We start from the raw sequence: 72,089 nt of genomic DNA, 5'->3' as shown, positions 1-72,089 counted from the left end.
AGAGTTTCCTCGCCGATAACCAGATACCATCCTGGATTAATCCCGAGCTTTTTCCTCTCCCGAGACGTTCCTGTCGCCAGCCGCCTGCACTCCGCATCGGCCAGACTGATTTCAGGTGAGCACTCCCCGGGGAACTTTTCGCACTGGGCAGCCCCAGTGGAATGTTCTCCCCGTCTGCGTGGGTCTGTGCATTTTCACGTCCTTAGGACCGCCCAGGGCAGGGTTCTTTCTGGGCAAACCTGCGCCCACAAAATCTCTCACATTCTTTGGGTTCGGATAGCCCAAAGCAGAGATTTTTGGGACCGCCCACACTGAAAGAATGCCTCACTTCCCTTAAAGCCTTGCGCTTTCACGGGCAAAACTGTTACTGACCCCACGTAGACTCCATTCGTAAATCTCTCAGTGACGACTGGAGTTTATGGTTTGGAACCGTAGCCGCCGCGTGGTACCACAAATAAGTGACGACTTTTTTCTGGACCTCCGGTTTTTTTCTTGCCTGAATCAGTCATGGGGAACGTATTTTCTAACACCCAAAAGACACCTTTAAAATGCCTAATTTCCAATTTACGTACTCTAAAAATTAAAGGTACCATAAAAACTAAACAACTAACTTTTTACTGCCAGGAGGTCTGGCCAACCTACCCGCTTATCGGCAAGCCTTGGCCTCAGCAAGGAACATTTGACCCCTGCATTCTCAGGAACTTGTACGATTTTTGTCAAGCTGGCAACAAGTTATTAGAACTCCCTTATGTCCAAGCCTTTCTTATTCTGAGAACACGCCCATCTCTCATTAAGTCTTGTGCTCCCGCTGAGATACTTTTAGCTAAGTCTACTGTGCCGCAAACTTTTCCTTCCTGCCATCCGTTTTCCCGGCCACCGCCTGCCTACCACCAAACTCGTTCCCTGCCGTTACCTCCCGCCGGGCCACTCTCTCCTCCCCCTATGCCTGATTCTCCCAGCAGCTCTAATCCCTCTCTGTCGCAGATACCTCCCACTGTGCGATCGGCTCCCTCTCTGCCTTCCGGGACCCATAACTCTCCCAGCAGCTCTAATCCCTCTGTTAGCGCTTCCTCGCAGTCTCCGACTTCCTCTCCTGAGAATTCTGTATCCCCTACAGCATTCTCACCCTCTGCCCACCATACTAGGTCTCGGTCGCTATATCCTTCCAGCAGGTCGCGTGATTGTTCCAGCTTGCGCAGGGAACAGTCGCCATGTTGCAACCCTCTGCCACGTGGCATGGCGCCGCCATGTTCCGGAGGGCCACATGGCGACAGGGCGCCGCCATGTTTCGGGTCACATGATAGGGCGCCGCCATGTTCCCAGGCACCGCCATGTTTCGGGCCACGTGACAGGGCGCCGCCATATTCCCAGGCGCCGCCATGTTTTGGGTCACGTGACAGGGCGCCGCCATGTTTCCAGGGCCCTCACTGTCAACAGGCGTCTCCTTGTGGCTCCTCTTGTGAACTACAACAGCCGCCCTGTTGCAGTGCACATGATGCTTCATTGTGCTGCCGACAGCAGTCCTCTAGCTGCAAGGCACACAGTGAGACGCCATCTGCTCATGTTTCCCAGGGTGACCGGCAGCAGCTCTGTAGCCGCTCTACAGATGATTGCTCACATGCGCCTACCGGAAGGATGGCTGCTCAGTGGCCCTCTGCTCCGGAATCTCCTCAGGCTCTGCTACCGCTTCGGGAACAAGCTGGCCCCGAGGGACTTGTTAACATCCATGTGCCTTTTTCCCTTTCTGATCTATCCCAGACTGTCCATAAATTAGGTAGCTTTTCTGTTGACCCACAGAATTATATCAGGCAATTTGAATTCATTACTAATTGTTATGATTTACATTTTAAGGACGTTTATAATGACTCTGGGCCTATATCTGTGCCAGAGCAGGACAAGCATACTAACTATAACAAACTTTTAAAACAGGTCCAGGAGGCTAATCAAAACCCAGCTGTGTTCCTAAATTGGCTTTCTAATCCTCACGCCCTGCAAGCAGTTCCAGCTTCGCGCGCTGTGTCGGGCCGCCTCCCAGCCCCTCCCCCATGCGCCGTCCCAGCCCCTCCTTCCCCTGTGCGCCGTCCTCGTCACCGCCGCCATCTTACACGTTTCCGGGGGCAGTCTGAGCCCGCCCCTGCGCGCTACATCCCAGCGCTTGCCCCACCCACTGGGCGTGCTCTGCCGGAGCGCCGCGAAACAGCAGCTCAGCGGCTCTGCACAGGAATGCTTTTTTTACAATTTGGCTCCACTCAAAAGATGCTTTTTTATTACAATTCTCAAACCATTTAATCAAGGTTATTGGCCACCTGATAATTTTACCAGCCTTGCTTATCAATCAAAGCCTTCACCAATCTCCTGTTTAACAACTAAGGTAATAAATTCCTTTTTGCTGGGAACCACTAGCTGTCTTTCAAGACAAGGGTTTTCTTTAAAGTTTTATTTTATTTGTCTTGGTTCATACTACTGCAAATAACAACTTTAAAAATAAATGTGTTCAAAATTTGACAGTATTAGATCAGTTTTGATTTATTCATAAGATTGCTAAACCTTTACTGCAAAATGTTTCCATTAAAGCCTTGTTTGGCAGACTAAAGCTTTGTTAATTCTACATGTCACCCTATAAAAAAAAGCGATATGCCATCCAGATAAAGCCTGCTCTCTAATCCAAAATGCCAATATTAAATTCCTGCATGCTTACTTAATTCTACTATAGTCCAAATCCCAAACAAAAAGGCAAAACTTGACCTTCAAACCTTAGAGAGATCTTAATATGGTTTTTTATATTTTTAACACTTGTGACACTTGGAGTTCTGAGACAGGTAAACCTACACAAGGTGGAGCTGCCTGCCCCCTCCATGGACCACGCTCAAATGCAGCAGAAGATACTGGGCAAGAAAATGCCCCACCCTGGCATTCTTTGAGACCTTACTCCAGGGCTACTGGACTGTCCTAGCCACCAGAGAGTGGGTAAGCCATCCTAAGTTCTAGCCCTCATAGGAAATGTCGACACTGCCAGATTCATCACCGACAGAAAATCGCTGCTGAAGACTGAGGAAGTTCAGGGCAACAACAGCCCCCTTTAAGGTGTCCGTCTCAGATTCCAAGTCGCACAAAACTCTCAGGTAAGACATTCTCTATATTTGTGGACATAGAGGCCATATATACAGAGTTCTTCCTGAGTTTTCAGGCTGCTATATTAAGTCCTCAGTCTCTATGATGGGGTATTGATGGTCAACCTATGTCATTTACAAACAGGGCCTATTTTGTGCAGGTCCCAGTCTTCTCACTTGGTTTATACTTTTTCAGGATACATAAAAGCCTTTCTCATACTTGCTAAAGTTCTGTTACAGCAAATCATTCCAAGGACTACAACCAGGTTACAGTGACCCATGCCTAAATCAAAGTTGCTAGACTGCCATCCTGGTTTCACATCACTCAGGCTAAGAGGTGCCCTCCCAGCCCTAAATCTGATCATTCTGAGTGGTCATCTCATCTTCTGTCTCCTACCTGTCTCCGTCTCACAAAGGCCTCGCAGCCACAGTTAACAGGCTAAGTCATGTTTTGTTATCCACTTTGGTTCCTAATTTCTTACATTCTATTAATGATCATTTTTACAGCAGGACTCTTTAGCAGTATTGCCTACAGACTCCAACATCATGCATACCAGAGACAAGCCTTACCAACCTACCGTCTTAACTTTTATGCTTTCAGATGGGGGAGTAATCACCTCTCATAACTCCACTCCTCCTAACCCCACGTTTAATTTTCAGAATTCTGCCTCACCGTGGAAATGTTTCTACCTCAACATGGTCCTGATAGAATGATATGTCTAAATCAAAGGCACCTTTCCCTTTACCTCACCTGGGTCCTTAAATATGACAGTGCCATGTCTCCTCATAACATCTTGTCTCTTTGTTTTTCCAGTCTGACATACGTGCATTCACCAGTGAAGCTGTCCTGGCCAAAACACCTGGTACCAGCGTCTACCTGGGCATCAACCTTCATCCCGTCAACTCCCCTAGGCTCCAGTACAGCGCCCTTTGCCAGCAGGAAGTAGTTAAAGAGAGAAAGCTTTGCCCCTTTTCATAATAACCATAAGACGGGATATGAAAGGTTTGGCCCAGACAGGACACTGTAGCCAGGAAAGCCACAACCGGAAGCAGGAAGCCCCATCTTGCCCTGCCCCTAGGAAGTTACCTGTGACGCCATCTTCCCGCCCCTGGGAATTTACATATGGCGCCAAACCTAGGACCAATGGGCTACCTGTGTATCCCTAATGCCCGCCTTAGGTTCCACCCCAAACCGAGGTTATTTACAGGCCCCCACGCCGCGTGTCTGCCGGAGAGATCGCCGGACGCCAGCGGTGGGGGTTGCCAGTCATCTCTCTCCGTGTTCTCAGAATAAAGGCCGCTTTTTATTTTATATTTCTCATCTTTTGTTAATATTTTTCATCTTTTGGAAGTAACTCTATCAGTTTTCACCTACAATTCTGATTTTTTCATATCAAGTGGCCTTTGGATGCATTAAAGTTTATCATACAAGTGACAGAGATGTGGGCACTTTCTTCAGTTTTGCAACCAAAGCAAATGCCTCACTGGCTTCATCCTAGGCTGTCCCAAATACCAGGGCCTCAAAGGACATGGAGGATTTTATGAAAGTGAGAGGCAGTTTCACTGTGAATTGCAGATCATCCCTGAGAACAATGTGATCCATGTGGAAAAACTCAGGGCTTCTAGTCACCACCAGTGATGAAAGACTCTCATGGTTAAAGTCCTCAACATTCAGGTCCAGCTCTCAAAAGAGAAAAAGCTACACCAGACTCTCACCTGGGTCGTAGTCAAAATGGGGAACGAACTGAAGCCTGATTACCAAGGGAAATAGCAACTGTGCAATGAAATAATGAGTCATGAGGCCATGAGCAGGAGAAGAATTCAGCAATCTCAGGGTCATAAACCAGACCCAGAGAAGAGGCATTTGTGAGAAAAGGACACCCAATAGGACACAAGGTTAGACAGCAGAGAGCAGGCAGGGCTGATCACATTGTATCGCCTTGCAGAAATGAGAAAAATCTCAAATCTGGGACTGCAGGTACAGCTCAGTTGCATAGTGCTTCACTAGAATTTGGAGGTGCTGGGTCAGTCTTAAACATCCACAAGAAAACAGACAGAAGAAAACTTCCATCCTCATCCATCATGAGACCATACTCATCTCAATCTGTGGACATCAATGGGACATGAGGAGTGTTCAGACTTCACCAAATTTCAATCACAGCAGCCAAGGATGTGCCTAACCAGGGGGCCTAGGAGCTATGACAGTAAGTCAGGACAAAAAAGAGAAACTAATGAATACTTTAAGGACAGACTGGACTTGATGTGCATTTCTCTTTGTTTTGGAATAAAGAATTTTTATTATTATTTCACGTTTAACGTGAGAGATGGATCATTCCTACATTCAAATGAAAAATCATAGCATGGGGAAAATTCCCTGACTTACACAGAATGGCTAAGATGAAGAACTGAGGGTCTCATTCTGGATCTGAAGTGATGGCCGTGCCTCCTCCACAGGGAAGAAAACCTCTGAGCAGAGAAGCACACAGTCCAGCCTTAACAGGATAGTGAAAATTTTTGGTTGAAAATGAAGACCTCAGCACCGTATTGCTCTACTTTGCTCTCAGACAGCAGCAGGATCTGCAGAGCCCCACAACAAAGGTGAGTCAGCAAGAGGGTGACATCCTCAAGGCCAGCTGCTAGGAAGCCAACTGCTGGGTCCACTGGGTAGATTGCATACCAGAGCCTGAGGCCAGACTCAAGCATCTCCATTTAACACTGTGTATGCAGAATTACCATCTGTACAAGAAAGGATCATACAATCCTCATTTTTGAATTTTAATGAAACTTTAAATGAAAATATTACCCAACTCAGTACTTAACAGCTCCCATGAAAGTCCCCAAAACAAAAGATCTTCAACATTTGTACAAGAAAAAAAGTTAGCCATAGAGAATAACAGTTCCCTTAGATAATAATTGCACAAATCAATACATTATTTTCCTCGTATGGGCTTCCATAATGCTCAGTGCTACAGCAGAGCCACAGTCACAGAACTTTTTCCTTTTTAAGACAGGATGATATGGATAAATTTTACATTTATAAAAAGCCACATTTCTAGTATACAATACTATTGATTTTGACACATGTGTAACTGTGTGTCGAAAAACATATTCTGGCTCTAAGTTAGGACCAGTAAGTACCCATTGGCTTTCCAGGGTGCACTCTGTTCACCCACAACAAACTCACCTGAGACTCACTGCTGCCTGCACCCTGCATAAATGCTCTAGATGTCTCAGATACTCATAGAGAACTTTCCTTCAATGTGAACACCACAAACTATTTAAATTGCTGTGTTTTCTAGGGAACACATTTGTTTTTAATTTTGGATAAAGTATATCAGTCATTCCTGCTGTCATAATTCCATAGATAGCTCCTTTGGAGGTGAGGATCTCACCTTGGTGCATCCCATTGTATCTTTACACCACACTGAAAACATCATCATGGGCTCTCCATGGTGCCACTCAATATGTCTGTTCTCCTGGTACACACTAAGCAAGCAAACAATGGCCACTTTATAGAAAAAACAACTTTAAAACCCACTGTCTTCGCTGTCTTAGAACAGACAATGCTGATTTGCAATTGAAAATGGATGCATAAATGGAACCAGCTAGCTCATTATTCCCACAGGGGAACAAAGTTTTCCTCCTTAACAATGGAATATTTTTAATTAACTGATGTTGAAAAAATGCAAAGCAGAATCTCTGTAACACAAAATCTTACCCTTCTTTCCTGTGGACTGAAGTTTCTCAGTACTGACATCTGGACAGCACACAGGGAGGCCACACACAGAGGTATGACCTGGAGAGGGGCCAGGAGGAAATGTTGGGAGTAAGAATATGAGGGACACAGGCTCTGGGACACCTCTAGGACTTTAAAAGGACAGATTCCCTCCTGGATCCTCCAGAGTGAATGCATCCTGACAGCATCCTGGCTCTATCACACTGAACACTGAGTTGGACTTCTGACCTGCAGAAGTGTAACATGATGACTTTTGCATGTTCAAGAAGTGAATTCATGTGAAATCTTTCTGTAGAAATGGAAAAGTAATGTGGATGTCTTTACTTAGTTTTTCTGTAAGAATCTTTCATAATAAAGTATGTAAGGCACACCAGTCCATTTAATTTTCTGCTAAACCTTGTCACCATTCTTATCAGAAGGAATGGGATACAGTTTTTAGGTAGATGGAGAGAGTGCACCTCCCATGTCACATGGCCAGCAAACAGCAGGATAGACACTAAAATGAGTTCAAGATGCTCCAGGATGAATCAAACGGGGAGAATGACTACAACACTGGTTGCAGACATTATGTTATGTCTTCAGCTTATAAGCTGCTGTTAGTAGCAGTGAAATGTCTTCCAAACCCATGGTGACTGAACTGGTGAGTTAACCACAGACCCTTGGGTGTCTGTACAGTGAGTGAGCAGTTTCTGATGGAATGAGGATATGTAGCTGACCTGTTTGAACCTAGCCTGGGCTGCACAGTGAACTCAAGGCCAGGACGAACTACAAAGTGTGATTGTGTCTCAAAATTCCCCAAATTAAGAAAGATTTCAAAGGAATTACCCCCCTAAGAACAATTTTAATTAATCTAGTACATTGGAATGTACATATATGCATTTATATATAGCCATATATATATATATATATATATATATATATATATATATATACATTTATAGATACATATTCCTTCATGTCTGTGTACAAAGATACGGATTAACATGTAAAAACATATAGAGAGATGTATTTCTATACAAACATATGTTTATAGTATACCCATTTACATGTTAATATCTGTTCGTATTCATATTAACATCTCTCTGTGGAGATAAGTAAGACAGGATATTCATCAATTAAACTACTGCCTGGGAATTATGTATTGATTACCTAATGCACAATCATTGTCTCTTTCTCCACTTGCCTTCAACAGGACACCTAATTCTCTATCTGAAACAGAAATTTTTTTTTATATTCCTGGAAAATTCTGTTGACAGCAGTGCCCCATGGTGTGTAACCCTTGTGCCCATGAAGACTAACATCTCAATAGTTCACCTCTAAACCACATTTGCCAGAAGCCCTCTCCAGGCTCCATGTTGTCACTAGCACAAAGCTGCTGTGCTGAGCAGTAACTGGAGGAGGCAGTGGTTTCCTTACTGGGGAAGAGCACTGAGGCACCATGCTGCAGTATGGACAGGGCCTTTAGAAATGGGATCCTTCCTCCTAGTGCTGGACAGCACATGGACTTTGCTCTTCTGATTTTCCCCAAATATAGAGATTTGAAGCAACTTTGCTCATGGGAGAGGCTTCCCATCCTGCCCTTTACTATGCCCACCAGGAGGCTTCCCTTCAAGTTCCAGATAAAAACTCAACCTGTCTTGATTCATCTGGACCCTCATTTCAGCATTTCAAAATGAGGCTCCCTGCTCATTTCCTGGAGCTGGTAATGCTCTGCATCCCTGGTAAGGATGGAGGGAGATGAGGATGGAGAATGAGTGAGTGGGATGGGGTCCCACTGTTACCTGTGTTGTTCTCTCCATGTGAGAGACTGCATCCTTCAGGAACAGGGTGAGAACAAGAGCTTGAGGTCTGTGTGAGTGAGGAAAATTCCACTGGAGTTGGAGCTATGGTGAGGTGATGATGTCACAATGAAAGAGAAGGATGATCCACATTAATTCTCAAGTGGGTGCAAATGTTGGATACTTTATTATAAGTGAACACTTTTTCCTATATATGAAAATCGCAAAAATAATTTAGCTTCAAATATGAAATAATGGAGACAATATGAAAATGAATCATCATGCCTGTACATGACCTTGTCTTTCTATCCAATGATTAAGGGTCCACAGGAGATATTCAGATGCCAAGACCCCACTCTCTCTCACTCTCTTTGGCACCCGGAGAACCAGGCTCCTTCTCCTCTAGTTCCAAACAGAGTCTTGAGCATAGTGATGGAATCATCTATTTGAGATAATGGTACATAAGCCATACCAGGCTCCACAAGGCATGATTTTTCAGGTTTTCAAAAAGCACTCTTCGGTCCTAGAAAGGTGCATTAGCAGCTTATCAAGAAACGATTTCACACTCAAAATCTGCAGAGGTCAGGGTGAGGAGGCTGGAGTTTATTACTGTTATCAAGGAATAGGATGTCCTCCCCCAGTGATGCAACCCTGAGAAAAATCCTCCCGGCCTGGAAGGTCCAGCTGGTCACCTGCAATGTTGGGCACACCAGAAGAGTTTATTAGTACAGCAGAGTGCAGAAAAGGCCTCTGTGCATGACTAAGTAGAAAATCAAAAGAGCATGGGGACCTATGTTCTGTGCAGACTCTGCCACATAAAGAGGATGTGGCTGACTTCCACAGGTTCCTTGAGCTTTGCAAATTCTATTCTTTTTTTTTTTTCAATTTGGATGTAAACCTGAGATGGTTAATAAGATGCAATTGGTGTATAACATTTGTACTCTATCTACCTTTTTTTGCTTATTGTGTAAGGTTCACTAGGGGATGAGGTGGTGTCAGTCTGGTTTACAGGTTGGGAGACCCAGCCTACTACTCAGGAAGGATCAGAGTTAAAGAGGTACCTTTTTCACTTTCAAGTATGGATCAGACCCAATTGCAATATGGAGGAAGGGTGCATCATGGAAGGCTAACACCAAGATTAGTAATGATCCTGGCCATGTATGCACTAGGCTGTATCACATGTTCCCCACCAATCCAGTGGGCACAACTGAACACCCAATTCATTTACGAATCTGACCTCATCAGAATGCAGGAGTGACTTGAAAACAGGAAATGACCCCTCATTTGTCACAGGAATGCCACAGAACCCACTAACATAACAAGATCCAAAGGGGCAAGAGAATTCTCAAGGAATATCTAACATGGATCAACAGTAGTTAGGGAATTTATGGTTATGTAAAGCTCTGTCTTTCCATCAGTACCCATCAAGATATGGAAATACAGTAAAAAATCAATTTAATTTAACAAATGTATCAACTGTAGAAATAAAAAAGGGTCAAAATAGTGCAGAGTGAACTAGAAACACATAAATTAATAAAGATGAATTTGATAATATAATAAGCTTAAAAGGGGACTGAAAAAATGATAAAATAAACAGCATAATACAACAATAAGAAAATGAGTCATAGAAATAAAAAAAGGACGAGAGATCAAAATACTGGACCACATTAAATATAAATAAATAAAGTTGGTAAAGGAAAACACAAAACAAAGCAGAGCAAGTGAAGCAAACTCTAGAATTCTCTTGCTGAGAAAGTTATATGACAGAAGTATTTTTCTAGGTTTTCTAAAAATGAATTAGTACTTATGTGAGGAGAGTGGTAGATCCCAGCCCAGGACAGGTGTGCTTCCCTCTCCAACAGCAGATTCTGCTGACAGGTGAGCTCTGCTATATCTTAGCCCCTAGGCATGACCAGGAAAGTGTGTGTGTGTGTGTGTGTATGTGTGTGCATGTGTATTTGTGTGTGTCCATTTCTGTTTGTCTGTGGGGGATGAGGTGTCACTTTGTAGGCCCAACCCCCTCTAACCTGCAATTTACAATAGCCGCCCTGGTATGCGAGAAGGAGGTAGAATAGGAATGCCTGTTCTCAGTGAGACCCCTCGCCCTCTGGAATCCATACTGTGAGCTGGCTTTGTTTTGCAGAAGTCTTGAGGAAGTGGCTGGCCACCCTTTGTGACACTAACAGCAGACAAATTAACAACATTCTTGAGCTAATGAATTTCTTCCTGGGCTAGAGAAGTTATGAGAACTGGTTGTGATTATTTACTTCACTTAGATAGTTTTAGAATAAACATTGTAGTCTGTCACGTTGTAGCTTGCCACAAAGAATGCCTTTTCACCACTTAATTATCTGGGCTCTGTGAACTGATCGGGTTTACTATATATGAATCCTAAAATAAAGATTGTGCGTGCAGTGCAGTGTAACGCGGTGCAGACAGTAAAGGTGTCTCTCCTGTCTTTCTTTTCCGAGCACTGTACCCCCCGTGTCCTGATCAGGCGTGTGTGCATGTTTACCTTGCCCGGAGTTCAGAGTGCTCTAAGACACTCACGACAAGTGGCGCCCGAATTCAGGGACTCCGAAGGTCGCTTAGGAAGGTAAGTATAATTTTATTACGGGGAAATGGGACAATCTGCTTCCTCTCCTTTCTTAAAAATTCTTAAACATTTATTATCTATATATGGCATATCGCTCAGGTCAGCTGACTTGGATATGTGTATTGATACAATTAAAGAATATAATCCTTGGTTTCCAGATGAAGGAACTTTGGATGTAGAAGTATGGAGGAAGGCAAGGGTTAGTATAGAAAGGGCTATGCAACAGGAGGAAAAGATTCCTTTACGTTTTTGGGCTATTTGGTCGGTTGTGTACTCTTTATTAAAAGCTATGGAAGATGAACATATTGTAGAAAATCTTCAACTAGAAATTAAGCCAGTTATTCAGGAATTGCCCCTCACAGAGGAGGAGCAAAATGTAGTTCAAAATGACGCTATCGCTTTAAGTAGTGAAAAGGCGTCCAAACTAAAAGTAAAATCCACTACAGCCGACTCAGCTTTAGCTGCCGCAGCAATATCAAATTATGACAATCGCCCAATTTTACAGGCTATACAGCATTTAACACAAGAGGTGAAACAACTCTCCATTAAGCAGAACCCGCCTGTAGTTCCCTCTGCACCTCCTCCATCTAACCCTAATTGGAGTAAAGCCAAGCTAGCTTTGGCTGATCTACCAAAATTAGGGGATTCTGATGAGGAAAAGCCTGCCTTTGCTTTCCCTGTAATCAGGCCGCAGCCAATAGATGGAGCGGCAGTTCCCCCTAGATGGGAAGCATTTAATATAGATGATTTAGCAAAATTAAAAAAGGCTGTAACCCTTTATGGCCCTCAGGCTCATTACACTAAAGAATTAATAACGTCGGTAGCAGATCAGTATGGTAATCTTGCTCCTTATGATTGGAAGGCCTTGGCCAAAATTCTTTTAAAGGAGCCAGAATATTTACAGTGGCACATGTGGTTTATGGAAGGTTGTGCGGAAAAGGCAAGACAAAATGCTGACGATCGAGATCCTAATATTAGACTCATTTCTTATCCCATGCTCTCTGGTACAGGTTTCTTTGATACTGTTGAGCATCAGGCAGGAGCTCCAAGAGAGATTCATGCTCAATTAAAAGATATTGCTTTAAAAGCTTGGGATAAAATACGGTCTAAAGGATCAGAATATGGATCTTGGGCTAAAGTTCTGCAAGGAGCCAATGAACCGTATGTTGAGTTCGTTGCAAGACTTCAAAATGTTATAGAAAAAACAGTAGTGGGACAAGACTTACAAGAGCATCTCTTAAAAATGTTAGCTTTTGAAAATGCTAATGATGAATGCAAAAGGGCTTTAATTCCAATAAAAGATACTGGAACGATTGACAATTTTATAAAACAATGTAAAGATTTAAATTCAGAATCTAGGAAAATGCAACTGTTTGCTGAAACCATGGCAACCACGTGGACTAATTGGCAATCTAAAAAGGAACAGTCTTTAAAATGCTTTAATTGTGGTCAGACAGGACATGTAAAGAGGGCCTGTCCAAAACTTGTAGGCAATGATCAAAAAAAGAGATCTAGAGCTCCTGGCTTATGTCCAAAATGCAAGAAGGGAAATCATTGGGCTCGTGAATGCAGGAGTAAACAAGTTAATTCAGCTGAACAGAAGGGAAACGGGAGAGCGGGCCCTACCCCGGGCCCCGGACAAATCAATGGGGTAAATCTACCGTATTCTCCCTACAGCCAGCCACCCAACACAGCGCCGCAGTGGACATACCAGCCTTAAAAGATGTAGAATTAAGAGGAGGACAATCTCCCGTGAGAATTCCTACAGGAATTTTTGGTCCCCTGCCTGCGGGAACTTTTGGCTTGCTCACGGGTAGATCTAGTTTAAATCAAAAAGGCATTACGGTTCACTTAAGAATTATAGATGCAGATTATACTGGAGAAATTCAAATTCTGATGTCCTCACTTACAGATTATAAATTATTAAAGGGAGAACGTATAGCTCAACTCATTTCAACCCTCGAGGAACTCAACCTAATGAGTTATGGCAAATGGATATTACACATGTACCTTCTTTTGGTCGGCTTTCTTATGTACATGTAGTTATTGATACCTATTCTTCATTTCTATGGGCTACTGCTCAACAGGGAGAATCCACTAAAAATGTTATTGTACATTTATTGGAGACTTTTGCAGTTATGGGAATTCCTTCTAAAATCAAAACAGATAATGGACCTGCTTATACTAGCAGAACATTTAAACAATTTTGTGATCTCCATAATATTATTCATATTACAGAGATTAAATATAACCCCCAGGGTCAAGCTATTGTTAAAAGAGCACATGGCACTCTTAAGTTGCAAATTAAAAAATTAAAAAGGAGGAGTCAGGAGGATATTCAGATACCAATACTGTTTAAATTGCAAAACAGTCCAAAAACATTACTGCATCAAGCATTGTTTATTTTAAATTTTCTCAATTTACCACAAGGTGAAATATTAACAAGAGCTGAAAGACATTTCGAACAGCAACAACAGCCCTTTGTGATTAATGAACCTATTTGGACTAAAACAGCTCCAGAGGCTGAATGGGAGAAGGGCACACTGCTCTATAAGGGGAAAGGTTTTGGTTATATCTCCACAGAAAATGGAATTCAGCAGTGGGTCCCTGGACGATGGATCAGGATCCGCGCCTCCAGACCCTGTTCGCCAGCCCCGGAGACAACTCCCCAAGGAACCGGAACCGTGCCTTCAGAAGCGAGCGCGAAACCAGCTAGAGGCTAAAGATGCTGAGCTTGTTCCTATCGCAGCCATGGCCAGATTACAGCTAAGAAAATCCCGCCGCTCACAGCGACCAAATTTAAATCCCCTCCCTACATGGGGACAATTAAAGAAATTGACCATAGAAGGGCAACGGCTTGTCCTTCAAGCAGGAAAGCCTTTAAACCCTGAAAACTTGTTTTTAGCTTTATGTGCCTTGCTCACCGTTGCATCGGGGACTGAGGTACCTCCACATTCGTACTGGGCATATATTCCAAATCCCCCTTTATTAGAACCTGTAAAATGGGGAACTAGTGATATTTTACTTTATACCACACCTAGAGAAATTTTGTCAGCACCGTGGGCTGATTTAACCCCCCACAATCAAGATGATGGGACATTATTCAATTTTACTTATTATGGTAATCAAAGGCCTATTTGCATTGGGGAACCGCCTTGCATCCCTCTGGGATGGCAGTATTGGATTCAACATGGAATAAAAGCAGGCAACAAAAGGACAAGGCTTCAAGCCTTGGCTGCTCAAACCTTTAATGTTACCTGGAGAAATTTAACAGCACCTGACATAAATACATTTCCTGTATGCCCTGAATTCACTTATAAAAATATTTCTTATAATCCCATAATTTGGCAACTATGTATGGGAAAATTTGCTAAAAATATTGATGGGTATATTATTTGGGGACCATTTGGAAAATTCGTTAATGGATGTGCTGAATGGAATGAGACAAGATGTAATCTCTCTGTTGTGTATAGTCTTCCAGATCCAAAGAAAATAACTGACGGAGCTCCTATATTTCCTCAGAAGACGTCTCTTTTGTGGTGGGGAGATGGTGGAATCGCAACCCTGCTGTTGCAGCCGAAGAATACCCTCATCACCTTCAAAATCATATTTGGAAGATTCCAGCCGCTATGCAACCTGTAACCTTGTACAATGTTTCCTATTCAGGGACTAGTCGATCTGTATCTACTACTTATAATTTTACTAGGTTTAAAATGTATAATATTACTGTTTGTGCACCTCTGCCTTATGTCTTTTTAGTGGGAACTTTTAATTTTACACATTTTTCTTGTACTTGTTTAAATTGTCAATTGTTTACATGCTTAAATAGCACACTAAATTTCACTAAGCCTTATACAGTTATGCTGTTACAACAAAAAACTCATATTTGGTTGCCTGTAAATTTAACTCGACCATGGTCTCAAGACCCAGTAATTTCTGTTACTACTGAATTTTTTAAACATCTGTTAAAACGTACAAAAAGATTTATTGGAATAGTGGTTGCTGTACTGTTAAGTCTGATAACTGTAGCCTCCCTAGCAGCAGTCTCAGGAATAGCTTTACAAACCTCTTTGCAAGAAAAACATGTTGTAGAATTATGGCATGAGAATTCTCATGAACTTTGGTTAACTCAGTGGCAAATAAACGCCAAACTACAACAACAAATAGACCTCCTTAAACAAACAGTTGAATGGATGGGTAGAAAAATATTGGCTCTTCAGCATCAAGTGTTTTTAAAATGTGATTGGAATTCAACTACTTTCTGTATAACCCAACGACCTTATAATCAAACAGAACATGAATGGGAAGTGATTAGAATGTATCTAAATGGAAACACCTCTGCCCAGGAGGAAATAGAATCTTTGCATAATCAAATTGACAAGGATTTTGCAAAGCAAAATGATGATGAATCCCTGGCACAATTCGCGCAATTGCTTGCTCAATCTTTGAAAGGATTAGATTCCAAAGGAATCTGGCAGAGCATAACCCACACTTTAAGTGGCATGGGACTTAGTTTAATTATAGTTCTCATTGCCATAGTTCTTGTGTATTTTTACTGCATAAGACGAAATACTATTAATAACCTGATCTTATGGAAATTATTGTTAAAAAATAAAAAGGAAGGAAGTGTGGGGGATGAGGTCACTTTGTAGGCCCAACCCCCTCTAACCTGCAATTTACAATAGCCGCCCTGGTATGCGAGAAGGAGGTAGAATAGGAATGCCTGTTCTCAGTGAGACCCCTCGCCCTCTGGAATCCATACTGTGAGCTGGCTTTGTTTTGCAGAAGTCTTGAGGAAGTGGCTGGCCACCCTTTGTGACACTAACAGCAGACAAATTAACAACATTCTTGAGCTAATGAATTTCTTCCTGGGCTAGAGAAGTTATGAGAACTGGTTGTGATTATTTACTTCACTTAGATAGTTTTAGAATAAACATTGTAGTCTGTCACGTTGTAGCTTGCCACAAAGAATGCCTTTTCACCACTTAATTATCTGGGCTCTGTGAACTGATCGGGTTTACTATATATGAATCCTAAAATAAAGATTGTGCGTGCAGTGCAGTGTAACGCGGTGCAGACAGTAAAGGTGTCTCTCCTGTCTTTCTTTTCCGAGCACTGTACCCCCCGTGTCCCGATCAGGCGTGTGTGCGTGTTTACCTTGCCCGGAGTTCAGAGTGCTCTAAGACACTCACGACATTTGTCTATGTGCATGTGCTTATGTGCATGGAGCTGCTACCCCTGCACCTAGCCTTGGAGCCTGCTGGCCAGATAGGCACATGTGGGGCACATGTATTCACTCTGCACTTTCAGAGATGGAGCTGAGGTCCATCTGAGGTCACATCTGTAAATGTGTTACAAACTAGAGGAAAAGAATTGACCACTGACTCCTACACTACAAGAGGCAGCAGATGAAAGGAACCATCTGCCACATGGTCTTACTCTCACTGTATTCAAAACCACACCCCTCAGCCAGCCAAATGCGATGGGTCTACTGATCTCCATACAAGGCAGGGTCCTCCACAAGAGGAGTGACAACCACTTCAACTCTGAGCAAGCATGAGGGTGATCTTTCCCCTCTCCACAAGTGTCTCATGAGGCCACCTCCAAACAGGTACTGCAGGATGGGGCGCTTTGGGTCCACTCTGTTTTCTGAAGTCCACAATAGTTCACTGTCAAGTATTGGGACTTTCCTAAGATACCCCAGGTTACATCATCACTCCTGGATATTACAAGAGTTACAATGAATTTCTACTAAAAAATTCACAATTCTGCAGAAGCTCTCACTTGCAGAATAAATTCCTTACCTGAGATTCAAATTTAGAAGAGTAACTGGTTTCTCCTTAGACATGTGCAATGCATTGGGAATGTGGCTGATACAGAATCAAAATATCACAGAAAATGTATTTGTGTGACAAAAACAGATACAAAGGACAAACTAGAAGCTCTAAAGCCAACTGGGGAACTCGCCAGTTACAGCTACTAGGCGTGATGCAGAGAGCTTTAGTTGCAAGTAAAACATCCATCTAAAGAGGCTGAGGCTACACAGCGACACCCCGGCTACCTCAGATCCACAATCCTCGTGAAATAATAAAACAGGGCACAGAAAGCACACAAAAGAGAGAACTGAAAAAAGGGAGTGGGAGGACAAGTGAAGAAAGAAAGCAGGAGGAAGAGGCAGGAGAGGGGAGAGAAGAGGAAAGACAAAAGGGAAAAATTTGGACTCATTTTTAAATTTTGTCACCAAACCTGCCTGAGCACCTGTCACATTCATCTGGAAAGTATTGAAGAGAACAGCAAACAGGAGCTCTGGTCTCCCCCTGGGCATGAGCCACACAGCAGAAGCCTGAGCCAGAACTCGCTTTGTGCAGACTCCTAGGGGCCTAAACTAAACTGGCTCACAAGTGCTCTCTGTGGGTGAAGTGTACAGCAGAGGGGGAATAGAAATTACCATTCCCACAGGAATGAACTGATGAACTGAAAAGAGGGCTCAAAGTACCCTAGGAAATGAGATTTAAAAAAACAAGATTTCCTTGAAAGTAATGAGTACAGACCAATATGAGCTAATATCTGTATTTCAAAAATGTCTGCTTCAGAAAGATTGGGAATTTTAACCTTGAGTGTGGTATATGAAGTGCAAAATGAAACCCTGTTTGGAGGAGGATACAGCAATACAAAATCCTCAAGAATGCTCACAGCTGCTATGTAAAGAGCCATAGATTACAAAGTCAGCTATGCTAGGTACTAAAACTCATATAGATAGGTAACTATCACTGGAAATATCAGACAGCAAAGGGCTCTTCCAATTCTTCTGATCTGGTTCCTAGGATAAGATATTTAGGAAATAAATTTTAAACTTCATATTATTTAAGAAGTAAAGGAAACCAAGGAAAAATAAACCACTAATCAGCTGTAGAAAATTGACATCCCAATACATTTTATACACACTATAAAAGCACTGACATCATCCTCATAATTAAGCCACAAATATTCACAACTCAATTTGTGGTTTATTAATCGATTTAATCAGTGTAATATCACCATTAATTTTGCTTTCAGAAGATTATTGCTATAATTCTATTCTTAGCAATGAAATATTAAAACAAATTATTATACCCTGATATGAGTCTCACCCAAGATGCTCATTCACTTCAATACAACACAGCCAAACAGCATGTGGTTTTTAAAGCCTCCTTTATTTACAAGGACAAGAATATGAAACCTGGCCCAATGTGTCTGAGTCGGACGCTAACAATTCCTGGTCTCCTCCCACTGTGTGTTAAGCTTTAGAACTTTGTCATGTGTCTGATCCAATGAGCTGAAATTTTTTTTCATTTCATTCCTACTGATCCTGGTGAGACAGATGAGGAACAGGGCCTAAGGAGTCCAGATAGGACCAAAAAATGAATGTTTCAACTTCTCAGACTTTTTGGTAGGCACCCACATATTCAGAAGACAGTCACCCAATACAGATAGTGAGCAACAGTCAGCCCAGAACAGTGAGGCTGAGTCAGAAGGATGGACAGGTGGGGCAGAAACTGGGCAGGTGAACAATGCTGAGACACAGTCTCAAAATCAGAGAAATACAAAGGACTGGCGATACACCTCAGTGTGAATGTCATAGGTTTAAGCCCCAACACACACGCACACCCGATAAGTACAAACAGTGTCCCTTATTTACAATAAAAGCACACATGATAGCATCCTTATTTACTAATTTTGCCACAAATATTCCTTCCCAAATCTGTGAGAGGCACACGGCAGCTTTGGGCTGCAATAAAAAATCACACGAATTTACAGACCAATGATAGCTTGGCTTAACTCTCTCCCATCTCAGATAAACTCCAGGACCATAGCAGCCTTTGGTTCAAACTACACTGAGGCTTTAAACCCTGGATTCAGTGGGGACATCTGACATTGAGAATGTCTCTTTAAACTGTGGAGCATGACTACACAGTATTTATTAAAACAAAAATTAGCTATGAAAAGCTTGCTTTATGATAGTTCAGAAAAAACTAGCATCAATCATTTCTCCTTTAGTATAAAACCAAGAGAAATCTTTGCCTAAAAAATAAAACTGCTGTGTGTGTCTGTCTGTGTGTGTGTGTGTGTGTGTGTGTCTGCAAGACAAGCTTGAACAGATATTGACCAATTTGAAAATCTAGTCACAAGGAATTTCATATCCGCCTATATAAGTCGTATTGTATAAGATAGAGCATATTATATAAGACAGAGTTACTGGTTTCCAATTTGAATACAGATGTTTTTCTCTGTATCATATACTTTTGATTTTAGTGCTACTATGTCATTTAATTCCTGTTTCAAGGAAAAGATTATTTCTAATACTTGTTTCTAAGATGATGAATGTTGCCTGGTTATAAAAAAAGGTCTTCTCATCACTACTAAATGGTGTTAATGCTAGAAAATGCTAAAAAAATGAATTCTGATAAACTTACAATTGCTGCTTCCTTTTCCATAAGGCTAAGAAACATGAGCACTCCCCTCCCAGAGACTGATCTACACAAACCCCTGTATCATGGGAACTGAAGTCCTCTCTGGGATGGGCAGAGTCATGAGCACTGTGTCTATGCTGCAGAATCAGATTTTCCCAGAGATCTTTGTACCCATTGCTGCATACAGAATGGATTGTAGCTCTATTGCTTTCCCCCAAATGCAGCAGACATTTTATACCACTGGGCTCCCATGAGAAGCCTCCCACCATGCTCTTCACTCTCTGCACCACTGCACCCACCTGGGAATTTGCATTTTGTTCCCAAGGGAGGACCTTCCCAATTGAGTCTCAAATAAAAGCTAGATTTATGGTGGCCCTGCCTGATCAGGAATCTTCAGTTCAATTTCTCGAAATAAGGCTCCCTCTTCAGGTCCTAGGGCTGCTATTACTCTGGATCAATGGTAAGAACACTGGGAGATGAGGCGGACTCAGTCTGAGAGGGTGACTTTCAGGGTCCCACTCCACCTGATCAGTCCTGTCCATACATGAGATGTGCAGTCCTGAGTTGAAGCGTGGGTGTGGGAGGTTATATCAATGGGTGAAGAAAATTCCTGAGGCACTCAATAACTGCCCTTTGATGAAGATTGCCGCAAAAAGAAAGAGAGAGGTGCTGAGATGAATTCTAGAGGGGTTCTTGTAATTAGAAACCTTGAACACAATCTCAAATTTGAAAATCTTTCATTGTACATTACATTAAAGATACTAATTTCACTTGATAGTGACAAAATACAGAAATCTATCAAAATGGCTTATGATGTTGGCTCCTGACACTGCACTTCTCCTTCATCATTTTAGGATCCACAGGAGATGTAGTGATGACCCAGACTCCGCTCTCCCTATCTGTCTCCCCTAGAGAGCCAGCCTCCATCTCCTGCAGGTCCAGTCAGAGCCTCCTGTATAGTGATGGAGACACTTATTTGCACTGGTTGGTGCACAAGCCTGGCCAGGCTCCAAGGGCTATGATTTATGAGGTTTCTGAAAAGTACTCTTGGACCCCAGAGAGGTTCACTGGCAGTGGGTCAGGAACAGATTTCACACTCAAAATCAGCAGGATGGAGGCTGAGGATGCTGGAGTTTATTATTGTGTGCAAAATACACATGACCCTCCCACAGTGCTATAGCCCTGAACACAAACCTCTCTGCCTGCGGAGGCCCAGCTGTCCTCCTGCACTGCTGTCTGGGGAGCAGCACATCACAGCCTGCTCTGTGTGAGAGGAAGAGGTTGATGAATCAGAAAAACAAGTTGCAGCTGAGGACTCTGCCTGGGAGAGAGATTGAGGAAGGAGCAGAGCAGCAAGGCCCTGTGTCATGGAAGAGAGAGAGAAGAAAATCTCCACTGCGAGGTCTTCCTTGTGCACACCCTTGACCCAACAAAGGCTGTAATGAAAAGTAGGGAGATAGTTGACTGTATTTTAAAGGCAAAACAAAAGAACTTCATTGTCTTTGTGGATGTGTTGTGTAATAAAAAGGTAAAAAGTCATGATAAGTGTTCCACAGGTTTGAATCTCTGCAATTGGAGAATTTGAAACCATATGTTGTGAGACCAGGGAGTTGAAGGGAAGCAGCAAGGAGAGCAGGGGAACTGAAGACATGGAAGGGAACAGGTTAGAATTTTGAGATGTCCCATGATTCTAGCTGGTGATGTCATAACCCAGAGACACAGGATGGATTCTGGTGATCAGGGATCTGCACTAAGCTATGAGGCACAATTCTGAAGGACAAAGCGAGCAGTAACAGATGAAAACAGACTGGGACCCCAAAGGTAACACAGTGTGCAAAGCAAAGAGATGAAGAGAAAGGCACAGAAGGATTGGCTACTATGATAAAAATAAAAAGGAAGAATGAAAGAAAGAATGAATGAATGAATGAAACTGAAAAAGATTTGTGCCAAAGAGTCAAAATAAATTTAATAGAATGGTATTTTGGTTTTCAAATGTAAACTTAACCTATACTACATTCCAGGGCAATTTCCCCTTGGGGATCCTTTCATTTGTGGGATCACAGCCCTTTGAGCAGGAAGATACTGAAGATTTCACCTACAGAAGTCTGCATGTGCTGCCCTCTTGAGGTCAGCTTCATGCACTGCAATTGAGCAGCAACATTGTTTAGCGTCTTTCGAACTATTTATTGCAATATTTTGCTTAAAACACTGTGACCTAGTGGGAAGGGTCATCTAGCCAGCACCCTTCAGAAGAATTGTCACCAACAAAGAAAGAAACTGGGGCCTCCTGGAAGAAGCAAAAAAAAAAATGAGAAGAGGAGGCAACAATAAAAAGTCCCCAGGTCCCAACCCTGAGAACATTGACCCAGGACAGGTCAATAGAAAGGAGAATGAGAACAGCAAACATGCAATATCAGACACATGCCAGTGGACATAAAGAGATATATTCAGAACCTCATAGACGAGTTCAAAAGTGAAATATTTAGCCAAATAAAGTAAGATATAAGAAGAATAATTAAAGAGATACTAAGCACCCCTCAGGCAGACACAGACGGAAGAAGGGAGGAACTCAAACAAAGGAGAGAACAATTTGATGAAGAATATAAAAAAATATAAATACATGAAGCAGATTCAAAGAGATCATCAGGAAATTAAAAACTCTATGGAAAGATGGCAAATCAGCTTGAAAGAAACTAAGCCAAACTGGAGGACAATTTTGCAATGTGGGAGTATGAAAGGGAAAAACTCTTTAAAAATAACAAGGAAATAAGCAGTAACAATGCAAAAGCTAGAAGATGACAAAAAGGATCTATAACTGGACAATAAAGAATGAGAGTGAAGAAGCTAGGGTACAAACAGGAACCACAAAGGTTATTCACAGAAATAATTCAGGAAAACTTCCCAAACATAGGAAAAGTAAATGATACTCTAATATATGAGGCATACAGAACTCCAGCCACCTACAACCAAAACAGAGTTACACACAGGCATATAATAATCAAGATCCCGGAAATTCAATATATGAACAGAATATTAAAAGCCGTTAGAGACAAGGAACAGATCACGTATAAAGGAAGGCCCATCAGAATAACACACTTCTTGACATAAACCATCAGGTCAAGAAGAGCCTGAAGTGAAATATTCCAAGCCCTGAAAGAAAATAACCTCCATCCCAGATTGATATACCCTCATAAATTGTCTCTAGAAATTAATGGAGAAACAAGATGCTTCCAAGACAAGGAAGAACTTGATAAATTCACAACCACCAATCCAACTCTACAAAAAATACTGTAGGGTGTTCCAGAAAAAGAGAGAGAGAGAGAGAGAAAACTATAAGGATTCGAGGAACAGTGACAGAGAGGCCTCAATGAATGGAGTAGAAAACGGAATGAAGAAGATAAGCAGACAACTGATGGCTAAAAAAAAAGCATAACAGAAATGAGGCAGAGAAGATTGTATTGAAAACTGATGTGATCGATAGTATCAAGCCTTGAGAGTATAGGCAACTACACTGAAGATGACAAGACTCTACAATACACATTCTGGTTTGGTAACTGCTGTTTTTTGAAGTTCTATACAATATACAAAGTTGTTTTTATTAATACTGTTATGTACTGATATATTCAATTATATTATGCCTAATAATATAGCCAGTTCTCCTGGAGATAATAAGAGACAACACAGGAACCATGGTAGAACTCTTTGTACAATGATCTTAATATGTTTATTTCATTTCATGTGTTTATAGGAATATGTTTTGTTTTGCCTTGCTTTGTTTTCTTTCTCACTCTAATATAGAAAGGATAGAAATACATGTTAAGACTCATGCATGGGTAGAATCTATAAACAGTTTATGAGAACTGATCTTATGACTCATGATGAAATTAACAGATACTTTGAAGAAAAAGAGGCACTAAAATACCCAGTGCTGAACCTGGAGTATCACAATGGGAAACCCAGAGATAGTACTATTCTTTGTTCAGAGTGCTATTAACTTGCTTGAGTTTATTCAATCTCAATATAATTGAAGATATGGATAACTGCATGTATGTTTAAGTGTATAGGATTAATAACCATATTTCTATGTTTTTGTTGGATAGTTGAACAGAACTGCTTGCAATCTCAGTGTTTGAATTCCCACTTTATATGCTCCACTTTAGTATCTTGAATAACTTTTTGTAAGAAGACAATCTGTAATCATCTATTACTGATTTCTTACTGTTTATTTTTGGTTTGAAATTATGTGTAATTTCTACCTGTTTTCTGTTTTGTTTAGTCTTTCTTTAAATATTTAAAAAAGACATTTCAATACCTGGTGCTGATCAAGGAGTGTCATGATGTGAAATCCAGCAATGCTATTATTCTTTGTTCAGAAAGATTTTAATCTGCTTTAATTTGTTTAATCTAAACATAAATGAAGATATGGATAACTGCATGTATGTTTAAGTGTATACGATTGGCAACCATGTTGCTAAGTTTTTGTTGGACTCTTGAACAGGAATGTTTGCAGTCTCGCTCTTTGAATTCCCACTTTACATGCTTCATTTTTGTATCTTGAACCACTATTTGTAAAACGATAATATGTGAACATCAAAAAAAAAAAAAACTGTGACCTAATTCAACATCAGCAGAACTGCCACAGGTATCTTAGGAGCCTCTAGGCATTTAATGTGTCTGATATTTACATTTTATTCATTGAAGACTGGCTCATACAGAACACTGGGGAAACATAATTCCCATCATCCTCCTAACAAGATACAGAGATCTTGAAGTCATTGGAATTAATCCTCACACATATTCCTGACCCAGCCAAGCACAGCACCAGCCATTCTCCACTTACAGATATCAAGTGTCTTTAGCTCTAATGATCTTGCAGTATACACTTGTAATGCTACTTTAACCCAGCCACTGCTCGAAACACAACCAAAATCATCAACCAAATAACATTAACAATATCATATTGCCATAATCCCTATTGCCATTTATATGTTCACAAGGAGGATCTTGTTTTCATCTGCAATTCTTATTTTTTACTATGAAGTGGCCTTTGCACAACATTGGATTGCATTAAAGTTTATCATACAAGTGACAGAGATGAGGGCACTTTCTTCAGTTTTGCACCCAAGGCAAATGCCTCAGTGGTGTCATTCTAGTCTGTCCCAGGTACCAGGAGCTCCAAGGACATGGAGCATTTTTTTCACATGAGACTGGCATCTTCCATGTGAAGAATATCCGTCTAACCCTGTGCAGTTACAGCACACACTTGAAAGGGATAAACAGAGACAGAAAGGCACATGAGGGAAGGATGGGCTGGGGAGAGCACACGTGAAAGAAGCACTAAGTGAGGGAGAAAGGGGTGGGGAGGAAAGGGTTAGGGGAAGAAGAAGGAGAAGAAACAAAAGATTAAAAATACTGAGAAACAACGTTCAATCTAAGAGTCTGCTTAGAAAAATGAGACGTGAGAAGGAAATGTCAGGAGTGTGTATGACATAAAGGAGGCCCAGTGGTGCTTCAACATTACAGAAAATGATGATGCACGTTCCCCAGGCACAGGAAAAACGAGGGCAAAACTTTTAAGTCACAATAACCACGGTAGCTGCAAGGATAACTGTATTAAAAATTACTTGGTTTTCAGTCTCTTTAATTGTTCATTGACTATCTGCTCAAAAAACAGCATTGTATGTCATGGGGTTCATAACAAATAAAATTAAAACAGGTGACAACAGAATAATGGAAACTATCCATCACCTGCAGTCTCTCTAAGGGGAATGTTAAAGGGAACAACTAGGTAAGGGGCCTCCAGTCACAGCCATCCACCAAGAAGTGCACACATGGGGACCATAGATGGTGGCTTAAAGTCCAACTATGATGCCTTTCCAAAGAAACAGCAAACTTGCAGCAGCGCCAGCAGAAAACTGGTTTTACTTGCCTTCCCTGTGGTGTTCTCTTTCACAGTGACTGTGGTTGCTGCTGCTGTTGCTGCTGCTCCTCATCAGCCACCTCTCTGGTTCCTGTTAAACTGAATCTGAACAAGAAGAATAAGAATTCACTAAGAACATGACACATTCCTAGATTCTGTGCTCAGCAACTCTCATGCGCTATTTTATTTCCTTCTCACAGCAAATTTGCAGACATGCTGGGATTTCCAGTTGAGAAATCTTTGGCACAGAAAAATTAACTTATGTAACATCACATATAATTTACCAAATGCAGATTCAAGGTTCTATTCTACTCTCTGAGCTGATCTCCCACCAACAGTAACACACTCCAACACTGGGGAAAAAATGTGCAGGCCAGAGGTCACCACCATGCAACTGACAGGCCAGGTAAGTTTCCAGCTGCAGATGCAGCAGGAGCATGTGGGATGCAGTACCGCCATCCCAGCCTGCTCTGAAACAGCATCAGGGTGTGCGTGAGTAGTGAGCTCGAGCCCAGCCTGTGACAGTGTGAAGTCATCAAGGTCACCTCTGAGTCCACTAAATCAGTCATCCAACTGACACTGAATCTGTGTGTGAACTTTGCACTCTGGTGGTGCCCTTAAACAGCCACCATTTTTACTAGAAAATAGCATGTTTTTCTGTATTTTCCATAACAATTGTTTAATAAATTTTCACAGAGTTTTTTAAACATGGTTCCTGTTTAACATGCTGAGGTAGAAATTAGCTTTAATGTCTGTGTTAGGAAAGCCTTGAGCCATGGTGAGAGCTGCAATTTTCCCCTACATGAGAATTGTTCTCTAATGTATGATTTTGGTTTCATTAGTTCCAGGAAGGTCAGAGTTATCACAAAAGTACCTATGTCAAGTGCAAATTTACTTTCTTTTTAGGAGAGGTTAGCTGGGGCAAATTTTGCCTGGAATAAATGTAGATTTTCCTTTATCATGTCTTTCTTTGACAAATGCACACCTATGTCTCCACAGCCATGCTCAAGTGATGGCCTTGAAATTTCCCAGGTTCCACACTGAAGGAAACCTTCCCTCACCAGGAACAGACCTAAAACACACTGCTGCCTGCACCATGAATACCTGCAGTATTCACATTTCCTTTTGTCAGAATCTACATTGGCAAATGCTTTTGATCAAGTTCTAGAGTTACTGGAATTACAAAGATCTTTATGTATCACCTCAAAAAACTTGCAGTGCATGGTAAAACTCACATCACCCTGTGTTCTTGTGGGCAACATCAAAGCCATCTCTGTGTTTCTAGTATACACTGGCAGAACAAACAAGTTAGGAAGAGCTGACTCCTACTCAGAGCCTTAAGAAGCTTCCATGTTTTTAAACGATGATGTGGGGCACGGGGAACTCTTCTCTACTGTTGTATATTTATGCCCCAAAGTAGGCAATGAATTCCAATTTAAAATGAATATATGAATAGGATTAGGTAGAAAATTCTTCCCATAGATGCACAAAGTTTCCCCTTGCCATATGGCTTTCTATTCATCAATGGATACTGGGAGAGGGGAAGGAAGATGTGGGGTACAGAGTCACATCCATCAGCAGTGCAGACTGAGGTTACACAGTGCTGACATCAGGAGATCAGAGAAGGAGGCTGCACAGAGGATCACAACTCTGAAGAAAGTGCAGAGAGGTGAAATATAGCCTTCAGTGTAGATGGAAGAAAGAGGGGCACAGAGGAGGAATGTCAGGGTCCTCATTGATTTTTAAACCACAGGTGAGGGGTTTCTTACAGGAGTCACAAGATGGGGATGCAGCCTGAAGGTCAACTTAGAAACTCCAGTTACAGCTACTATATGTGATGCAGAGAGCTTTAGCTTTAAATAAAACCTATACTTAAAGGTGTTGGGTCTTACAGAGTGACACCCTGGCTTCCTCAGATCAACAATATCCCTGAGGTAATAAAAGGAGGTAGAGAAACCACACAAAAGAGAGAACATACTAAAGGGAATGAGAGGACTAGAAAAGAAAGAAAGCAGAGAGGAAGAGGCAGGAAAGGGTACAGAAAAGAAGAGGAAAGACAAAAGAAAGGGACAAATTTTGGACCCATTTTTTATTCTTTGGCATCAATCCTGCCTGAGCTCCTAGATCATATTCAATTATACCAAAAATTTATCGTCCTTAAATATCTGCTTCAGAGAGACTGGGACCTTCCAACCCTGAATTTGGTTGCAGATAACCTTATGGAGGAGGTGCCCAAATGAAGAACTTTCTGCAGGAGTATAGGTCCATAGAAAGAGAGCAAATAGATATTCAGATATTTATCACATCACTGAGCAGCAATAGGACGAGGATTTGATGGACAGTTATGACCTCTGTTCTCCAGTGTCAGAAACAAATAGGAGGTTTTAGTCTCCACAAGCATTTTCTTTCCAAACTTTTTACAGTCAAACAGAGCATTTAGACCTACTACTTTCTGAATTAAGGTGCACACCTCCACCAATACTTGTAATCGTTGGTAAATCTCGATAGGGTCAATTTCTTTCTGCTTGGGAAAATCCTCCAAGACCTCTACTATTCTCAAAGAGAGACACAGAGAAAGGGACAGAAAAGGAGATCCTAGTATCAAGACAATGTTTTAAGAATCTCTTTTCCTTTCAGGAAAATAAGATCAAAATTCTGAATCAACACCAAGTTAAGGCAGGCAAACATTATGTTTCTTACAAGACCACAGCTCAACCTGGCCAGAGGCAAGAGTTCTAGGATCACTTTTCTAAAGAGATGGCCACTTGATACCCTTGTTGGTCACTCCTATGCAAGGCACCTTCAAAGGAAAATTGCTCTTAACCTTCCACTTTCAACTGCCTTGAAATATTTTTTTCTGTCATGCTGTGGTCTGGTTTACAAGTGCAGATTCCTTTGCCGTATTTCACAGTGCAACAGCTGTGAAGAGCCTGGTGCCTTTGTGTACCATTATTTTTTGAGAACAAGTTGTACAAGGTCATTTTCTGAGTTCACCAAGCTTGGGTCCCAGTGTTGGTCCTGTAATCTGAAATCAACCAATCACCTTCCCCCATCCTCAAGCAATTACAGCACACAGGGGAATTTGTACCTCTCCTGTCTTGTACTCTGATATAACAAGCTTAGTATTCTGTTCTCAACCTTCCCACTGACCACAACCAGCAAAAATAAATAGAAGAATTGACAGGAGAGAATGGACAAGGGCTGGGTATAATGTTCAGAGGCTCTGAACCTACCTGGCATGCACGAGGCCATGAGTTCAGTTCCCAAAACCATTCAGCCCCCTCCAAATGCACAAAATCCAACAGTTATTCAACCACCATAGAGCACCAATGCAAAATACTATGGAACTCCCACTGTCACTGTTTCATCCTCATGATCCAAAGTTTCCCTCTGGTAGGTGGGAGATTTTTAAGTGAACTTTCACAAAGAAGTGGACAGGTGCTTCTCCTAGTGGTCATTCTCATGTACTGCAAGTACCTAGGAAGAGTATCTGAGATTTCTTCTATCAAACACACTGAAATATTTTATCTACCATCCTATTATATAGTTTAACTACTGTGGAAGTATCAGTACCTCGTAATGTTGAATGTCTGACAACTTTATTCCTCGCGTGTATCGTTATTCCTTTTTCCCTGCTGGAAACTGGCTCATAAGGAAGACAGTGGTGTAAGACCATTTGATTTCTTCATCAAGCTCGATCCCCATTGCTCTTCCCATCATTTGAATGGCATCTCTGATACACCTCATCCTGAGACAGTTATAGCAACCATCCTGTCCATTACAGCAGCTCTGCTTTCTGTCTGTACTCCACATCACAGGCTGGGTTTCTGCTCTCAACCTGACTCTCAATGCAACTGCTGACTAAACAACACACACACCCACACAGGCACATGCACACACATGCACAAATATCTAAAATCAAATCATTGTTCAAATATTACATCCTACAATGTAAAATAGGTACACATCAATGTTTTGTTAGTATCCAGAGTTACAACCTAAAATTATGTTTTTAACTAAAAGAAAATGAACATTTTGCTTTACACAAAACAATGAATTTCTTTTACTTATAATATAGTTTTTTTCCTATTGATGATTTTTCTGCAATAATTTTTGTATTTTTCTATTATTCTATCAAGATACTAGGCAGCTGTTCTAAGGGATACAAAAAGCACTTATTAAATTTTGCATTAATACAAATTCAGCATGGCCCTTGCACTACTCTGATGCCTGGACCAGAGGATCAAAGGGTAGGGCTGTTTGTACAAAGCTTATTAAGAAGAGACTGGAAGGTAATGGATGGTGCCTTCTCTCAGTGTCAGGACTCACTGCATGGAAGGAGTATTTCAAAGCTTGGACACATGGCAAATGCTGGCAACCCCTGAGGGATTTATGGAGAGACTCAGGGGCTACATTAGATGCTGTGGATTGCAATAGATAGGAGTATGTGGATTTAGCAATCTGCAGAACAGCATGATTGGCCAGTAGCATGACTGGCCAGTAGCTGATTTGGAGCTACCAAGTTCTTAACTCAGAATAACCACTGGATCCACCTAGTGGCTCACACATGACTTCAAGCCTGCGGAAGGTGTGATGACTGCTGGAAGCTGACCAGCTCAAGTTCCAACCTTATGGCCAGGAATCAGCCTGGCCTTCTTGGGAAATAAAGCTGAGGCTCCCCTAGACTAATCACAACCCTACTGTAAAGATATTGCTGGCTTTCTAGCATAAGTCAGCATGGATCTGGATTCTATCTGCACATTTTGTGTACCAGTGATAACAGAGACACATCTTGAAGTGGACAGTTGTCTTTTATTCTCTTCTTGACTTGTTCTTTTTTCTTTATTGTTTGACATTGTCCTTATATGAATGTAAACATGGTTTCTAGCTCTCCTGGGTTAGTGGTTCCATTCTGGTTTTTTTTTTTCTTTTCTTTCTGCCTTCTCTTTCTCTCCTATAGTTTGCACCACTTTCATAAACATTGGATGATCCTCCTTTGTCCTGCAGTTTTGCATCTAATCTCTTTCTTTTGTTCTGTTTATCTATTCTCCCTAGCCCATCACAGCTAAATTTTCTCACCTGGGGGTAAAATTGGTATATTGAAGACTTTCACTTCATATAAATAATCTAGTTCATTTTAGATTTTGTTATATAACCAAAAATCTAGTTCAGACAATTAAAGGTAGCAAATTACTGCATACCACAGTTTGTCATTTTCTAGGCTTTTTTGATCTTATTGTTATTGTTATTGACAAATATAGCACCTTAGCCAAGGTGACATAGTTTGGCTAACCAGCTGTTCTCCCTGTTATACCAAGACTGCGATTGCCTAAAGGTCATGTAATACACTGGGTCACTTTGGAAGAACCAGGTCCTGGATCAAGTAGGCAGCAACTTCTCATCCTCAATAAACTGAAGAGGTATAATTTTGCAATGCACACAAAATCCAAAATCTAGCTAAATATGGAAGACACTTCTCAGAAGTAGCCATTTCCTACCAGTTTTAAATAATAGCAGTCATGATACCCACCACAAGCAATTTGCAAGCATCATTCCCATAATTAAACTAAAAAAACCATAAAAAAAGAAAAGGTAGTTCATCAGGATGCAACCCCACACGCCCGGTTCACCAACAGGGGTAATGAGGTTGGGCAAACAAACAGCCACCTATGTAGAATCTCTGAAGTGCAAACAATAAAACAAATCAACAAAGATTTAGACAAAAATCAATTCATATATAATTTCTTAAATAACTAAGTCATGGTGACCATAGTATAAAGACATCCTTAGTATTCTAGAGCAGATATACATGAAAAAAGAGAAGAGCATAGGAAATTGATGGGCGCCATGAATGGCCAATATTGGAAAGAACAGGAATACAAAAACAGATTCAATGAGATAGCCAGGACATTAAAGATTCCACTGAAAATATTATCAGCAGAATAAAACAATGTGAGGACAGAATCTCACATATAGAAAACAGGAGAGTGGTTAGTGAAGATGAAAAAAAATATTTCTTAAAAATATCTAGGGAGCACAAGAAGTACATTTAGCAGCTGCTACATGAAGCAGGGAAGGATAACATAAGAATGATTGGAGTCAGTTTAAAAAAAAAAGGAGCCAGCATACATATGTAAAAACTGCTCTTAGACATCATGCCAAAACAATTCCCTGCCAAGGAGAAGGAATTTGATATTCCTGTAAGTGATCCACATAGAGTTTCAACTACAATGAATAAAAAATAATAAAACTATACCCAGACATAGAAGCATCAAGATTCCAGAAATTCCACTCAAGAACAGAAAATTGTAAGCTGATAGACAAAAGAATCAAATAACCTATGAATGAAAGCCTATCACAATCATAGCTGACTTCTCAACACAAACCCTCAAGTCAAGGACAGTTTGGAGTGATGTATTTCAAACTCCCTCAAAAAACTTAAAAAAAATTAAAAATAAGCCTTCAGCCTACATTGATATCCCCTAGAAAACTATCTTTCAATATTGATGGAGAAATAAGATACTTCCTTGAAAAAGAACCCCTGACGAAATTCATGAGCACCTAACTAGCACTCCAAAATGTTCCGAAAGACATTCTAGAAAACAGATAACTGGAACTACAATTCCATGATCAACAACAGAATGAATCTACTGAGCAGGGCATGTAATAAAACAAAGTGGAGAAAAAGAGAGCCAACATCTGGAAAATAACATCACCAGGATGAATTTATATATACCACTTATAATCCTCAATGGTAATAATCTCAATTCACCAATGATACCTAACACTGGCAAAATGGATCAAGAAGCAAAATCCATCAATATGTTGCATACATGAAACACATTTAATTCTAAAAGAAATTCATGAACTGAGAGACAAAAGACAGAAAGCAATACTCCATACAGCATGAACCTTGGGGCCAGGGGAAGCAGGGGTAGCTATTCTATTTATAAAGTGAATTTCAAGCCAGACCTATCAACAATTAAGAGACACAAAAAATCATTACATACTTCTAATGGAATAATCCAAGAGGGAAAAATAACAATCATAAATATGGATTCAATAAACATTAGTGCCTCTAACTATATAAAACAAATATTAGTAGACAGGAAAAATCTAAAAGCATTATCACCGTCTCTTAGGGAATCAACACTCCATTGTTACAAAACAACAGCAACAACAACAACAACAACAACAAAAAAAAACAGAACAACTAGACAATCAACGGTGAAATATTAGACCAGAAACAATCTTCTGAAGACATACTAGATGTCTACAGAAAGTTCCAACCCACAACATCAGAACGCATATTCTTCTCAGGTGCATACAGGTTGTTCCCTGAAATAGAAAACACATTCATTCAAAACAGGTGCTTAAGTAAATAAAAAGCATCTGAAATTATTCCTTGTATATTGTCAGCACATAGCCCAATGAAATTGAAAATCAATGGCCACCGAAACCAAAGAATTCATACACATCTGAAAATTAAATAATACCTTCCTGAACAACAATGGGTAACTGATAAGATTAAAGAAAAATCGTATGTTTGTACAACACAGTAATAATGTCAATAAAACATACTGAAACTTGTGAGACACTTTGAAAACAGTTCTATGAGAGAAATTTGTAATACCAAATGCATTTGTCAAGAAAACATAGCAAGGTCAAATAAATAACTTAATGTCAAAACTCAAGGTTCTGGAAAAAGCAGAGTGGGTCTACACCCAAGCTAACATGAAGCAGTAAATTATACCACAGAGCAGAAGCTAATGCAACAGAGACTAACAAAGCAATGCAAAGAACCAATGAATGGAAGAGTTGGTTCACTGAAAGATTAAATAAGATGGACAAATACCCAGCCAAATTTACCACAAAATTAAAGAAAGTTTCAAATCAAGACAATTAGAAATGAAAGGGTGGAATCACAACCGACCCCACAGAAACCTAGATTATGTTTATCAATTTCAAGAAATTATATACCAGTAAAATAGAAACTTCAGAAAAATGGACATATTCCTTGACATATATGAATTTTCAAAGCTGAAAGAAGATTTAAAAATTATAAATAAGCCAATAGCAACCAATTAAATTGAAGACATTAGAGACCTACCAACAAAGAAAAGCCCAGGCCCTAATGGTCTGCTGCAGAATTCTATAAGAAATTTAGAGAAGGCCTAATACCACTACTTCTTAAAACCTTTAATGAAATTGAAAGGGAAACAAAAATCCCAAATTCATTCCTGGAAGCAATTGCCCTGATACCAAAATGCAAGAAGGTCCTCCAAGAAAATGAGCTACATAAAGGCCAATCTCCCTAATGCACATAGATGCAAACATCTTCAGTAAGATACTAGTGAACAGAATGCAGTAAGTTATCAAGACTATGCAACATGATTAAGTAGGATTCATGCCAGGGAAGCAGGGGTGCTTCAACATATACAGCTCCAAAAATGTGATATATCATATTAACAGAACCAAGGACCAAAACCATACATTCATCTCAATAGATGCTACAAAAGCATTTGGAAAGGTCTAATAACCATTCATGATAAAAACACTACAGAAAATTGGGATAAACTTTATCTCAATCTAATAAAAAATTCTGTGACAAACCAATAGCCAACATCACACTGAATCAATGAAACTTGAAGGCTTTTTCTCTAAAATCAATAACAAGTCACAGATGTCCACTATCACCACTCCTATTCTATATAGTTCTGGAAACTTTAGGCAGAACAATTAAACAGGAGAAATAAGGAATAACAATAGGAAAGAAAGAAGTTAAATTGTCATTACTCAAACATGACATGATACTCTACCTGGAAGAACACTAAAGCGCCACCCAAAGACTTCTAGGCTTAATAACCAACTACAGTAGCCTACCTGAATGCAAAGTCAACACTCAAAAATCAATAGCCTTCCTATACAAGAATAACACACTCACCCAGAAAGAAATTAGAGAAACAACACCTTTCACAAGAGCATCCATAAAAAGGAAATACATAGGGACCCTTCTAAAGAAGGGAGTAAAAGACATTAACATTCAAAATCAGAATACTTTGGAAAAGGAAATTGAAGTAGATACCGAAAAATGGAGAAACATTGTCTTAGGTAGGAAAAACCAGTATAGTGAAAAAACGATATTCTCAAATTTAATACGTAGATAGGTGAAATGCCAATCAAATTTCCAACAACATGTCTCACAAGATTAGAGAAAACTACTAAAATTCATCTGGAGTCATAAGAGACCTAAAACAGCAAAATTAAAAAAAAAATGAGCAAGAAAGGCATCCAGGAGTCATCACAATCCCTGATTGAAATTATGCTACAAAGCTACTTGATGAAAACAGCATGGTGATAGAAAAAAAGGAGCTAAGGATCAATGAAACAGAACAGAAGATGCAGAAACAACTCCGAACACTGTCAGCCACATTATCTTTGAAAATGCCACCAAAGTGGTTCACCAGAAGAAAGACACTAATAAAAAAATGCCTGAAAAAACAGCTTTCCACATGCAGATGACTTAAACTAGATCAGTGTCTATCTCCATGCACTACACTCAAAATGAAAGGAATGAATGATCTAAATATTAAAACAGAAACACTAACTCTTCAGGAAGATAGAATATGTGAAACTCTTGAAGACAGATATAGGCAAAGATTTTATGAACAAGGTCCCAGTTACACAGGAATATCACAAAGAATCAACAACTGGAATTTCATTTTATTAAAAAGCATTTGCACATCAAGAAAAACCACCCACAGAATGAAGAGACAACCCACACAGTGGAAAAAAAATTGCCATCCATTTCTTAGAAAAGGACTATTTTATAGAATATATAAGGAGATATTTAATAAATTACATGCCCAAATGTAAAGATGCCCAATCCAAAAGTGGGATCTGAAATGAATAGATATTTCTCAGTTGACGAAGTACAATTGACAAATAGACATATGAAAAATTATTCAATGTCTCTGGTGATTCAAGAGATTAAAACAATGTTTAGATTCCATACACCGCAGAAAGGAAGAGTATCATCAAAAAATGAGCCCAAAACAAGTGCTGGTGGGGCTGTGGGATAAAAAGAAGATTTCTCCACTGTTGATGGGCTGTGAACTAACACAAGCACTGTGGAAAACAGTGTAAAGATTTCCCAAAAAACTAGGACAAGAGGATACATTCCACCTAGCTTTTTTCCGTCTTCATATCTTCTCAAAAGAATTCAAATAATCATACCATAATAAGACATGAACACCCATGTTTAAAGCAGCACGCTTCATATTACTCAAGACTTGGAAGCAAAACAAATGTTCATCAACTGAGAAATGGGTAAAGGAGATGTGGGGGTTTATATAGTGCACTGCTGCTCTGCCATAAAGAAGCCTAAGCTTGAGACATTTCTATCTACATGAGTGCACACTGAGACCATCCTATTCAGTGAAATAAATTGAACACACAAGGGTACATACCACATTGTTTCTCCACCATGAGAGTGCAAAAGAGTAAGTGAGTAACAAAAAATATAACACATGTGAAATAGTAAGAAAATGTTCAAATGGGAAGGGGAACTAATAAGGGAAGGATAGAATAAAAATGATAAAAGAAGGAAAAATGGAAACAAAGCTTTAGTAAGTAAGGAAGGGATCAAGGATTGAGGAGAGTAGAGAGGAATGGAGATAAAAGAATCAACTTATATCATGTATGGAACCAATTCCCGATGAAGACTGTGATCAGCATGTATACTTAAAATTCACCAATAAATTTAATTAAATTATAAAATTTGAATAGTTTTCATTATATATCAAAATAAAAAATAATGTAGCTTGAAACTTACAAGAAAGAGAAAACAATAAAAATGAACTAATGCTTCTTCATTACTTTGGGATACACTGTGTTATCGACATGATTCACAACCTACTCACTGTCCATCACAACTGGAGACTTGGCCTCCATCTCCTGCAGGTCAAGTTGGAGCCTCCTCTACCATGATGGAAACATCTATTCAATTCACTTATACAGAAGCCAGGGCACCCTTCATAATGTATGATTTATAACACTTTTAAGAAAAGTGGTTTCATGGTCATGAATTTCTTTATGTCTCAAAATATCCAGTGGCAGTGTGCCAGGCACACATTTCCCACTCAAAATCAGCAGGGTGGAAGCTGAGGCTGCTGGAATTCATTACTGCGTGCAAGGTCCACAAGCTCTTCCCGCACTGTTAGATTCTCAACATAAACCTCCCTGATTGGGGTGGACCGCTGCCCTCCTGTGCTACTTGCCTGGGGAACAGCACAGCCAGTTGTTTGAGGTTGTGGAAAACAAAGACGGTGATGGCCCGAAAGAAGCAAACTGTGACTAAGGTCTGTATCTCCGAGGTACCTCAGCTGCCTACCAAACACAATTCATTAATAACCTTATCGATTGTAATGACCTTGAAAGACAAACACGGCAGAAGAACAGATGACCCAGAGTCTACAGTGTCAATAGAGAAGACTAAGCGGAAAGAGGCCATGAGTAACAAGGACCTGTGCTTCAGTGAATCCTGAATAAATAGGGGAGAATGAGGGTGACTTCGCAGGTTCCTCGTGTGCCTCGCAAATTCCTGGCATTTTATGAAATCTGGACAATAAATCAAATCACAAGAATGCAAAATGGACTTCAGTTTTAGACAGGCGAACTAGGAGGAATGCATCAAGTCCAAAAGAACATTTCACTGTGCATTATAATATTGTACAAACATATCTTTCCAAATTTAGAACAAATAAAGAAATTTCATGACAAAGTGCCATTAAAGAAATTCATGACCATGAAACCAGCACTACAAAAAGTGAGAAGTTCATCAAAAGGAAAAACAAAAATGAGAAACAGAAAAATAATGCAATGACAGGAATTATTATTTTTCATCAATAACTCACAATGTAAAAGCTTTTACAAATAACAATTTAAGGATCATAGACCACACATTCAGAGATTCTAGCAGTTCAAAAATAATTCAACCTGGCACATTTGCGCCTCCCTGTAGCCCAGTACTCAGGAAGCTGAGGCAGGAGGATTGCTGCATGTTCGAGGCCAGCCGGGGCTACAAAGTGAATTCAAGACCAGCATAAATTGCACAATGAAACGCTATCTCTAAAACACACACACAAAATAATTCAATTATAAGTAAAAATTAGAAATTACACGGAGCAAAAGGTCTGAACCAGAATTGGAAATGGAAAAACATATTGAAGAAATCAAAGAGTATTATATAGAAAAGTGAAACTAACAAAAAGCTATTAATCAACAATAATATTGATATTTCATGGTATTTTATAAGCAGTGTAAATTTAAAACTCATAATTGAAAATTTAGCGTTAGCACAGTAATATTATTGAAAATATGAGTATTGATTTCATTAATATGAGCTCCCATTTATTTCATTTAGCTAGATAATGTACTACAAATTCTAGAATCTGATTCAAATTTGGTCTAAGATTGCTGCCACAGCCAACAGTAACACACCCAAATTGCACACCCTTGAGCCTGGCTCAAGGACTATTGAATTTCCAAGGACAAGAATTTGAAAGCTGAATCAATGTGCCCATTATTTTCCATCAAGTTCTCATATCTTCTCTACATTTTTTGAAACTTTAAAACCCTGCTCTGTGTCTGTTCCCATAAATTCAAACCTTTTTTTCTTTCATGTTACTGGTTGCTCTTAACTCAGGTTAGACAGATGAAGCACAGAATCTAAAAATGAGGAGAAGGGGAAATACACTAAGGTATGCTATGTACATGTACCTACCACACACAATAAATGTGATCATTATACATTGCAAACATGCTAGTGTAACATTGTGTAACATTTCACAAAGAACAAAACAGAGCCTAGAAATGTCAAACATGAAATCACACCAACATTTCCGAGTATTTACAGAGAATATAAACACTCAGAAGACAAAGACACAAGCCAGGTTGCAGAAGTCTGTCATCATAGCATTCAGGGAGCCTAAGGCAAGAGGACAGCAAGTGCCATCCTAAACTGACAATCTTAGTGACTTAAGATTACTCTGTCTCATAAGATAAAAAAATAATATTCAAAGGCGCTGGGATACAGCTTAGTGTAAAGACTATGGGTTCAATCCCAAGGACAGAGAGTAAAAACACAAAGGAGAAGATGGAGGAGAAAAGCAGGGGGAAACATTTGGAGCTCTGCATTTAAAATGAGAGCAAACATGAGGAAATATCCAGTTTCCACAATTCTGAGGGCATAACTGTCATTTTAAAAATGCCATGGCCTTCAGGATTTCAGCACCAGGCTTCATCTCCCCGGCTTGGAGGAAGGAGTCTAAAATTGAAAATCTGCAGCAGGTCTGACCCAGCACCGCTCCCAGGATCATCCTGGCCAGAGCTGCTCACTCATTCACACTGCGCAGAGACAGGAAGAAACCTGGGTTCACTCTGATGTCCTCACACGTGGGCTCCTTTTCACACAAGCACTGCAGGTGCACAATGCTAGGACAATAAAACACATGATGACAAGGACTTAATGACCACTTAGAAACACAGCTATAAAATTATGCCTCCTCCATCCACACAGGACTTCAGGGGAATTTTTGCTTTAAGAAATATTTTTATCAATCTGATGTGTGTGTGTGTGTGTGTGTGTGTGTGTGTGTGGCATAGACACATCCACACCTTTGTATATGGATACATATTTGATAAAACAAGCACATGAATTAGATTTTATACTGAAATGTAAGTAAGTTGACAAAAAAATCTCAATGGAAATAAATACAACAGAGTATTCATAATTTTTAAAACATACTTAACAAGAATTTTATATTCAACATAGAAGGCATAATTTCTTCAAAATTTCCACTTGATTTGCACAAGGTTATTTGGCATATGTCAGAAAACAACATATGGATTCTTTCAAAATGATTGTTTTTATCCAGTTTAGCCACCAAATACAGGAAAGAATATTCTTGACACACTTATCATCCTCACAGAGTTTACATGGAAACAGCCATGGCTTGAGTCTTTACAGCCCCACTCCACCCTGCTCTGGCAGAAATCTCTGAAGATCACTGTAAGGTGTGGATTCCTTTGAAACTAGGGCGGAGGCTAAGCACCATGGGCTTTTCCTCCTAGACCATGATCTGATCATACATGTGCATCTCCCAGGATCTGGGTGCTGCCTTGGGTGACAGGAAGATGGTGCTCATGCTCCTGTCACAGGTGCAGACTTTCACATGGCAGTCCTCATGCCGACTACTGCAGACAGCAGGGACTTTATCTCTACAGGGTTTCTCCAAACACAGGACAGTTTCTACCACCAGCTCACAGGAGAGGTCCCCGCCTGCCCCTTCACTCTTTCCACACCACTGCACCCACCAGGGCATTTGCATCTTGCTCCTCGGAGAGGAACTGCCTATGCCAGTCTGAGATAAGAGCTCTGCTGTCACCTCGCCCTGGGGAATCAGGACTCTGAGTCCACCTTCTCAACATGAGGCTCCCTGCTCAGCTCCTGGGGCTGCTGATGCTCTGCCTGCCTGGTAAGGACACCTGGAGGTTAGGGAGAGATGGGCTGAGAGGTGGGCTCTGGATGCCCCCTCCTTCCCAGATGTGCTTAGAACATGGTGACATGGCCTGGTTTGCAGCACGAAGAGGGGAGGATCTGGTCTGCAGAGTGAGGAGCATTCCTAGGGAACAAGAACCTCTATCCTCTGCTGATGATTTTACACAAAAAAGAGAGATGCTGCAGAACTCTATGGGCTCCTTTGTGGCTGCTATTCTAGGGCTCCATTCTTCAAATTGAATGCTTTTGTACACAAATAAGAATGACAAAAATAATCAGACTGATAGATATGAAAAAAGGAAAACAATGAACATGGCTCAAGATATTTGTTTATGATATCGCACTTCTCCTTCATCACTTTAGGATCCTCGGGAGATGTTCTGATGACCCAGACCCCACACTCTTTGTCCGTCTCCCCAGGAGAGCCGGCCACTATCTCCTGCAGGTCCAGTCAGAGCCTCCTGTACAGTAATGGATTAACATATTTTAATTGGCTTGTGCAGAAGCCAGGCCAGGTTCCAAGCCTCATCATTTATGAGGTTTCCAAAAGAGACTCTTGGGTCTCTGACAGGTTCAGTGGCAGTGGGTCATGGACAGATTTCACACTCAAAATCAGCAGGGTGGAGGCTGAGGATGCTGGAGTTTATTACTGTCAGCAAGGTACACATGTTCCTCCCACAGTGCTACAGCCCCGAACACAAACCTCCCTGCCTGGGGAGGCCCAGCTGCCCCCCTGCACTGCTGTCTGGCGAGCAGCACCATACAGAATGCTCTGTGAGGGAGGAAGAGGTTGAAGAATCAGAACAACAACTTGCAGCTGAGGTCTCTGCCCGGGACTGAAAGTGAGGAAAACAGAAAACCAGCCAGAACTGGTGCTGTGCTTCGGGCTCTGACCCAGAGGGAGGATGATGCAGCTCACTCCCCGGGTTCTTTGCCCTTGAAATTTTTGTTCCTTAAGAAAGTGAATAAAAGCAAAACAAACACACAAACATAAACTAAGCCTAAAATGATTAATAAAATAGAATTGGCTCATATGGGTGGTACTTTATCTTTCACTGCCCTCTTATTTGTCACCGAGGAGGGAATTAGTAGCCATGCATTGTCCTCAGCCTGCCTGTCACTGCTTGAGAGCTGCTCACAGCTCACAGTGCAGAGGGGAATGATCACTTCTGGGCTTCCAGGGTTGGTCCTGGGGCCTTTGCATGGATCATGATGCGGGGCTCTCAGTCTTCACAGACTCCAGGATTAACAAAGATCCCAGCTTAAAGAAACTCCGTTGATGTTACACCCTGCTCATCAGTGCAGCAAGGCCAAGGTGAGCATCCAAAAGGAGATTCTGCTTCACTACACTGGTGAGGACCTGAGGGAATCTGAAGGCTCTGCATTTGGTGAGATCCGGGAATGCACCTGCGATGGGAAGTTGGTGGATGGATTCTCAGAAAATTTCACACAGCATTTGACAACAATTGCAGATGGGATCTATGGCCAGTTTGAGCCTCTATTCTCCATGATTATCCACTAAGATACAAGAGGCTTTTGTCCCCACAAGTGTTGCTATTTAAGGCTATTTGCAGCCAAACAGGAAGTTTCAGCCTACTGCTTCTAGGATTAACAGGTGCACCTTATTCCTCCACCCTATCCTCATGACACTGGATAAATCATTAGTCTCCATAAAAATTACTCTGAAAATACATAAAAACAAAGTTAAATGCAGGGCAACAGAAAAATGATGAGTTTAGTAAAGGGACAATTGATATCTATGCACAATTCTTGGTCTTTTGCCTAAGTTCACAAAGTAAATATAGAAAAGTCCCGAAAGCGTCCTCTGATGCTTCTGTCCAAGTCACTATGAACTCACATTTCTGGGATTCTGACTGAGCAGTGGATGTGGTGAAAGGTGTACAGGTTCTGGTCATATTTTAAACGCATAGCAAATGAACTTTACTGACATACTAATGTGAGATATGAGAGAAAATGTTAAATCAAGGATGAGAGACATATATTTCAACCTGAACCACAAGGTAATTTGCATTGATGCCTTTAGATGGGAAGGAAGGCAAAGTCAGCACGGAGAGTGAGAACTGGAACATAATACACTTTTCAGATGCCATCAGATGTCCAACCTGCACCCTAACACTAACACTAACCTTAATGACAGAGACAAATAACATTTTAGAACGATTTTTCAGTTTACCAATGTAACTTAAACAATATTAAGCTGAAAGGAAATTTCCCTTTGCGGATCATTGTTACAGAACGGTCCAAATACAGCCTCACCTGTGAGTGACTCCCCCCAAGCAGGGGGAGAGACACAAGGTTGCTTTCAAAGATGTGTGCTCTCTCTGCTCTCTGCTGGTCATCTCCATGCACTGCGGGTCCCAAGCCAAATTGTCATCCTCTTTCAAAATACTACTTCCTGCAATATTTTCCTTACACACTTACAACACAGCTATGATTTCGTTCAGTGACTACAGAACTTCCACAGAGATTTCAGGAAGCTCCAGACATTTAATCTGCCCATTATTATCACTCTTCATACTGAATATAGACGCATAGGAAACATTTTTTGTTCAACATTTTTTCCATCGTCCACTTTCCCTGACCCAGTGCTGTTGTAGACTTTGGAATCCACTCTCACACCCACCCCGTCCCATCCCAGTACAGCACCCAAGACATTCTCCAAGTTAAAGAAGCTCCAGTGTCTTGTGCTCCAATCTTTTTGCAATCCACACTTATAATGCTGCTCTCAAACCAGTCCCTGATAGCAACTGGTGGCAGAAGTTCAAGAACTTAAATGAAATAAGCTCACAAATATGATATGCCACAATATAAAGCAGTTCATAGTGACACTTATTTTTCAACTTGTAGATCTTGTTTTGACTGACAATTGTGAATTTTCCTTATGAGGTAGGCTTTGCACAACTTTGGATTGCACTAAAAGATATTCACACAAATGCCTGAGATTTGTGCACTTTCTTAAATTTTGCAACAAGGCAAATGGCTCACTTGCCTCATACTAGGTCTGTCCAAAAATCAGAGAATTCAAGGATGGGGATAATTTTAGAAGTATGAGGCTAATATTTTCACTGTGAAAAGGAGACCAGACCTGAGAAAAGAATGATCTATGAATAAAATGATACATGGTTCCTGTCACAACTGGTAATGAAACGTTCACATGATTAAAGTCCTCTACTTCTAGGCACCAGGTTTCTGAGTGAAAAAGCCACCAGGCTGCCATCAGGGCCAGAGGCCCTGGGGAATGAACTCAAGCCTGATTAGCAGGGGCGACAGTGCCTGGCAAGGAGATGAGGAGTCATGAGGCCATGAGGAGGGGAAGAATTCAACAACCCATGTGCCAAAAAACAGGCCCAGGGAACAGGTACAGGGAAAAAAGGCAGTTGAGAGCATGGTTAGAAAGTAGAGAGCAGGCAGGGCAGATCACACTGGATCTCCTTGCAGAACCCAGGAAAATCCAAATTTCAGGCTGCAGGTGTAACTCATAGTGGTACCTCAAGAGCATGCAGAGTTCCTGAGGTCTGTCTCGAATACCTCACAATAAAACAAAAGAAAGGAGGAAAGACTAGAGAAGGAAAGAAAGAAAGAAAGATATAATCTTCAGCCATGGCCAGACTAGTCTCCCCTGAATCTGTGGACATGGGTCTGAACATGAGGAGTTTTCAGAGTCCTGCACCAGACACCAAACACAGCAGCCAAGCTTGGCAACCAAGCACGAGACTAAGGACCATGACAGTAAGTCAGGACAAAGAGATATTGCTGAATACTTTAATCAGAGAGTTTATTTGATGTGGCTGTTTTTTTTTCTTTTCTTTTTAGGGGAAAAGAATTCTTATCATTATTATTCTGTGATTTACATGAAAAATGCAGCAGTCCTACCTTGAAATGAAAAATCACAGCACTGGGGACAATTCTCTGACTTACATAGAATGGCTGATTTGAAGATCTGAGGCTCTCACCCTGAGTCTGAAGTGATCTCCACACCTCCTCCACAGGAAAGAAAAACTCTGGCCAGAGAATGAGGGCATCCAGCCTTCACTAATCAGGATGAGTAAGATTTCTGGCAGCAAATGAAGCCCGCAGCTCTTGCAAGATGCTACTCATCTCTCAGACAGCATCAGGACCTTGACATCACCCAAGGCTAAGGGAGTCCACAGGAACATCCAGGGACAACTCCAGGGACATCACCAAGGCTAAGTGCTGGGAACATATGCTCTGTGGCCACTGAGTAGATATTGCACCTAAGCCTCAGCCCATACTCCAGCCTCACCATTTAATACTGTGCATGCACTGTCACCATTTGTACAAGAAAATATCATATGGATCCTCTAATTCAGTTTTCTATGGGTATAATTGAAAATACTACTCAGTAGTTCTTAACAGCTCCCATACAATTCCCAAAGAGAGAAATGACCTTCTATGTGTACTAGAAAAGTTAGCCAGACATGAGACCAGGAATTTTCCCAAGGTGAGAAATGTGTGACATAATACCTTATTTTCTTTGAATTAGAGTTTGAGAAACTCAAAGCTAGAGCACATCCACAATCACAGAACTTTTCTCTTTTTAGAATAGTTTTATAGCACTAAATTTTACATTTATGAAAAGTGTTGTTTTCAATATATATTTCTATTGATTTTGGCATATGTATAACTATGTTTTCAAACCCCATTTGGTCTGTAAAGCAGGTCCAGCACCCATCGACATTTCTGGATGCACTCTGTTCACTCACCACAAACTCACCTGAGACTCACTGCTGCCTGCACCCTGCATAAATGCTCTAGATGTTTCACATGCTCATCCTCAGCTTCCCTGTGACGGGGACATCACAAACTTTGAATTTCTCTATGAAAATTTGTTTTCTTACCTTTGTGGAGTATACATCAGTTACTCCTATTGTTGTAAATCTGTAAGTTTCTCATGTGTAGGTGAAGCTCTCATCTTGGTGCACCCATTTTATATCTGTGCGTGGCACTGCCTACATCACCGTGTGCTTCACCTCATACCACTGAGCACATCTGTCATCTCAGTGAACACCTGGATACCAAGTAAATAAAGAAAGGCCCTTTCACACAGAGACAACTTGAAGACCCAGTGCAGAACTTTAACAATTATAAGTGGTCCATGACACTCAGCTGCATTGTCTCTGTGCTTCAGAGAACAGTCAAGGCTTATTTCTAGTTGAAAATGGAATCATGAATGGAATTGGTTAGCACATTGGAAGATTTCCGTCTTCAGAAACAGAATTCTTTGAATTAACTGAGGTGGAAAGACTGAAAGTTAGGTTGTCTGGGGCACAAAACAACATCCTTCATTCCTGTGGACTGAGGTTTCTCAGCACTGACACCTGGAAAGCACACAGGTAGCACACACAGGTGTGACTTGGACAGGTGCAAGAGATGAACTGCTGGGAGACAGAAAGATGAGGGACAAGGGCTCACAGACACCTCTAGGAGTAGGAAAGGGACAGATTTACTTCTAGATCTTCCAGACCGAAGGCATCTTGATAGCAGCCTCACTGTCACACTGAGTACTGAGCTGGGCTTCTGACCTGAGGAACTGTAACATGATGACTTTTACATGTTCAAGACATAAATTCATGTAAAATTGTATTGTGAGAGTCTTTACTGAGTTTTCCTGTTACTCTTCTATAATAAAAGTTTAAAGGCACACCAATACATTTAATTTTCTACTGACCCTGTCATATTTCTTATATGGAAGAATGAGATGTAGTCTTTAGGCAGATGGAGAGTGCAACTCCCTTGTCACATGGACAGCAAACAGCAGGACAGACACTAAAATGAGGTTTTGCTTCAGGATGAATCACATGGAGAGAATGACTACAACACTGCTGACAGTCATTATGTACTGTGCCTTCAGCTTATAAGCTGTTGATGGTAACACTGAAACCTTTTCCAGATCAAAGGCCACTGAACTGGTGAGAGACCTGGGACTCTCAGGTGTGTGTGCAGTGAGCAAGCAGTTTCTGATGGAACCAGGATGAGTAGCTGATCTGCTTAACCCTAGCCCGGGCTACACAGTGATCTTAGGGCAGCCTGAACTGAGTTCCTGCCTCAAAAGCCCAAAAAGTAAAAAAGGCTTCAAAGGAATCACTGCACAAAGAACAATTTTAACTAACCTAATAATTGAGTATATACATATATGGATTTAAATATATAGCTATGTGTATACTTTTATAGATGTATATTCACTTGTGTGTATATAAATTGGTACATACTAATATGTAAATACTCATATATGGATACATTTCTATAAATAAATATTTATAATACACATTTACATGTTAACATATATTCAGACTCGTATAGTTAACATGTCCATGTCTAGATACCAGGACAATATATTCACCTCTGCCCAGGAATTGCGGCTCATTACCTAACGTACAATAATTTCTGCTTCTCTACTTGACTTCAGCAGGTCACCTAGGTCTCTACCTGAAATAAGAATATTTTTTATCTTCCTTCACATCCTTTTGACAGCAGTGTCCTTATGGAGATTAATCACTTGGCCGGGAAGACTTGCTGACATGGTTTCTAACATCATAGTAGCTCGCCTGAAAATGACAGTTGCTAAAATCGTTTCCTGGCACCAAGGTGTCACTAGCAGAAAACTCTCTGATGAGCAGTAATGGTGAGGAGAGAGTGATCTATCTTATTGGGGAGAGAACTTTGCACTGTGTTCAATAGAGACTCAGCCTTGCACAATGGGATCCTTCCTCCCGCGAATGGATGCCACATGGACTTTTTTTCTACTGCTTTTCCCCAAAATACACAAGATTTTGAGATGAAGTTTATTTTCTTCCATTTCATTTACCACTGATTCCAGAGAGACAAATAGGGAACCTTAAGAGTCCAACAGGTCCAATAAGTGAACTTTTCAACCTCTTGAAGTATTCAGAAATAAAACACACTCAGAAGATAAAAGCACCCAATGGTGCATACCTGTGACTGCAGCACAGTGGTGTCTGAGGAGGAAAATAGACAGCTGGAGATGAAGCTGAACAAGTGAACAACACAATGATACCCTGTCTCAAAATGCAAAGAACTGTTGTTGTAGCTAATTGTGAATATCCCAGGTTTAAGCCACAGCACGCGCGCGCACACACACACACACACACACACACACACACACACGATGATGAGCACATCCAGAGAGTCTTTTATTTACAATAAAAGCACACGTTACAAAATCCTTATGTGTTTATTTTTCCATGAACCCACTTTACCAAATGTGTAAGGGTACACTGCAGCTCTTGGCCTGTCATGAAACATATAGTATCATTACAGACTGAAAACAGCATGGCTTCATTCTCTTAGGGCTTTGGAGAAAGTATGAAATTGACCTTCTTTCCACAGTGACCATTTTAGATAAGGTCCAGAAAGTTTCAGCCATTGATTCAAATGACATTGAGACATTAAAAAATCAGATTCAATAGTGACATTCTGATACTGACAATGTCTCTTTAAACTACAGACCATGGCTACTCAGTATTTGTTATAAGAGTAGAATTGAGAAGGATGATTTATGATCACTCAGAAAAGAGTAGTGTAATATTATTCTGCATTCACTTTGCACAAGATCAAGAGAAATCTTTTTTCTTAATAAAGGTTTTAATAAACCAGATAGATAGATAGATAAATAGATAGATAGATATCATATTATACTATCTACAGGGAGAGACATGATTACATATTTACCAATTTCTAAGTCTACTTACAAATAATTTCATGTGAATTATATAAGGCATATTTTTTCCTTTTAGTCTTGCCTTCAAAAGAGTTACTTCCCTCCAGCTAGAAGACAGTTACTTTATCTCTGTATCGTATTGTGTTGACTTTAGTGCTCTTATGCTGTTTAATTTCTAGATAAAGGAAAATATTGTTTCTCATCTTCTTTCTAGATGATGAGAGTTCACCTAGTCAGAAGGGCTTCACAGCTCTGCTACAGGCTGTTAATGATAGAAAATACTAAAAATGCATTCTCATCAAGTGAAAATCACTTCCTTTCCTTCCAGGAGGCCTAGAAGCACAAGACTTTTCCCCTCCCAGAGACTGATCTGCACACACTCCCATATCATAGGGACTGCAGTTCTGTCTGGGAAGGGCAGAGCCCTGAGCACTGTGTCCCTGCTGGAGGTGAGGATTTTCTTAGGGATCCCTGTACCCACTGCTGCACACAGCATGTAGTTTAGCTGCATTGCTTGCTCAAAATGCAGAAGGAATTTTATAATACTTGGCTCACATGTGAAACCTCAAACCATGTGCTTTACGCTTTCTCCACCACTGCACCCACCAGGGAATTTGCATTTTCTCCCCAGGAAAGACCTTCCCAAGCAAGTCTCAGATAAATTCTGGTTCTAACTTGGCCCTGACTGATTAGAAATCTCAGTTCAATTTCGCAAAATGAGGCTCCCTCTTCAGCTCCTGGGGGTGCTACTGCTCTGGATCACTGGTAAGGACACAGGGAGATGAGGAAGGGTATGGGAGGAAGGGGTGAATTTCTGGGTCAAACTGCTGCCTCGATGAGTTCTGTGCATACCTGAGATGTGCAGCCCTGACGTGAAGCATGGATGTGTGTATTTCTATGAGGGAATTAAGAAAATTTCTAAAGCCTCAGGAGTAGGCCTCTCATGAAGAGTGACACAAAGAAAGATATGGGTAGGGAGATGAATTCAAGAGGAATCCTTGTGATTAGATCTTGTGAGTTATTTCAAAACTAATATTAGTTCCCTTTATATTAAAATTACATAATAGTTAAGCTTGACATTTACAAAAAAGAGAACAGGGTAAAAATGCATGATGATGTTTGTATCTGAAGTTGCACTTACTTTTCTTTCTTCATTTTAGGATCCTCTGGAGATGTTGTATTGACCCAAACCCCACTATCCCTCTCTGTCACCCCTGGAGAGCCAGCCTCCATGTCCTGCAGGGCCAGTCAAAGTCTCCTTCACAGCAATGGAAACACCTATTTGCACTGGGTGGTGCACAAACCAGGCCAGGATCCATGAAGAATGATTTATCAGGTTTCCGATCAGGAATCTTGGGTCTCTGACAGGTTCAGTGGCAGTGGGTCATGGACAGATTTCATTCTCAAAATCAGCAGGGTGGAGGCTGAGGGCGCTGGAGTTTATTACAGTGTGCAAGGTACACATGATCCTGCCCCGGTGCTACAGCCCGAACACAAACCTCCCTGCCTGAGGAGGCCCAGCTGCCCTCCTGCACTGCTGTCTGGGGAGCAGCACATCACAGACTGCTCTGTGTGAGAGGAAGAGGCTGAAGAATCAGAACAACAAGTTGTAGCTGAGGCCTCTGCCTGGGACTCTGAATGAGGAAGAAAGCAAAGGAACAGAGACTGCGTTCTGCTGAGGACTCTGACACAGAGACAGAATGTTGAAACTGGCTATGAAGGGTTCCTTTGAGCTTTAAAAGCTCTGTTACCTGATGAAACCGAATGAAACCAAATCAATCTCACATTGAGTTCAGCATAAAATGAGTAATAACTAAGAAAAGGCATATTGGATATGCACTTCCATGTTAACGTATCACAGTCCAGTTTGGATACAGTGAACAAGCATTTTCCTCTCAGCCTGTGTGTCACTCCTGGAGAGCTGCCTCTATCTGAAAAGGTCAAATTTGTAGAGATCTTTGCTATGCTCGCAGTGTTGTGTTCCTGAGACTCCATGGACGTTCATGAAGTGGTGCATCTTGCAGTGTTCTTAGTCTTACTGACTCCTTGGGTAAGGAAAGATCTTGGCCTGAAGAAACTTCAGTCCTGTCACATCTCTCTCATCAGTGTAGCATGGCATCCAAATCATGTTCCTGGCTGTTCACATACTGGGAATGACCTGAGAGATGTTGGAGGATTCCACAGTTGGTGATATCCAGGAATACAGCTACAATACAAAGAGGGCAAACAAATTCTCAGAAAATGTCTCACAGCTGTTAGCAGAAATTCAATTTGCATTTTATGGGACATTTTTGCCCCTGTTCTCTATTGCTACTGACAAAGATATATGGGTTTTAGTCTCCACAAAAATCTTTGTTTCCAAGCATTTTACAGGCAAACAAAACATGGAGAACTAATACTTCTAGACTTAAGGTTGGTAACTCACACATCTGCTCATCCTCATGATGGCTGATAAATCTCAAAAGGCTCCATTTCTTCCTTTTTATGAAAGTCCTCCAAGACCACTGCTATCCTCAAACTTAGGTTTAACATGAGACAAATGAAGACTCTGATAATATGCAGTTTGATACCCGTTTGCTCTTCATGGCCTTCCAGACAGCTTACAAAGTAGACATTAAAAAGTTCCTCTAATGTCATATTCCAAGTCATCATGTCATTTTATTTCCCAGTTCTGAATACAGATTTTTGAAAGGTAGGTACATCCTGGCTATATTTTAAAGTAACAAAAATATATTTGCTGACATTCTGGACATGAGCTGAGACAGAAAAACAAAATCAAATCCTGCCTTATATTTGGAAAGGATCCACCACAGAATTTTCTATGAAGCTTCCTTAGATGGGAAGACAGAAAAAGCAACACTGGGAAATAAGGACTTGCAATGGAACATATTTCCAATACTGAGATGGCCCCGGACCTCCACTCAACAGCTGTCCCACGGAACCTGCATATGTGAGATTTTGAAGCTCTGGGAGGTGATTGTGCTTGAGATGCAAATATAAGAATAGAGTTGAAGTCACCAAGAAATGAAAGTAAGTAGGTGAGAGCAGATTGGTCCCTACCAGGCAACCCAGTTCTCAGCAGTCAGGACACAAAGAGAAACCCACACCGGAGGCTGTCGAATAGCAGTTACCTGTGGGAAGGACAGAGACAGAGAAAAAGAGAGAGAAACAGAGACAGATACAGAGACAGAAGCAGAGAAACAGAGAGATGAGGGGAAAAAAAGAAAAGGAGGTTTTAGAATCAAAACAGAGTTTTAAGAGACCTTTTACATTTCACAAATGTAAAATAAAGTGTTGAATGAATGTAGGAATGTCCTTAGGGCAGGGTGTTATAAATAGCCCAAACATTGTGCCTCTTGGATCACAGCTCTTTCTGGGCAGGGACAAGATTTGAAAGGTTACCTTTAAAAGAGACGGCCCTTTGCTTCCACCTATTGGTCAGTACTTGAAGGGCAAGTTTCCCTGAAAATTGCTAACATTCCCCTTTCAGGTGTCTTCAAATATTTTTTCTACCATGCTGTTGCAATAGCAAACAGAAAAACCAAAATGACACACAGGTTTAGGAGGCTGATTTATTTATAGTGTTGGGAAGTGACAAGAATCAATCCTTGTAAGAATGTCAGAATACAAAGACTCAGGGAGAGAGGATTTTATATATTGCAAAAGGGAAGTACACAGGTAGAGCACTTGGCTGTCTCTCATTGGTTCTTGCAATATGTATCAAAGTCACCAGCTGTGCATCACAGTGACCATCCTTTGTAAGAAGCAGAAGTAACAGAAACTGACAGGAACTGCTATCTGGGCAAGAAACAGTAACTCAGGTACCCTGGCAGGGAGCGCAGGGCTGTTTCTGCTGCACTGTGATCTGCTTTAATAAGTGCAGATCTCCTTGCCTTAAAGCTGTGAAGAATCTGATACCGCACATGTACCATTATGTCCTCAGAATATGATGTTCAAGCTCATTTGCTTAGTTCAGCAAGTTTCATTCCCAGTGTTCTTCCCCTGATTTGAACCCATTCTCTTGCCTACCCACAACCCAGGCAACTACAGGTCACAAGGCATTCTGTGCCTTGCAGCAACTCTCCTCTCTTGTACCTGATATCACAGGCTTCTTACTCTCTTCTCAACTGATCTGATGGCTACACCTAGTAATAAAACTAATCTCTATCATAAATTCAAAGAGTTGCACAAATACTAATGAGTTCCACATGTACAACAGAGCCCCTCTGACACTTTCTCTGGGATGTTCTCTAAAATAGAAATTATACTTCTCATAGAACAATCTAAAGTGTAGGTAACTGAACTGAAATTATCCCATGCATATTATCAGACCATGTAATAATGAAATTTGAAATCAATGGCAAAAGAAACCAAAGAATTAGCTCACAGGTATAGCTTAGAGGCATAAGTGCCTGCCCGGCCAGTGCAAAGTAGGGAATGCCATTCCAGATATCGAGAAAGAAAGAAAGAAAGAAAGAAAGAAATCACAAGAACTTCATAAACATATGGAAATTAAATAACACCATCCTGAACAACCAAAGGGTCACACATGAAATTAACAAAGAAATTAGACAATTTCTAGACTTAAAAGATAATAGTAGTACGCCATACTGGAACTTGTGGGATATGATGAAAGCAGTCCTATAAAGGAAACATATAGCAGTGAATATACATATCAATAAACAGAGCAAGCTCAAATAAACAACTTACTGTTGAACCTCAAAGTTATAGAAAAAGAAGAGCAGGTCAAGCCTAAGATCATGTGAAAAGAAAATTACATATCATGACAGAAATTAATGCAATGGAAACTAAGAAATCAAAGCAAGATATCAATGAACGCAACAGTTTCTTCTTTGAAAGATTAAATAGGATGGAAACAAAACCCTAGCCAGACTAATCAAAAAAAAAAAAAAGGAAGGAATCAAAAGACTAACATCCATGCAATTAGGAATCAAAATGGTGAAACTGCAACAGATCCCACAGAAATTTAAAAGTTATCTATATCTACTTCAACAATTTGCATGCCAATAAGAGACAAATGGAGTAGAAATACACAAAATTTTTGATACATAAGAGGTACCAAAGCAAAGGGTCTGGGGATTTAGCTCAGCAGCATAAGCACCTGCCTTGCAAGCAGGCAGTTGTGAGTTGCATCCCCGGTACCAATAAAAAAATAAAAATAAAAATAAAAAAGAGTTACCAAAGCAGGATCAAGAAGATATAAAAATTCTAAATAAACCAATTTCAGTCAATGAAATTCAAGATGTAATTAAAGATATAAACATACAAAAAACCCCAGGGTTCAATTCTATAAGAAATTTTGACAAGACTTAAATGCCACTACTTCTTAAACTCTATAATGTTCATTGCAGCTAGATATTACCAGAACCTCTCCTCTCTTTGTTGCTCAGTATTTGTTGTAACTATTACCAAAAAGTTCTAGTCCAACTGTCCTACAACATTGAGCATAAAAACAGAGCAATGAAAAAAAAAAAAAACGAGCTACTAACATGCCTCAAAATTTAATAGTTCCACAGTAGCTATCTGGCAGTCAATAAAGTAAAGAAAGTGTGCAGAAAAGAACTCAGAAAACAAATGGTTAAATGTTTGAAGACATCAAAGAAGAACATGCATATCATGTTCAGAGCTCAAAGAGAAGGCAAACAAGCTAAACATTTTAATTAATAAGACATCCAACAAGAAGACACAAGCACTGACTGTACACCTCAGACAATGCAGGATGTGAATGAGGGACCTAGGGAATAACTAACTGATGGTTATAAGAAAGAAGAAAGCACAATTCCTGGAAGGGAAAAGCACAGCTGAGCACCATACCAGCAGACACCAGCAATTGGAAGAGAAAACATCAGAAATTCAGGACAAGAATGCGGTAGCACATGGTGCAGATATGCCCCATGAAATAGAAGAAGTCATGAGAAGTTGATCTGAGAGTGATAGATTACTGTTAGTTTTTATTAAAAATAAAATACAGAATGAAACAAAAACCAGTAGAAGAATATAAAAAGATAAAAAACACAACCCCTTAACAAACTGTCAGCATAATAGATTAATATTTTGATTCTTACATTTCTGTAAAAATAAAAGTCCCAGAATAGTCTAAACAACTTCAACGAGGGAGCAAAATTAGAGCTGCAACCCTCCTCCACATAGATGGCTCAGAAGACATAACCTAAGCATTACAGAGGTCAATGAAAGGCTGGAGAAACAAGGTGAAGGTCTAAATATGTTATTCCCCCTGCACAACACTTTCAAATCTAGACACTGAAAAAAAATCCAAATAATGAGGCATTTAAAGCTCCAAGTAGCTACAACCAGAAAAGAATCTCTCCACAACACATTATAGAAAACTCCAAGATATCAGAACGAAGAAACAACACTAACTGCCACTAGAGAAAAATATCAAATAACTTCTAAAGACAAACCTATCCAAATATCACCAGATTTCTTAACACAAATTTGGGGACAAGGGAGCTTGGAGGAGAGTACCAAGTAACAAAAAAAATCAATGCACATAATAATTACCTACCAAAATATATTTCCAAATTTAGGAAGAAATAAAGAATTTCTGTGATATAGAGTCATTTAAGAAATTCATGACCAGCAAACCAGTTTTAGAAACACTGAGAAGTTAATCAAAAGAAAAAAAATAAAGAAGTCAGTAACAGAAAAAAGAATAGAATGGTGAGAATGAGACAGTGTCTTTCAGTAATAACTCACAATATAAATAGCTTTACAAATGATTCTGTAAGGGTCATAGACCACAAAGTCAGAGACTCTAGAGATTCAAAAGCAGAGACAGGTGCAGTGACTTCCACATGAAAACAGTGCTGGGAGAGGGGAGAGGAAGGAATTCCAAGTGGTTACAGGAAAATTTCAAACGCTGTACATGTGTTTTCCTTATGACCACTGGGGTGATGTTTTCTATGCATTACAGAGGATGTCTGCCATACAGTCACCACATGCTGTCCTGACTCACTCAACTATGTTTTCCTGAAAATCAGAACTAAACAGGAAAAGATTTGATAGTCTAAATCTGCCTATTGCTGTCTTACCTGATTGATGGATAAAAAGATTCTTACGATCTTAGATAAAGAACAATAAAATAAGTAACCATCCAGATTAATTTAGTATTAAGAGAAAGAATGGGCCATGCAGGAGGGGAGACTGGCTAGGGGGCCTAGGGCATGGAATCCTAACAAAAGACCTCACTCCCTTGGGAACCCAGCCAAACAGAACTTGGATCCCCTGTTACTAGGCATCACAATGTAGTGACAGCAGCCTGATGAGCTCACTTGGCCAGAGATACTCAACAAGGAGCACACTGAGCAGCTTCCCCACATAGCCTGTGGCCTCAGAACCCCAGGTAGGGAACGTCTATGTGAAAGCCTGTGGAGATGGTTCACTCCATCCAGATGCCACAGGCCACCATGCAAGGGTGATTTGACCTTAAATGACTCCCTAGGGAGAGAAGGCGTCCTTAACAGTGACCACGTTTGATGAAGAAAATCCCACAAACCCATGTGAAGTCTCCCAAAGCCCAAATACCTATGGGACAACACAGCAATGGACCCCAGAGGAGATTTCACTAGGCCAGGAGATTCCCAGTAGCTCTGGACAGGTCTGCCAGAACTGGCCACAAAAACCCTAGAACACCAAAGAAGTCCACGCTGGGAGCATGAAGTCACAGCCCCCAGGCCATGGGAAACAAAGAGGAACCTAGTGTCCTTCCATGCTGACCCAGGCACCAGTGGAAACCATTTCATAAAAAGCTGTGCTGAACTCCAGGCACTGTGGTCAGTGCAGCCAGTCAGGCCACATGAGCTTCGTGAGCCCTTGGTGCCAGGTTGGCTGGACAGAGAAACCTATGACCATAGTGGTCCACCCTGAGCACTTCCACCACCCACACCTTCACATGGCAGGCCCTGAATATGGGAAGAGCCATCACAAGACCGTATTTGGGGACTTCCTTCTCCTTTGTGGGGCTCCATGATACAGTATGAGATGTGTGGGTTTTGAACAACAAACAGGTGTTCATCACAGAATGGGCAGAGGAGGAAGGAGGAGCATTACTGGGTCTCCTCAGTTGGAACTAGAAGAAGACTTTGGGCTGTGTGACCTGAAGAATATTTACAAAGTGTTAATCCGTGCATTGCTTGGACATCAGAACATCCTAAAATGTCTCATCCAGAAGATGTGTCCATCCCCCACAGAGCCTGGGCCTCTGGAGAGAAAGTTTTCTTGAGCCAATGGCCATAGGTTTCAAGCCAGATGCAGTCACTCTGCCACTGGCACAGACCATGTAGGGGACTTGAACGCCAGGGAAACTCTTGACTGTAAACTCTTCATGCATAAGAAGTGGCACACACACTTGTTACCCTTGAATGTGGGCATCATTCTTTGCCACCAGTTCCCATGATGCCAATTATGGAATGACATGCAGCTCTGGACCCTGCACAGACAGGAAACCCCTTTGGTCCTTCACATCACCACAGTGTGGAACAAGCTGTTGAAGACCAGGGAAAGGCACAAGGTGTCACCTAGGTTAGGTTTCAGGACTTCAATTTGCTCCCTGTGATATGGAGAGGAAGTTATGGGAAAGTATTATTAGTTCCACTACAAAAAACACATCAAATTTTTGCAATGAAAATTGTACAAAAGAATGCATGAATTTTCATCAGGCAAAGACTGTGAGGTATGTTTTGGAGCATGGATGGAACTATCCTTTTCTTCTAGAGTGTATTCTTGCTTTCAGATAGAAAGCAAACAGATTTTCCTTGAGGACCATGTCAGCAGAGGAGACCTAGGGTTTCACATAGAGCCACAAAGAATCCTCCCTGAGCCATAGGCCAGGTTTTACTCTGCAGAGATCAGCTTGGCTTTCAACTCTCTTCACCATCGAGGGATCCTTTACAGAAACCTGAAACTGGACAATTTATCACTGGACTCAGAAGAAGAGCACATTAACTCACTGACTACTGCACATGTAAGGAAGGACTAGGGCCAGGAGATGTGACCAACCAGCACTTTCTGTGAAGGCACTGCTAATTACTGAAATTATAAGAGGAGAAGATTATAGTTTCAGTGTGGACTGGTGGATTCTCCGGGTGCTAATATTTGAGATGATGGTGGGAGAACCTCCATTTCATATTGCAGAGAACTCTGACATCCCTGACCAACATTCAATCACTTATCTCCTGCAACTCATTGTGGAAAGAAAAGTTCACATACCACATGGTCTGTCTGTAGACCACAAGTGTCCTGCAGAGTTTTCTGGACAAGGACCCAAGGGAACAACTCAGTTGGCATCCTCAGACAGGGTTTACCACGGACATTCAGGACCATCCATTCTTTCGGATGATGACTGGGACATGATGGAGCAAAAGCACCTGGTGTATCCCTTTAAACCAAATCTTTCTAAGAAATCAGTTTGGGCAACTTTGACCTTCAGTTTACTAATGGACCTGTCCAGCTCATTCCAGATGACAAGGACATTGTGAGCAAGAGCGATGCATGTGAGTTTTCAGGTTCTGAGTATATCAGTCCTCTATTGATGGTGAAAAAGAATGAATGTGATCCCCATTTTCCAACTGTGCATTATGCTTATGTTGCAATTTAATGCACAGAAAAGCTTGTTACCAATATGGATTCAGTGAGCCATTTCACAATTGTTTGGTGGCTAATTTTAATGGCTTTTTTGTACATATATTTAGATGTAACACTTGATTCTGTTAGTCTACAATCTATAATAGAAAATGCTGTGTATTTTGTTGTTGATAGAGTTGTTTATGATTTGGCTTAACAATGATGCAACTGCTTGTTAACAAAACTTGTGAACACATTCCATTTGTTCAATGTGCAAAGAATGTGTATGATTTTTCTTGTTTTCTATGATACGGGAAGATAACTTGAATTTTCAATAGACGGTCTTTCCTACACTTCTTTCTTTCCAAAGTTTTAACTGTACTTTGGCTACCAGCTTATGTAGTCTTCAGGAAAATCTAAAAGTAACAACAATTTTGAATACATTTGCAAAAAACACATATATTATTGTCTATTCCCTTGTTAAGTTTTTTTTACTAGGATAACAAATATTTCATATGTCTTTTACTAGGATAACAAATGAAATACATGGTAGGATACATTTTATGAGAAGAATTCTTTAAGTCAATTTTATTAAAATCAGAGCTCACATTTTAGGAGAGAGTTGTCAGACATAGCATTGAATTTCATATCATATTTTATGCAATGAACTTTAATATTAACTATTATCCTCTAAACAAGTTAGTATGGTACAATCTTAGGACAATTCAGTTTTAAGTATTCTATCAAGTTTCAGTGTAGAAGATTTTAACATTGTAGGCATTAAATAAAATATATTTTTATCTTTGATGGAGGCTTCATTTATTGGAAATATTACTTTCCAAAGCTTATAGTCATACATTGTCTATCCTTCCAATAGCTACATTTGAAAGTCATGAAAATACTAAAGGAAAATGTTGAGATACAGTCACATCACCATTTGTAAGATATACATGTTCCCATCCATGAATGAAATGTGTTTTAAAACAAAAAGCATTATTCACAACATGCACTTGTAAAGAATTCTGCCATGCAAGTAATTTGCTTGTTATCTTGCTTTAATGGTTCTTTTTCCTAGAGGGCTTCTCAGAATCTTTAATAGTCACATGGGGAGCTGGTTTAAAATGTTTATTACTCATCCTACATGAGAATTTTTTGAGCCTTTGACCTTCATTTTGAGAAACATTTCCTTCAGGTAATTCTTTTGTCCCTAGTGAAATACTTGACAGCAGATCCATGGCACACAATTTTAAGATGGTATAAGCAGCAATATACAACCTTATGAGAATTTTTTGAACAAATTTTAAATGAATAAATATGTCATATGTCTTCCTTGTTCCCTCACCCAAAATCTTATCAGTCTTCTCATAACGATATACAAACAAGGAACATTTTGCTTTCATAAGGTTTTAACTTTCAATCTGGATACCCTTGTGCTTTTAAAATGTTTAGGTAGCAAGATTTACTGTGTGTATTTTGCACAGAATTGCATTATAAATAAGTTCTTTATTGTGTTCAAGGTTTAGTCCTTAAGTCTCAAGACAGTTCTTTTCATGCTATTAAGATTTTCTCTCAAAAGGAAATAAGGCAGTTTACAGCCATAATGGTTGGCATTTTCATGCTCTAGGCAGTGATTTACTTTGCAAAATCCTGTACTCAGACCATTTCATGTAAATGCAACTTGTATGAAATTTGACCTACCTTGTTCAGTGATGGTATACTTACTTTATAGATTTGTTTTGTTATGATTTTTGTTATATGGAATACTGCCTTGCTCATCCCAATGTAATGTCTATTTCTGTATCTTCTTTTTCTTGTTAAAACATGTAAACAAAGGATTTAACTCATTCACCAAAATTTTTTTTGTAAAAAAATGCAGAAAAATAAACTTCTTTAACTTTATTAATAAACCCCATGAAATGCACATCTTGGGCCATAGATACACCAAGTGGCACAGTGCCTGCCTTACAAGAGCAAGGACCTCAGTTTGATTCTCAGGACAAAAAATAAAACTGTTATCACAACATATTTTGCATGCAATATAAACTGTTCAACTGATGTTGAAAATGTTGCATGAACACATGTTCATTAACATGGTCTTCCCTTTTATTGTGCTTTAAATTGATAATGGCCCACAAATTCTAAAAATCATGAAAGTTTAATCCAAAACTGCTGAAATACCATACTATAACAGTGAAATGCCACACCCAATGAACTCCAAGCAGCTAGCAGGACCTAGAATCCAGTCCAGGCCCTGAATGTGGCTTGAAACCCAGAACACAGAGAAACCTTGGAACATATAACTCCCCGGCAGTGAGACCATGCCCTGCATCTGAAATCACCAGAGGATGGACAGGTTGTCCCTTGTTGGCTTATCTGGTTACATCCAGCAAACTTCAAGCAGCTAGCAGTTGCCTGCAGTCTTCTGTGGGAATGAAAATTGGGTAGATGATCCCCAGTGCATAGTGGAAACATGGAAACATCACTCAAAAATCAGAATTATAGGAAAATAAAAAAAAAAAGCAAAATGCAATCTGAAACTTCCAACCCAACCAGAGCAAGCATAGGAGACATGGATACAGGAGAAAATATAAGACATGCACCTGAAATTCCTGAAATGATAACAACTGAAATAAAGAAACAACCCCAGAAAGCTATAAAAGAACTCAAATCAGAAATAGTCTCTCAAGTAAATGAAGAACTGATAAATGTAATGAAAGATACGCTAAGCACATCTAAAAACACACAGTTAAAAACTATAGTAACAATGGAAAAAGATGGAAAATCTGAATGAACAATATAAGCAACAAACAATGCATGAAGCAAATTCAAAGAGATATACAGGAAATCAAAAATTCCATTAAAAGCTGGCAAAGCTGCCTCAACAAAAGTAAAGATAGATTTTCAGACTGCAGCTAGTGAACAGGAAAGGAAAGATCTATTAAAAATAACAAGGAAGCAGGAAATAACAATTCAACGACTGCAAGATGATGCAAAGAAAAACAACATATGTTTGATAGGTATAAATGCAAAGGAAGATGACAATACAAGTGATATCAAGAGGTGTCTTAGTTACTTTTTACTTGTCACTGTGGCAAGACCCTTGATGTACAAAGCTGGGAAAGGAAAGGTTTATTTCTTACATTTTTTAGAGGTTTCAGTCAATACTCAGTTGGCTCCAAGTCAGAGAGGTATGGTGGGGCAACAGTTCATGGCAGCTGCAAACAGCAAGGCAGAAACTGGCAAGAGAGAGACACACACACACATTCTTCCTGCCATTACATTACTTGCTGGCTCCATCCCTATGTAGGTGTAGCACTGACACCACCAATCCAATCACTATACAATAAACCAATCACAAATGCATAATGCAATTGCATGAAGCCTGAGGCCACAGACATAAACTGTGACATTCCACTCCTGGCCACTAGGACTTATGTACATCCTTTATACAAAAAACATATAGGCTCTCTCCAAGAATTTCCAAATTCCTAACAGTTTTAGCATTGCTTAAAAGTTCAAGTCCCAAGTCTCCTCCAAGATCTATGGCTAACTCTTAACTATAACCCCCTGCACAAATGAAACAAGGTTGAACACTTTTGAAATGAAAAGGCACAAGATAAACATTACCATTCCAAATGTTACAAACGGAGGAATATAAAGCATTGGAAACAAAGCAAGTCCAACATCCGGCAGAGCAAACATTAAGTCCTAGAATTCCGTGCTCAGCAATCAAAGTCTCAACTCTGTCTTTACAATCCACAGCTTTACTGGAGTTTTCGTTCTGGCCAAACTCACGGTGTTGTAAATTATCCTTGTAGGCTCTTTGCTCTTGATTTGCAAAATAAAGCTGGCTAAAAGCCTCCAACAATAGCCATGCCACGGCCTCAACATTAGACTGCCTTGAAATTTCCTGTGCCAGACTAAGTCAATCAGTTCATTGCCCTTAGTTTCAGTCTCAGACAAAAACTCTGGGCACGAGCAAAATGCAGACATAATTTCTGCCATGCCATAACACACAACATGGGGAGTCTAACCACCAATACAGCCCTTCTTCCCAGCAGAAACCACCCAAGCCTGGTCTTTATCATCAGGCTTTTCTATCAGTCTTCTGGTCTCCTGAGCTCTGATCAGAATCTCCTCTACAGAATAACCTAAGTTGTTCCAGCTCTACACATCCAGCCAATATGTCCTAATCATTCCAAACTCTGCCCACAAGCCATTTCCAAAGCCTCTCGAAAAAACATGGTAAGGTATAGTCACAGCAACAACCTCACTCCTCTGTACCAAATTCTGTGTTAGTTACTTTTTACTTGTCACTGAGACAAAACACCTGATAACTCAAAATTGGGAAAGGAAAGGTTTATTTCTTACAGATTTCGGAGATTTCAGTCTATACTCAGTTAGCTCCAAGGCAGGGTGGCATGGTAGGGTCACAGTTCATGGCAGCTGCAAACAGCAAGGTAGAAACTGGCAAGAGAGTGAGACACACCTGCGTCCTGCCATTACATTACATGCTGGCTCCACTCCTATGTGGGTGTAGCACTGACACCATCAATCCAAGCACTATACAATGAACCAATCAAATGTGCATAATGAAAATGCAGGAGTCCTGTGGGCCACCAACATAAACCATGGAAAGAGGCTATTTACAGAAGTAATAGATGAAAATTTCCCAAACATAAGAATGGAAATTGACATACAGATCAATGAAACATATAAAACTCTAAATAACCATAACCAAGGGGAAATTACACCCAGACATGTAGTAATCAACATCACTGAAATGCAACATGGGAACAAAATATTAAAAGCTGCTAGAGAGAAGAGACAGACCACCTATAAAGCAAAGCCTATCAGAATCACAACAGACTTCTCAACACAAACAGTGAAGTCAAGAAGAGCATGCAGTATTTAAGATACTAAGGGAAAATGACTTCCAACACAGACTTCTGTACCCAGCAAAACTATCCTTCAAAATGGATGAAGAAATAAGATATTTCCATGACAAAGAACAGCTGAACAACTTCATGACCACCACATCAACCCTGCAAATAGTACTGAAAGACATTGTAGATAGGCATAGGAAAAGCACACTAAGGCAAACAGTTAGACAGAATGGAAAGGCAAACAGAAAGATAACATGTCAAAAGTAAATCAATATACATCAGTTATAGCCATTAATACCAATGGCCTCAATTCACCAATCACAAGAAACAGACCAGCAAAATGGATCAAGAAATAACATTCAACCATATGCTGTATACAGGAAACCCATCAAACCCAAAAGAAAACTCTTAGATTGAAAGTCAAAGGATTGAAAACAATATTCTGTGCAACAGGATTCACCAAAAAAACAGGTTTAAATATTCTGTGTGCAGACAGTGTGAACTTCAAACCAAGAATGATCCAGAGTGATAAAAAGGCCACTACATACTAGTGTTATAACTCGGGCCCCGGTATAAAATTCAAGGAAACAAGAGTCCAAAAATTTAAGTAGCAAAGGCTTTATTGAGCCAGTCCTGGTGGCACAGTCTCTCTTAGATCGACCCAAAGACTGTGCGCCCAAGACTGGGGAAAGGGGTTTTTAAAAGTAAGGGAAAGTGGGGGGAAACCTGCAAGGTCATTAAACCTGTTGACCTGCATCTGGAAACTGTATTGCTGTCCACTTAGCTCTGACAATCTCGGGAGTTCCTGGTGTTCCTCAAATTACTCCCATCCTGTAGACTGACATTCTATCTCAGAGTGGCACATCTGCAGCAATATTGGAGAAGAAAGTGGAGAGTTAATTATCCCAGGACAGCTTGTCTTCACTAGTGAGTGTGAAGGGGTCACGAGTTATGAGACGCTGGAACTTAAGTTTTACAAAGATCTGATATATAACTCATTTGATACATACAGAACAAAAGGAAAGCACTGATCGGTGTTTGGGCCATAGTATTACCCAGTAATTTCTTTTAAGTAAGCAGTTCTTAAAATTGTGGCAGGCTCATTTTATGACAGATCATCACCGGGTCGGGGAGAGGTCACCAGAAACCCAAATTCTTTATGGCCCAGATAGGTGGGGGGGGGGGAGGCAATAAGGCACGCTACAGAACAGGAAAATGGCGGGTATCTATCTTGTGGGAAAAGTAACTAAGGTTAGGTAAAAAGGTTAAACTCATACGCAAATCTCCCTGCATATAAACAAGTTACTTCAAACAATGTGTAAATTAGTGGGCCTTCTAGTCTTCTTTAGCTCTTTAGCGAAGAATAGAGGTGCCTAACAGTGATTAACAACCCTTGTTAGCTTGTTTTAGCACCACTCTTCTTGTTTGTAGAGGGCCACTCTGGTTAACATCTCAATTAAGTGAAATTCTTGCAATTCTTTACAGAGGAGAGTATTGCTCAACATATCAATTGGGTCACTTAACATATCAGTTAGGGAAAAAGGATAAAAAGTAAGCCATGATACAGGTTTGCTATAATACACAAAATGATGAAGCTACTTTCTTAGAGTACAACAACTAGTTAGGGAAAACTTCAAGAGGAAGAGATAATAATCTTAAATATCTATGCACCAAATTTGGAAGCACACGGTACACAAAGGAAATATTAACAAAAATGAAATATTTGAATAAACAGTAACAAATATAACAGTAGACCTTAACACACTATTTACACAGGTCAACTGGACCTGTGTAAACAGGTCAACTGGACCTGAGAGACAGGTCAACTGGATAGAAAATCAGCAAAGAAATAACAGAACTGAATCATACTTGTGAACAAAAGGACTTAGTAGATGTAAACAGAGTGTTCCACCCAACATTAGAATATACATTCTTCTCAGCATCACATGAAACATTCTTTAATATAGACCATCTACTAGCCCACACAACATGCTCAAGTAAATACAAAAGAATTAAAATTATCCCATACATGTTTTCAGATGACAGGACCTTAAAACTAGAAATTAGTGACAAGAGAAACTACAAAAACCCCACAAACACATAGAAATTGTATAGTACAGTACTGAGCAATCAGTGGGTCACAGAGGAAATTAAAGAAGAGATTAAATCATATTTACAGGCAATCAAAAATACAAATACATCTTACTGGAACCTGTGGGATGCAATGTAAGAAGTCCTCAGAGGAAAATTTATTGCAATGAACTCTCATGTCTGGAAAACAGAATGATCACAAATAAACAACCTGATGATACACCTCAAATATCTAGAAAGAGAAGATCAAGTCAAGCCCAAAACCAAAAGAAGGAAGGAAATTATAAAGATCAGAACAGAAAACAATACAGAAGAGACTAAGAGAACAACACAAAAATCAATGAATCAAAGAGTTGGTTTTTTGAAAGAATAAATAAAATTGACAGGCCTCTAACTGACCTTATTTTAAAAAGAAAAGAAAAACCTGAAATTCATGCAATAAGAATGAAAAGTGTGAAATCCCTACAGACCCTATGGAAAGGCAGAAGATCATCAATACCTATTTCAAAAACCTGTACTCTCATAGGCTTGATAACACAGAAGAAAAGGACAGATTCCTAGAAACATGAACTATCAAAGTGAGTGTGAAGATGCAAAACTCCTGAATAAACCAATTTCAATTAATGAAATTGAAAATGTAATTGAATCTTTACCTACAAAGAAAGTCCCAGGCCCAGATGGGTTTACTGTGGAATTCTACAAGAAATTCAAGAAGATTTAATGCTGACCCTCCTCAAACTCTTCAATGAAACTGAAAGGGAGATAAGTCACCTAACTCATTCCTGGAAGCAAACATTACTCTAATACCAAAACACAAGAAAGATCTAACTTAAAAAAGAGAAGAACTACAGGCCACCTCCATAAGGAGCATAGATGCAAAAATTCTCAGTAAAATTTTGGCAAACAGAATGCAACAAATCATCAAGAAGATTAGACACCACGATCATGTGGAATTCATGCCAGGAATGCAAGATTGGTTCAACATATGCAAGTCAATAAATGTAATCCACCATATCAATACAGCCAAAAATAAAAACCACATGATCATTTCTATAGATACAGAAAAAGCTCTTGATAGGGTCCAAAATGTATTTATTTATGATAAAAACCTTACAGAGAATTGTAATAGACGGTCTTCACCTCAATATGATACAAGCCATCTATGACAAACCAACAGCCAGCATCATATTAAAGGGAAAAAACTGAAAGCCTTTACTGTAAAATCAGGAACAAGACAGGAATGTCCATTATCACCACTCCTATTCAATATAATGCTAGAATTACTTGCCAGAGCAATTGGACAAGAGAGAAATAAAAGGATTACAGATAGGAAAAGAAGAAGTTAAATTATCATTATTTGCAGATCACTTGATATTCTACATAGAAGACCCCCAAAGCTCCTATAAAAGATTACTAGGAATAATAAATAAATTCAGTAATGTAGCTGGATACTTAGTCAGTACTCAAAAATCAATAGCATTCCTATACAACTAACAGCAAAGCCACTGAGAGAGAAATAAGAGAATCCACATCATTTACAATAGCATCCAAGAAAATGAAACACTTAGAATTAAACTAACAAAAGAAACAAATGATCTCTTCAGGTAAAATTACAATACTCTGAAAAAGAAATCAAAGAGAACCTCACAAAATAGAAAGACATCCCTTGTTCATGGATAGGAAGAACAAACATTGTGATAGTTGCTGTTCTCCCAAAATTGTTATATGTCCTGACCTGCGGGTAAGTCAATGGAGATCCTAGAGGGGGAGTGGGGATTGCAAGAGACAAGAGACACAAAGAATGGAGAAAAGACAGTGCTCTGATCAAGTCTCATTTATTCAAAGAAAGAGTAATGAATATATAGGTTATTGGGGAAAGGGATAGGTTCTGACACATCAGCAGGTAACTTAGCAACAGCGGGAAGTTCTAGCAAGACTTGAGGCTATAGGGTATTTCGAATCTCCTGCGAGTGGGTCCATAAGGCAGGCTAATTTGCATAATCACTGTACGGGCTGAACCATAGGAACATGTGACAGGGTAGGTGAGGTGAGATGGAAACTTAACTACCAAATAGAAACTTAACATTAAAATGCTTGTTGTCTTATTAACATAAAATGACGGCCAATTGCAGGGTTTCCCACAGTTATACAGACTTATTGCAATCCAAATTAAAATGCCACTAGCTACCTCACAGATCTAGAGAAATCAATGCTGAAATTCATCTGGAACCAGAAGAGAACTAGAGAAGCAAACACAATTTTTGTGTGTGTGTGTGGTACCAGGGATTGAACTCATGAACTCTTGCTTGCCAGGGATGCATTTATGCTGCTGAGCTAAATCCCTGGCCTCTCAAAGGCAATTCTAATCAACAAAGGAAAAGCAGAAACATCACAATCCCTGACTTGAAGTTATGCTACAAAACTACTGTTATAAAATCAGCATGGTACTGGATTAAAAATAGACCTGAAGACCAATAGAATAGATAAGAAGATACAACCACAACCACAAACGCACTCAGCCAACTTATCTTGCATAAAGTGGCCAAACACATTCACTGGAAGAAAGATAGTCTCTTCAATAAATGGTGCTGGAAAAACTGGCTCTTCATACGCTGAAAACTAAACCTAGACTCATGCCTATCACCATGTATTAAACTAAAGTCTAAATGGATCGAAGATCTAAATATTAAAACAGAAACCCTAAATTTGTTGCAAGACAAAGTAGGTAGAAATCTTAAAGACGTAGGGGTAGGTAGAGAATTAATGAACAAAGATCAAACTGCATGGGAAATACACAGAATCAACAACTGGGTTCATATCCTATTAAAAAGTTTTTGCATGTCAAAAGAAATCTCCTGCATAGTGAAAAGAAAATTCAAAAATTGGGAAAAAATCTTAGTGAATGATCCCTCAGGCAAAGAATCTATGTCCAGAACATATAAAGAATTAAAATACTTCAGATCCCCAAAATTCAAAGAGCCATCCCACATATGGGCATCTGAGATGAATGCAAAGTTCTCAGATGAAGAAATACAAATCTTAAATAAACACATTAAAAATTTTCAGCATTACTGGTCATTAGAGAAATGCAAATTAAAACAGCACTGACGTTACCTCTCACTCCAGAAAAAAATGACCAGCATAAAAATACTACAAACAGCAAATGCTAGAGAGGCTGTGGGGAAAAAGGAACTCTCCTGCACTGTTGGAGGGAGTGTAGACTGGTGCAACCACTGTGGAGGTCAGTCTGGACATTCCTCAAAAATCTGGAATTGGAAATTCCATTTGACCTAGCTATTCCACTTCTCGCCATATTCCCAGAACTGAAAATATCATACCACAGTGATATATGTGCACCTATGTTTATAGCAGCACAATTTGTAATAGCCACATCTTGGAAACAGCCTAAATGCCCATCAACTGAGGAATGGATGGATAAAAAAGTTGTGGTATTATACAATGGAGTACTACTCTGCTACAAAGAATGTTCACATGGAGAAAATGGATGCAACTTTAGCCCATTTATTTCACTCATAAGTGAAATAAATCAAATTTGCATGTATAAATAACATTTAGTTTCCAAAGTGTAAGAAATGATAAGAGCACATAAGATACAAAAATAATAAGCACAGTTAAAGGACAAGAATCTGCTTAAAAGGGAAAAATAGTATCTCAGGAAAAAATGAAAAATAAAGGAAAGGAAAGGAAAAAACACCTAAAATTTTATAAACACACTGAGGATAGCTAAGACAATTGTGCTACAAATTCTATAAGTTCTTGAAACAAAATAGTTAGCATTCCTAGGATTGGAATAATTTTGCATGTTATTGTATGGTGATCTGAGGAACTCATAAAGATTGTTATGTAAAATAATAACCCTAGCCACACTCATACCACCTTTATTTGAAGGCCTATACCGTCAGTGTTCTGGGCTCATTGCTATTGTTGTTTATATTTCTTTTTCGTTCAGTGTTTTTCTAGGAATTTGTTTTGTTTTGTCTTCTTTTGTTTTGTTTTCCCTCCAATACAGAAAAAATAGATATACATGTAGAGACTCATGCATGCATAGAACTTCGAAACAGTTTATAAGAATGTATTATATAATGCACAATGAATGGAACAGCTACTTTGAAGAAAAAGAGACACTAAGGTACCCAGTGCTGATCCTGTAGCATCATGATGTGAAATCCAGCAATATTATTATTCTTTGTTCAGATCAATTTTAGTCTATTTTGTTTTCTTTAATTTCAACATACATAAAGGTATGGACAGCTATTTAGAAGAGAATGAGAGACACTATGGCAGGCATTGTGGACTTCCCTATTGTTTGCTCTTGAAGACCTAAAATGCATTCGTCATCCTACTCTGATTAATTTTATACTATTTTTTCTTTTATGAATTCGTTGTATGTGAAGGTATGGAAAACTATTTGGAAGAAAACAAGAGACAATATAATAAACAGTGGAGACTTTGGTTGTCTTGCTTTGAAATCTGTGTCTCATACATGGTTTTCTTATGATGTTTTGTTATGTTAAATTTTACCATGATTAAAACAAAACTTAAAAATAAACAGTCAAACTGTACACAGATTTGGATCTCTTCAATTTCCAGTGGCAGGAACATTAAAAACGACTAAATCTGCCCAAGTTGTTTTGCAGCAGGCTTTTGTATCCACTCTACACCTCTGTGAGATATTAGAACTTTGCTCTGTGCCTGTTCTAGTGACCTGCAGCTTACTGTCCTTTATGTTAGCTGCTACTGGTAACTCATGTTAGACACAAAAAAATAGACCCTTAGTAATTTACAAATGAGATGGAGGAGAAATAGGAATTAAGATATGTCCTGAATATGGACCCATTCTCCACGATGAATGCAATCATTATGTACTGCAAGCATGCACTAATAAAAAAGTATGAAATTTTAAAAAGAACTACACCAAGGTCCAGAAAATCCAAGCAAGCCATCATACCAACTTTTCAAAGTGCTTACAGAGATATAAGCACTCAGAAGACAGAGACATCTAAGCCAGATGGCACATAACTGTAATCCCAGGTTTCTGGAAGGCTGAGGCAGGAGGATGTCAAGTGCAAGCCTAAACTGACTAACTTAGTGACTTAAGGAGATGCTGCATCAAAATACAAAAAATAAGGATAAAAGAGGCCGAGGATATAGCTTAGCATGAAGGCTATGATTTTAACCTCAGGCAAACAGGGAAAGAAAATACAAAGAAGGTAGGAGAGAAGGGAAAGTAGACGTACTGGAGTATTTATTTATAAAGAGAGTAGACAGGAGCTCTGAGAGGATGTGCCAGATTTCTTGGACTGTCATTAAAAAACAAATACCATGGACTTCAGTCTTTCAACACAAGGATTCATCTCCCTGGCTTGGAAGAAGGAATCTGAAATTGAACTCCCGCAGCAGATCGGACCCTGCACCACTCCCAGGATCATCCTGGCCTAAGCTGCTCACTCATTCACACTGCACAGAGACAGGAAGAAGCCTGGGGTCACCCTGATGTCCTCACATGGGCTCCTTTTAACACTGAGGCTACACAGTGCCTAGGAAAATAAAACACACTGATGACAAGGACTTTATGGCCACTTAGAAAATGAATAGTGTTTCCCTGTACCATTTCTGTCATTTTTCTGCAAAATCATCATCAGAGGACATAGGTCCTTGTTCCCACTGGAATCCTCACCCTGTAGACCCACACCTCTGAAGAAGTCCATAATGCAGGCCAAACCTGCCATTCTCACTGTGTTCTGAGCATATCTGGGCATCATGGGGCATCCAGAGCCAACCTGGAAATAAAACCAGCTATAAAATTATACCTCCTCCATCCTGAGCAGGGATTTTTATATTAAGAAACATTTTTATTAATCTGATGTGAATATATACACATCTGACATTTATATAAGGATATATAATTTTATAAGTAAATATATATTAGAGTTTATACTTCAATGAATATAATTTGATAAATATTAATGGAGATAAAGGTGACAGAATATTCACAAATTTTTAAAATATACATTCATGATAGAAGGCATATTTTTAAAAAAATTTCCATTTAATATTCATAAAGTTGTAACCTATTCTTCAGAAAGAAACATAATTTCTTTCAACATGAGTGCTTTTCTTGAGTTTAGCCACCAAATTCAGGAATAACTATTTCTAACATGATTTTAGTCCTCACAGAGTTTGTAAGGGAACAGCAGTGGCCAGAGTCTTTACAGCCTCCGACCATGTTGTTGTGGTGGAAATCTCTGAAAATCACTGTAAGGTGCATTTTCCTTCAGAGCTAGGGCAGACGCTGAGCGGGGTAAGCTTTCCCTCCTGGACCCTGATTTGAACACACATGCATGTGTCCTAGGGCCGGGTGCTGCGCTGGGGTATTTGGGCTCCTGTGGGAGGTGCAGAATTACATGCTATGGACCTCATGCCCACAGCTGCACAAAGCAAGGACTGTATCTCTACCAATTCCATCCAAACACAGAAAATATTTTCCATCATTCTGTTCAAAAGACAGGGCTAGTGCTATGCCCTTCACCACTGCACCCACCAGGGAATTTGCATCTTGCTCCTCATAGAGGAACTGCCCATGCAAGTCTGAGATAAGAGCTCCCTCGTCACCTCACTCTGGGTAATCAGGACTTCTCACTCCAACTTCTCAAAATGAGGCACCATGTTCAGCTCCTGGGTCTGCTCATGCTCTGCCTGCCTGGTAAGGACATGGGGAGCCTAGGGGGAGATGGGGTGACAGGTGGGCCCTGGATGCCCCATGCTGCCCAGGTGTTCTCAGAACACAGTGACAATGGCAAGTTTGGCCTGCATCATGGACTTCTTCATCATGCATCATGGAGGCGTGGGTCTGCAGGACGAGGATGCCAGTGGGAACAAGGACCTATATCCTCTGATGATGATTTTGCAGAAAAATGACAGAAATTTTGCAGGGAAACACTGTGGGTTTCCTTGTGGCTGCTAGTTTAGGGGCCTGTTCTTCAAACTGAATATTTTGTGTGCACATCAAAATGGCAAAGATCATTTAGACGGATGTATATGAAAAAGTGTAAACAATTGAAATGGCTCAAGATGTTTGCATGTGGCCTTGACTACATCATTTTAGAATCCACAGGAGAGGTGATGACCCAGACTCCACTCTTTCTGTCCATCTCACTTGGAGAGTCAGCCTCCATCTCCTGTACATCCAGTCAGTCTCCTGGCTAGTGATGGAAAAACCTATTTGTATTGGCTTGTGCACAAGCCAGGTCAGGTTCCACAGGAAATGATTTATCAGGTTTCCAATCAAGACTCTTGAGTCTCTGACAGGTTCAGTGGCAGTTTGTCAGAGACAGATTTCACTCTCAAAATCAGCAGGGTGGAGGCTGAGGATGCTGGAGTTTATTATTGTTGGCAAGGTATGTATACTCCTCCCACAATGCTACAGCCCCAAACACAAACCTCCCTGCCTGGGGAGGCCCAGCTGCCCCCCTGTCCTGCTGTCTGGTGAGCAGCACAGCACAGACTTCTCTGTGTGAGAGGAAGGGGCTGAAGAATCAGAACAACAAGTTGCAACTGAGGCCTCTGCCCTGGAGGAAGATTGAGGAAGACAACAGTGTAACAAGAATATGTTCTTTGC

The 72,089-nt window shown here is 40.2% G+C and overlaps 1 protein-coding gene and 1 long non-coding RNA gene across 2 annotated transcripts; one reads left to right on the top strand and one right to left on the bottom strand.

Moving 5' to 3' along the window:
* Positions 1-2,190: 2,190 nt before the first annotated feature.
* On the top strand, positions 2,191-16,305 carry LOC106027986 (endogenous retrovirus group K member 113 Env polyprotein-like). The gene is made up of 5 exons (XM_063235204.1): positions 2,191-5,314; positions 5,565-5,708; positions 8,381-8,567; positions 11,096-11,220; positions 13,804-16,305. Exons 3-5 carry the CDS (start codon positions 8,402-8,404, stop codon positions 14,860-14,862), a joined length of 1,350 nt encoding a protein of 449 aa, XP_063091274.1. The 5' UTR covers positions 2,191-5,314; positions 5,565-5,708; positions 8,381-8,401; the 3' UTR covers positions 14,863-16,305.
* Positions 16,306-47,322: 31,017 nt separating this feature from the next.
* Positions 47,323-55,038, bottom strand: LOC134472822 (uncharacterized). Its single transcript, XR_010042800.1, has 2 exons — positions 54,944-55,038; positions 47,323-50,076 (listed from the first exon to the last, which is right to left on the bottom strand). It is a non-coding gene; the product is annotated as an uncharacterized LOC134472822 (long non-coding RNA).
* Positions 55,039-72,089: the final 17,051 nt, after the last annotated feature.

Source organism: Cavia porcellus, unplaced genomic scaffold (genome assembly GCF_034190915.1).
Source record: "Cavia porcellus strain 051 isolate PalLab524CR breed Dunkin Hartley unplaced genomic scaffold, mCavPor4.1 scaffold_25, whole genome shotgun sequence".
NCBI classification, from domain to species: domain Eukaryota; kingdom Metazoa; phylum Chordata; class Mammalia; order Rodentia; family Caviidae; genus Cavia; species Cavia porcellus.
The sequence above is the reverse complement of the archived record's forward strand: the minus strand, read 5'-3'. Positions and strand labels throughout refer to the sequence as shown.

What these genes read in the sequence shown, in the direction of transcription:
- LOC106027986 (XM_063235204.1), top strand. Translation starts at nt 8,402, where the DNA reads ATGGGAGAGGCTTCCCATCCTGCCCTTTACTATGCCCACCAGGAGGCT. An exon ending in GGTAATGCTCTGCATCCCTG is followed by an intron (nt 8,568 to 11,095) that starts GTAAGGATGGAG and finishes TTCTTTTCCGAG; the next exon opens with CACTGTACCCCCCGTGTCCT. An exon ending in TCCGAAGGTCGCTTAGGAAG is followed by an intron (nt 11,221 to 13,803) that starts GTAAGTATAATT and finishes ATATCTCCACAG; the next exon opens with AAAATGGAATTCAGCAGTGG.